The 58,500-nt window shown below is 39.2% G+C and overlaps 2 protein-coding genes across 4 annotated transcripts; one reads left to right on the forward strand and one right to left on the reverse strand.

Moving 5' to 3' along the window:
- Nucleotides 1-8,417: 8,417 nt before the first annotated feature.
- Nucleotides 8,418-24,385, reverse strand: nans.L (N-acetylneuraminate synthase L homeolog). Its single transcript, NM_001094124.1, is given in 6 exon segments — nt 8,418-9,451; nt 10,274-10,540; nt 15,524-15,678; nt 16,226-16,325; nt 19,700-19,915; nt 24,197-24,385. Coding segments are annotated over 6 exon segments (1,080 nt in total). The 5' UTR covers nt 24,329-24,385; the 3' UTR covers nt 8,418-9,241.
- Nucleotides 24,386-32,271: 7,886 nt separating this feature from the next.
- Nucleotides 32,272-52,833, forward strand: clta.L (clathrin light chain A L homeolog). Of its 3 annotated transcripts, XM_041583324.1 has the most exons (7): nt 32,272-32,673; nt 39,163-39,191; nt 41,777-41,894; nt 42,322-42,433; nt 43,656-43,709; nt 48,730-48,765; nt 52,396-52,833. In XM_041583324.1, exons 1-7 carry the CDS (start codon nt 32,493-32,495, stop codon nt 52,565-52,567), a joined length of 702 nt encoding a protein of 233 aa, XP_041439258.1. In that variant the 5' UTR covers nt 32,272-32,492; the 3' UTR covers nt 52,568-52,833.
- Nucleotides 52,834-58,500: the final 5,667 nt, after the last annotated feature.

A 58,500-nucleotide genomic window follows, 5' to 3' on the forward strand; every position in this document is an offset into this window, starting at 1 on the left:
TCACATTGATGCAAAACACAAGTGCATGATGAAACAAACTATACACAGATGTGCTGTATCTAGCAAAACCTCCACACATTTCATGTGATTTCCCCTCACTACATACAATAATGGAGTCCCCCTTTGAAACAAAATAAAGAGGTTAGATTTTGCTTAAAAAGTTTACTCAGGAGCAACATCATAATGTCTAAGTATCCACCAGTACTTTCTAGTGACAATGTACTCTCTTTGAGGTACTCGTTTTATTCAAAATGCTCAACCCAACAATCTCCTCATTAACCAGGGCTGCCATCAGAAATCATGGGGCCCATTCCCTCCTGCAACCGGCCAGACCTGCCCACTCCCAGGCCCCCGCCACATACCAAAGGTTACACAGATATAAATGATAAAACAGTTGATGATAAAACCTTTGACCAGAAGATTATTAAACCTGCCACCACGCCAAGGTAGATTCTTTCAGCAGGTACCTACTCTAACCTTAATCCCACTTAGTATTTTTATGCATTACTACTGTGTAAACAAGAGCCATTTGGTTTAATCCCATGGTCAAAAAGGAACTAGTCCTAATAAATTCAACAGCAAATGAGGAGATTATTCACCCACAGGAACTCTGCACTTCCCTCCGGCCATAGGTTTCCTAAAAATACCTTCCCCTTGTCGAAAATTCTGTTTTAGCCACTCGAAACTGAAAGGCATTTTTACATACTGCAATCCGATTGTTAGAGAAAGGGAAGGTATATTCAGGAGTTATCCCTTCAACAACTGCATTGTCAGTGTTTTTTAAAAAAACAAAGGTAGTGCAAATGTTGCAAGGTAGCTAATAAAATATGAATCCAGTGTCGGACTGGGACACCAGGGGCCCACCCAAAAACCTTACACCAGGGGCCCACCATAAAACCTTAGACCAGGGGCCCACTCTCAGTACTAATATTCTTCATCTCCTCAATCAACCTCTATTCTCCTAGTTTGTTTTCTTTACATACTATAATCTATTATTCCATCTATTAAGCCTCTTTGTTCTCATAGAATAGGGAATGGTCATGAAATAGGCCAAAAGTTTAGCAGCATGAGGGCCCACTGACACTTTGGCCCACCGGGAGTTTTTCTAAGACTAAGTATTTATTACATAACTGGATGCTATGTTTGTAGGAAATGTGTTGGCAAAGCCCATAAAGTCGCTCACAAATTACACAATTATGTATTTAAGGGGGCTGTTTAAGTAGAGTATAAATCATGAAAATCTTCTGACGCAACGCTGCATACCTCTAAATACCACACCACTTTTACCAAAACATACCCCAGACATACCAGTATAATCACTACAGAAAATGGATAACAAGCTTTCTAACCCCAGACAAGCTAGTATAATCACGAAGTAAAATAGAAAATGGCCATTTTAACCCAGGCGTGCCAGTATAATTTGTACAGAAAATCGATAATTAACATAGAAAATGGCCATTTTAACCCAGGCGTGCCAGTATAATTTGTACAGAAAATCGATAATTAACCCATGATGTACCTGTATAATTGTGACTGAAAATGGATAAATTGCATATTAACCTGAGACAAGCCAGTATAATGACTAGAAATAGCCAATGAGCATTCCCTTATGTGGGGAAACTTTGTGCCTATTATTATATATGGGGGTGCCATTTTCTCTAGACATTCTATGCATGGGCAGTACAGGTGACACTGTGTACAGGACAGGGAACACAATCACAAAGGAATATGAAACTAGTGAAGTCGCTCGTGTTTTTTTTTTTTTGCTAAACCTCCACATGAGTGAAATGTCTCCTTCGTTTCCTCACGAAATGAGACCAGTCACCGAGTGAGGGGCGGAAAGTCGTCAATTACACTTTAACACGGTGCTTGCTACATAGGTGCAACTCTCTTTGGCCACTGCAAAAGGCGGAAGGAGCAAAATAAACCCCGCAGCCGCCGGTGACGTCATTCCCTGTGCCTCATTGAAGTGACCGGTGCGGGAGACTGCCGCAAGAGCGGGAGATAACATGACTGAGCCATGGAGGTAGAGCCACACCCACCGGACACACCCAGTAGTCACACTGTCACGTGCTTGATGTGCTCGAGTATTATAGGAATGCTGGAGGCCTGGAGCCTCTATCTTAAACATCAAGATATCAGTAATATGACCTTCCTTGCCATGTAAAAGCACTTCACTTGGCACCTGGCACATTTATATGGCTATGGAACCGCTTGGTGACTCCTCATAAACCTGTGCTACACAAGCTGTGTAAAGAACCTGGACAGTGTGCACTTATAAGACACAAAGGCCATGAATATTTTGTATAAATAATTATAATGGATGGGATTTCATTTGTCACATGACTCACAGGCACTTGTTTATTATAAAAAAACAATGTAACTTGTGTTACAAATATTAGTAGTAAGTCCCGAGACTTACTTCACAGAAAGGTAGCCCATATCGGACCAGTACCAGAGGATGTTTTTTTCATCCTTGATGTGAAAAATGCCTTTATTTTTCATCCTCCTCTGGTGATGGTCCAGTGTGTAAGCAGCCTTTCTGCACACAGGTCATCCTTAAAGGAAAACTATACCCCCCAAACAATGTAGGTCTCTATAGAAAGATATTGCATAAAACAGCTCATATGTAAAACCCTGCTTCATGTAAATAAACCATTTTCATAATAATATACTTTTCTAGTAGTATGTGCCATTGGGTAATCATAAATAGAAAATTGGCATTTTAAAAAATAAGGGCCGCCCCCTGGGATCATAGGATTCACTGTACATATACCAACAAACCATACATGTTAGGTCACATGAGCCAATTAACAGAAAGAGTTGTGTCTTTTGCTTCCACACTTCTTCCTGTTACAGTTAGAGTTGAAGTATTTCTGGTCAGGTGATCTCTGAGACAGCACAGAGACCATCACAAAATGGTGGCTCAAGGCAAGAGATGTAAAAGGGCAATATTTACTTAAATATATATTCCAGTTTGGTAAGATTCTTTAATATGCCACTTAATATGGTATGAACTATCTGTTGCTTAAGTGTTCAATTTGGGGGTATAGTTTTCCTTTAATAGCTGCATAAGTAATACCGTACCCAGAAGATAATATGTTGTACATATATGTTTGTGGCTTTTTTCATTGTCCACTGAGGATTGTGATGGTGGGGTAATGTAATACAATCCCTCATGTTAAATACTGAATCCCAAGACAAACATCAAGTCTCGCAAAGGGACTTTTCGCTTTGCATTTACCCCAGACATAGAAACATATCTGTAAAAATAAGTCAAATCAACTGGACTTGCTGTTTTTTTTTCCTTGGAGACACCAGTCATCCAACTGGCTTTTTCAATTCAGAATATTATGAATTGAGAAAGCCAGTTGGATGACTGGTGTCTTCAAGGGTAAAAAAACACAGCAAGTCCAGTTGATTTGACTTATTTCTACAGATATACCATGACCTGGATAAATGAGAATCTTCACAAACACAGACATATAAACATTAAAAGACCAGTAACATCAAACAAATTTTTGCCCGGAGTCAATGCCCAGTGCTGTCACTGGGGAAGAGATCAAGGGAGACAGCGCAGGGAGTTGATATTACCCGTGTGCCCATAGCTTTGCTGCCCAGTGTGGGGGGTTGGCACCAGTTAGAAGGTGGGAGAGTACAGGTCTCTCTCCGCAGCCCCAGCAGCCTTATGTATTGCCTTTTGCTGATGTGGTGGGCGAAGACGACGAGTCACGGGCAGAGGAAGAAGAGGATGGGGACCTGCTGATGTCCTGCTCCCTGCGCTGCTCCTCCACTAAAGACCCGCATAAGGAGGCTGGGGTCGGCAGGAGCAGGTTGGTGAAGCCCCCTACTCGTACTTCGCGCTGATCACCATGTCCATCCTGCGGAGTCCCAAGAAGCCAACTGCTTGACAAGGGGATGCACAGACTTTCACAGAACCTGTCCCAGCACGGCTGGGATGCTGCTCTTGAAGGTTGAGAGGACCAGGCTGAGCCGGAGCCGTCGCTAGCCATCTCTCACAAGGAAGAAGCTCATGCCTTGGCCTGTGGGAGCAGTATCCAGGGGGCTTCCCAGCTGCATGCTGTCAGGAGAATAGCCAGGGAGGAGAAATTGAGTGCCGCAGGATGGATGGTCGCCCTGTCACCTTTTCTGAAGAGGAGGGGAAGTTATTTCTTAATAAAGACTTTGTGATTTTAAAGTATAATTTGTTTTGGTGTTTTTTTTCTTTGTAAACTAACAAATTTTTTTTTGTTGATGTTACTGGTCCTTTAAGTCTTTTTCATGCAATGTATTATCCGAAGCATGCCAGCAGTACACTTTAGAAAATCAATTCCTTTCTTGGCTCCTCAAATAATTCTCTCTCATTTACTACTGAAGTGAGCCCCACATTTGATCCAGCACAATCTGAATTAGCCAGTGTTATTAAAGTAGGTGGAATGAGACATGATATACTAGATCCCACCACTCATGAAGTCGGGAGTGTCACTGAACAGTGACCAGCTCTTTTTTTGTATTCTGTAATCTAATATCGGTCATGCCTGTCCGGTTGTTTTGAACCAAACTGAGTTTTTAACGACCATTTTAACACAACCATGGATTTACAGTTGTCCCATTCTAACTAAAAATGCTGATGCCCCTTTTTGGCAAGAGGATAATGCCTTATCTTACTCTTGTTCAGCCCAAAATTCAGACAGAACAGTATTATTTTTCATTCCCTGTGGATTGCAAAATCACACAGTAATTTTCCATTTGGCTCACTGGTCAGCCAGTTTATGGCAATCATAATTATTCTGAACTAGTAAATGCCACTTGTCTACTAAAGCTCCAAATGTAATTTCAGTGTCATATCCTTGGAAGGAAGCATTACTGGGTAATGTTATAAAACATTTTAACCTTGCCCCATCTAGTAATCCATAGCAACCCATCAGATTTTTAAATAGCTGATCATGCAAGGCATTTTCTCTGCCTGTGTAGAACGCAGCCAGAAAAAAACGGCATTAGCCTGTCAGCAGACCACCAGAGCAGATTTCAGGCTAATGCCACATGGGGCTGAAAATCAGCCTGCAGAAATACTGAGGCAGAGAATCAGCCCCTATGCTGGCCTTAGCCTCCTGTTCTGCCTGCATCCAAAACAGTCGTGTTGGCCCGTGTGAGGCACAATAGGAGGATTTTTTAGAATGTAAGCTCATGTTTTTGTGTCTGCAATGAGCCGCGTTTGCTTATACCCAAGCCAACACAATGGTTCTTGGTGCAGGCAGGACAGGATGCTTATGACAGTGGAGGGGCTGATTCTCTACCTGCATATTTCAGCAGGCTGATTTTCAGCTCCATCTGGCATTAGCCTTAACTGTACATCTATGGGACCTATATATCATACTGTATAAAACAAATAATGCCAGAAAATTTGGCAGTATTATTTTATACCACTTCAGACCTTGTTAATAAGTCAATGGGAAAAATTCAAGCACAAGTTCTGGGGGCAAATAATTCTGCTTCTGTTTTCACCCAATTTTTAAACAGTACACATCTGAATACTTTTTTTTACACAGTGATGCCTGGTGTATTTTTTTTGCCGATTTTTTTACTGCATGATAAATAAACCCCTGTGTGTTCACTGCAAGACTGATTTCGCTCCTGTCAGTACATTCAGAAATGAAAGTGGTTAGCCTTTCCTCTGGCTGCCTTCTACACAAGCAGAGAAAACACTTGTTTGCCCATAGATTTAGACATTTATTATTTACTAACAAAGGACAATTGTCATCTTAAGAATGCTGCTGGACAGGAAGAAAAGATTTGCTCTGGAAAACAAAAAACACAAGAAAAAACTATTAAACTATTGCATCTATGCACCTTTTTGTGTGTCTAACATTTGGCACCCCCAAGTACAGGATGCCTCTCCTTCTCCTTTAAAATATATTTTTTTAAAAAGCACTTAATTTTCCATTTCACCTATATTTTAAACAAGTTTCCATATATTTTATTTAAAGGGGTGGATTTAGCAAAAAATCGAGTTGGCGGTTTGTTTGTTTTCTTGAGTCGAGAAAAAAAAACATGAAAAATGTGTGGGTATTTTCTATAACCTTGAATAGTCTGTATTTTTTTTTTTAAGGAAAAAAAGAACACAAAAAGGCACCAGAAAAAAACTGGCAAGTAACAGCTGGTGAGGTTTTAGATAAGCCAATCGGAATATTATTTAGCAACTATATTTTCCAAGTTTATTAAAACATTCAGGATTTTCAGCCTCATTGAAAATTAATGGAACAATGTGATTCATACTGGTATGCAACTTTTTTTTCCAGAAAAACCTGCACATGAATATTTTGTTTTTAGTATAATTACTATGAAAATGGATAAATCTTCATATTAACAAAATATGCCAGTATAATTACAGATAAAGGATAATTCACGGATGTGCCAGTATAATTACTACAGGAAATGGATAATATAGTGAATAATGTACCCCTACTTTAATTTATAGATATTATTAGTCACCAAGGGGTTACGTGACCATATAAAAGCACAAAGCTGCACGCCTCAATTTGAAGTTATCATTGTTTGCGCTGGGTTTAGCCCGAAAATCTGACTTTTTCTGGGTTGTCGGGCAAAAACTCGGAAAAATCAAGTGATTTGTGAAAAAAGCCTGAAAAATGTTTTTCCCCCTCAGTCTGTAGGCTACTGCCTACAGACAATTTGACTCCAATTGCATTATAAGTGCTCTTACTGATGATATGATGAGGTTTCATGCAAGAGTGTTAGATTTTGAATAAGGCTTGAATCAATTGGGGGACTGGGCAGCAAACTGACAAAAGGTTTCCTACTGTTAAATGGAAGGTTATATGCTTGGGCTAAATAACAAAACTGATTTAATTGTGGCTTTATCGTTAATTGAGAAGGATTTGCAGGTTATTGTGGGTAAACTACATTACAGTTGTACAAGGTGTCAATTCACGTCTGCTAATAACTGCAGTCATTCAAACAGTGTATAAAGATAAAGTAGGGATGCATCAAATCCACTATTTTGGATTTGGCCGAACCCCCGAATCCTTCGCAAAGATTCCGCCGAATACCAAACCGAATCCTAATTGCAAATAAGTTTCCTCCCCGCCCCTAATTTGCATATGCATTTTGCACGTGCATTTTGCAAATGCAAATTAGGATTCGATTCAGCCGAATCCCGAACCGAATCCTGGATTCGGTGCATCCCTAAGATAAAGTCATGTACCGGTAATTGAAATGTCTACGTTTCCTTTTTTTTTGTGTTCAAATAATTGACATACATACACCCTTGGCTGTGTTATTGCCCCCCTAGCAGAAACAACCTTAAAGGATAAGTAAACCCTTTATTAAAAAACCCTACCCTCCATAGACCCCCCTCTCTCCTCCAACCTAGCTGCCCCCCCCCCGGGCAAATGCCCCAAACTCTTTACTTACCCCTCCATGCAGGGTGCCATCTTCAGCCGCTTCGGTAATCTTCGGAATGAGACCGTCACTTCAGCAATTTTCATGAGTTTCGGTGCAGGCGCAGTTGTCCCGAAACAGAAAATTGCTACAACTATGCATGCACCGATTCGCCGGTCTCATTCCGAAGATTACCGAACAGAAGAAGATGGCTGCCATGAACTCCGCTGGAAAGAATTTGTACCGAGGGGTTAGTAAAGAGTTAGGGACATTTGCCTGGGGGGGGGGGTCTATGTAGGGTACGGGGTAGGGTATTTTTTTATTAAGTGTTTCTCCTTTAAGGGTATCACCTAGGGTCACAATTGATTATACTTTGGTTTGTGCTACTGCCACAAAAAAGTATCTATGGTACCACTCAACATAAATATTAAATAAGTAAAGATACAAAAATGTATGATAGAAAAAATGATAAAGAGGAAAACACTCACAGTTCACCTCAGTACCAAGGTGCAGAAACCAAAAACATTGTATCCAAAAAATGTGAGGATCTCCAAAAATAAAGAAACAAATGTAAAAAGTAGAAAATTTATTAGGACATGAAGACCTAACGCGTTTCGTGCCTATAGGGGCACTTACTCATACTTACAATTGATTACTCTAATTGGCGTCCCCAGATTTTACATTTACAAAAGAGACATTTCTCTAGAACAGTTAAAACCAACCAGGATGTAGTGACCTCTTTACAGGACACAGGCAGACATATTCCACTGCCCATGTATAAAAGCCTTCTGGATACTAGTTAGAGATTGTTTTTTTTTTAGCTGAAAGCAAGAGATTTAGGATCAGATGACTGGAAGAAAGGATACAGGCCCATGTTTACAAGGAAATATAGAAGCAGAATAAGCTGTCCCATTCCAAGCTACTTCCATTCCTTAAACTATGTCTTTCTTTTTCTAGCATTATGGTTATGTTATTACATCAAAATACATAAATATGACAGACTAAACTCGACACAAATCAAATGTATCAATTTTTAATGTTGTTTTACAAAAGAACAATCTTTGTACACAACAAATTTTTTTTGGTGCAAAAGTCACTGTGCCAAAACAAGGCAAATTCCATAAAACTTCATTTGTATAAGAATCTATCCCAAAAAGATCATAAAAAGATTTTACATAGCATTCTTGATTTTGTTTCTCTATCACTCGAGCTGGATTTCCTTGGCTGGAATAGCGCATGTTAAAGAAATGGATTTGAGCCCTGGATGCAGAGATAGATCACCATCCTCATTAAAGATGGCGACGTTCATGCAAAACTATTCAAGTGCAAACACACGGGGTATTTTTTTTGCCAGTCTGATACAGGAAGAGATGGGGGAGGGGGATTGGCCAAACCGTAATTCTTATACTAGTCTGAAATGAAAGAGGAAAGCTATACTTGTAGGCCAAAGTCGCCTACACACACACACACACAAAAAAGAAATCACATGAGGTGCTGAAGTTAGAGGAAGGAAGCACAATCCGTAAACATTCAGCCAGCATACATGTGTTTGTCACAGTACTAGTGTGAGATTCATCCACAATGGCAGGGTTGGTTCTAGAATCAGAATACAAATAGCCTGCTGAATTACAGACCGATTGCCATGCAATAATTGAAAGCCTTACAAGAACAGCAGTTTCTCTCACTGACAGTTCTAGAACAGAAGCACAATCTGGCATGCCACTGGTGTTCAATACAAAAGGATCCCCAAGCCGGTGCAATTGTACATCTACAGAGCACATGTATTGGTAAGGTGAAGGGTGACTGCGGGAAAAGAGCCTTGAGCAGCAGCCATGCTATAAATCTAACATTTCGTTCTAGTGTTATAATTCTCAATCGCTTCTTCTGTAACGGAATCGTCTTCCTCAATCTCTCGCTTAAGTGTCTTGCCTTCCAGGTCATAGATTTCTTCCGGGGGAAAGCCACGGGGCTCAGCCACTTTCACCGTTAGCATGTTGAGTGTGAGCACTGTGCCGGCAGGGATCTTAACTTTGGCCACCACTGATTTACCAAGCTGCAAAAGTGAGAAAATTATGTTACATGTAGAAGTTATTTCTCAAAAAACACCACAGAGAAGAACATACAGCAATCAATCATGCATTCTGCAAATGAAAAGAATTTCCCATAATTGTCTTCATGGGAAGTTGAACATTATACAATTATTTGTACAGCAACTAAATACAGAAGGAGAAACGCTGAGGAACAAACATCTGATTTATCCAGTGAGTCATAAAAAATGACTGCTGCACAGGGAAGCAGGACAACAAAAAAAGCCACTCCTTGATTTTATGTTTCCAGTATTTTACATGTATGTCTTGTGAACCTAACAATTACAAATCATTTCAGTGGGTGGGAAATTTTCAGCTTATGTCCATAAAATTTCTAAGGGGCAGTTTTATTAAAGGAGAATTCAACCCTAAAGTTAAAAAAAAAAAATAACACCAACCCCCCTACTCTACATAGACCATCCTCCCTCTCCCCCCCCCCCCCCCGCCTAGCTCCTACCACGGGCAAATGCCCCAAACTCTTTACTCGCCCCTCGGTGCAGATTCTGTCCAGCAGAATTTACGGCAGCCATCTTCTGGCTCTTCGGTAATCTTCGGAATGAGACCAACGCTTTGGCAGTTTCCATGACTTTCGGCGCATGCGCAGCTGTAGCTCCAACAAAATTGCTCCAACTACGCATGCGTCGATACATCACTTTCTTCCCGGAGACTGCTATTTACAGTCAGACCCTCCTTATTTTTATTGATAGAAAGTCATTTCAAACTGAACGTAATGTCATTCAACTTACATGAGCTATAATAAGACAGCAGCAAGAGATAGATTGATTTACCTTGTTGTGACAGGCCAATTCACAGGGCAACAGGCGTTTGACAGAGGAGCCCATTGCTTTCTCTACAAGCCTGATGGAGCTGACCAATTCAGCCAATTCATTTGGCTCCAGTGAAGCTTGGTGATCATTGCCTTTCCAAGTTTTGTTCAGTGTTACATGCCGCTCCACCACTTTGGCTCCCATGGCGACAGCTGCCACTGAGATTACAATGCCGGTTTCATGACCAGAGTAGCCAATTGGGATATCTGGGAAAGTAGTCTGAAACTCCTTTAAGGAAAACAAAATGCATGTGAGACAATTCAAACAGGCATCCTTCTGTTTTGTTCGGTCTCTATAGTAAAGAGATCCCTGCCCAATCTCATGATAGATCAATTCAGGAAGGGTGTAATCAAAATGTAGTTTAAGAGTAAAAATACCATAAATGTACGTCTAAGTGAAACGGCCAGATTTTACAGGTAGTGGACAATTAAAAGGGTGTGACTTAACTACATGACACATCAATTAGCAGTCAAATGACCTTTATCTTCTATTGAGCCTATGATAGTGCCCAGGAGTGGCACAAAACTTTTTGTACCACAAATAGGATGTAATACAATTTTTTGTTACTTAAAATAACTTTTTAAGAGGCATATTTTCTACCGAGGTTCCGGTTTGTGGCAGCCTTTTTCTCTACATGGTCGTGTGTTTTTCTATTAGCAAAACATGTAATTCCATTTTGTTGGAGACTAAACTTCTGCATACAGATCTCTTTACCACCCAGCAGTTGTATCACTTAAGGAGACAACTTAAGCAGAGACAAAAAAAAGTAAAGATAAATGTTTAATTATTCTTAAAAGGGGATACATGGCCTCATAAATTATGGTAATGTGAAAGCCAGTAACAAGGCACATGGACCCTCATTAAAGGAGAACCAAACCCCCTTATGCTTAAAATCCCCTACCCTACACAGCCCCCCCCCCCTCCTAGGTGTAAACTCTGGCAATTGGCCCATATCAATTACTTACCTCTTTTTGCAGATTCAGCTGAGCTCACGGGCGCCATCTTCAGCTCTTCGGTAATCTTCTGGAAGAGAGCAATGTATCGGCGCATGCACAGTTGCAGCAGTCTTCCGGTTCCTTACAACTGCACATGCGCCAAAAGTGATGGAAATTGGTGAAGAAGATCCAAAGATTACCGAAGATCCTGAAGATGATGCCCGTGAGCTCTGCTGCACTGAATCTGCAAAGAGAGGTAAGTAAGCGATTAGGGGCAATTACCAGAGACTGGGGGGGGGGACCCAATAAAATTATTCCAAATCCTATTTTATCATGTTAGTCAAGCAAAATTAACTTAAATTACACTGTATAAATTATTTGAATCGTGTTTCCATCAGTCTGGGAATTCATAATTATAGCAAGCAGGCAAGAGCCATTTCTGAGATGATGCAAGCCTTGCATAATCTCAGAATCTTGTTTGTGCACAAGGATGGGGGACATGATGTACATCCCCATGCACTGGCTACACAATTAAATGGTTAAGAGACCTGGAGGAATGTAGGGAGAGAAGTGACATTTAGGAAGTGCTGAATGGAAAGTGAAAGTAATTGCTTGCTCCGCCTCTATGCCTAAGGCATAAAGGAGGGGCAAACAATATTTGATTGACAGCTGTGATTTCTAAATGAAATAAAAAAAAGAATTTGCCATTCCCCCTCCAGGTAACACTATGTTGGAATCCCCAACACTTAAATAGACTCTGGCGGTTAAGCCCACTCTGGTTGCGAAATTAAACCGTCGCAACAGAGAATATTAAATCTTATACAGATTATTGGAGTTTAATGACAACACTGCCACAACGGCTACCCTATGGGAAGCCCCAAAGCGTTCATGAGGGGTGTCCTATCCCAAGCCATAACCCAAGCCAGAAATGTAACTAAAGAACAGGTTAAGGATGCGGATAATCAATTACAAATGAGTCCGAACACATTCGATCTCCTACCACAGGCTCCTACCAAAAGCTTGAAGCTTCCCGGCACTCTCTCAGTAAGGTTGCAACAGAGCTTACTAAAAAGCCCTATAATACCAGACACAAAACATATTTGAATATGGAGACAAAAATAGTAAACTTTTAGTTTACCTAACTAAACCCCAGACAACTAGTACTGCTATACCCCGTATACATACGGACAACAATAGATTAGTTACGGATCCTCACCTCATAGTGCAACTATTTGCACAATACTACCAAAACCTACACGCCTCTAAGTCTAACTACACCAATGCTCAGTTATCTCTCTTCCTGGATCCTATTCCAATCCCATCTCTCTCCCCTAACGACCGCGCCATACTAGACCATCCGATATCTGAGAAAGACATTGTCTCAGCAATTAGGGCTCTCCCATCTAATAAAACACCAGGGCCGGAGGGCCTTCCAGCAGACTGGTATAAAGCCTTAATAGAGATATTACCCCCTAAACTCCTCAATACATTTCAAGATGCTTTTGATAACCAATCTCTCCCTACCTCATTTGATGAAGCCCTAATTGTAGTTATCCCCAAATCAGATCTTGTCCATCCAGACCAATCTGGATTTATGCCAGGTAGATCCACCGACATTAACATCAGACGATTATTTACTAACCTCCAATTAGACCATGTTGAAAGGGGTACCCGAGTAGTGGCCTCACTAGACTCGGCCAAGCTGTGGGAAGTCCTGCAACGCTTTGGCCTTGGACCAAAAATAATAACCATGAACGGGTTAACCTCCTTTCCACTAACAAGAGGGACAAGACAAGGGTGCCCCCTCTCCCCTATGCCTTAGCCATTGAGCCGCTTGCCATATGCTTTAGGTACCCCCCCCAGAACAAAGGCCTAACATACAATCAAATTCAAGACAAGGTCTAAACATATGCAGATGACTTGCTTATCTACCTTAAAGACCCAACTGACTCACTCCTTGCCTTACTACAACTAGTCAATCAATTCGGTGACTTCTCGGGACTCCAGATTAATTGCGAGAAATCAGTACTGTTCCCCATTGACACTGATCAACCACAAAACCTGTCCCCAGGGATTCCCCTACAATGGTCCCAACAATTTAAATAAATATTTAGGGATGAGGATACATACAGACCTGGATAAATTCATTAAACTCAATTTAGACCCAATCATTACCACCTTTAACACCAAACTCATCCAATGGGCCAAACTGCCACTTACACTCTGGGGAAGAATTAATGTCATAAAAAAATTATCTACCTTCCTAAATTCTTATATGTACTTCACAATGATCCCTGCCCCATCCCCAATCAAATCTTCAAACAGATTAATCAGAGCTTAATCCCCTTTATTTGGAATAACAAACCACCAAGAGTAGCCTGGAAAAACTTACAGCCCCGTTGTCAGAAGGGTGCTTAGAATTTCCTCACTTCCAGTGGTATTACTTAGCATCACAAATACGCTATCTACACTGGTGCTTTGCCCCGGATGCATATGACCTGAAAACCCCCTCCAGGCATCAATTCTGAAGTCCCTTGAAGGCCTATGCAACTTTCCTTACTGACAACTCAAAGATGTGCCTCCACAACCAACTACATTGTCCACTCCATATAAAGCATGGTCTACAACGGTGAAATCTCAATATTTATCTCTTTGGGGGAATTCACTTCTCCCACACCCAAGACATTTACAGAACTTTATTTTCTGGCCTAGAAATAACATCAAATACCTGACTGATCTTCTAGAACACAAAACCTTTCCAACATACATACAACAAGACAAGATTCTTGAACCGCATCTCCCCTTTTACAAATACCTTCAACTGAGACGCGCATTTCAAGCCCAATTTGACTCTCTCTCCTCACAATTAGACACTCTCACTCTAGAGGAAATACTCAACTCACCCACTATGCATCTATCAAAACTTGTTGCAAAAAGGCCCTAAACCATTCCAAGCTGCAGAAAAATGATGGTCCTCTCGCATCCCTGAACTCACCCCAGAGGAGTGGGAAGAAGCTACAGACAATATATACACATTTCTGGTCTCAATTAAAGATATATCTATTCAATAAAAAAAACTTTCCATCACCCATGAAACTGCATCAGATGAGGAGAATACCTACTTACTCAGATGCACCAGATGCGGTACTGCCTCTGCAGATTTTTTTTCATATAATTTGGTCTTAAGCATATTCCCAACGTTTCTGGACGTTAATAGACTACCTGGCAAATAACATAGCATTTCCAAAAGTGATCGCTCCAGCAACATGCCTTCTGGGTGTTTTAGATGTCATAATCCCGATGAAACACTCAAGATTATTATTCAGACTACTTCTCTTCTATGCTAAAAAAAACCGTACCTATGCATTGGATAGGAAGCGACTAGTCAACTGCACAGCCTATTTGTATAAGTTAACATATGAAAAGAGGGGAGCTAATAACAAATTTGATAAAGTTTGGGGTCCCTGGTGTGACCTTGATGAGATAGGCAATGAGTAAGAGGAACTACCTGTGTAACTGCTGATCTGTTGCTTGCTATAAAGTATGGATACTCCTAATAAGATGAACCCCATTATTTTTCAATTACGGGAGAGAAGTAAGCAAGTGCTTAGATGGCAATAAAGAAAAGAGTTATTACATGGTAGAACGAGGTAAATTGCTTTATGTATATGTGACCTAGGAACTATATGATCCCTTATATGTATAAATGTTTTCATTATTATTATTTTTGTTTTGTTATCTATGTATGGGCATTTAAAATAATAAAAACATGACTTATAAAAAAAAAAGAACTTTGTATTTCATGTTTAGTTTGAAAAGGACTTTTATTATACAGCTTTTTATGTCTGGGTGACAGGTCCACTTTAAACAGAAGGAGTTTGGTTCTCCTTTAAACCTTTCTACTTCATACTCTTGATTTGCAATGTAGGTGGCTCAAACGTAATTAGAAAAAAAGGAAATAGTGGTTCCCAAACTTTGGAACAGGCCTCCCTAGGCTGAATGGCCATTTGCAGAACTTCACTATAGAGGACTGTGGCCATCTCTAACTTAACTGTTTGATAAATACTGTATGCCCCAGTGTTGCGACACGTATGGGTGTGGCAAAGCATTAGGAAGGAAGAGGAATTAACATGGGTGTATTGCTTTTATATAGTAATAATTGCTGCTCTGTTTCAGATTACATGACTCGCAGGCTACAAGCAATGGTAAATTGTAAAGGTGTCAAAAAGAATCCAGGAGGATATTGTACAAGCTTACAAAAACAAGAGCACCTCACCTTTATGACACGGAGGTTGACGTCCTCTGGTAAGAGAGGGTATGCGCTGGTGCACTGTAGAAAGCAGAAGTTTGGATTCACTTGTTTCACCATTTCATAAACACGACGCATTGTGTCCAGGGACTGCATGCCACTTGATATTACCATAGGGCGACCTGGGACAAGAAGAGACCCATAAAATATATTTAATAAGAAATTTTAAGCTTCCAGGTTGAAAAACAGATCAGTACAAATTGATCTTTTGCTTTAGAAGTTGGTGTATTATTTCCATGTTTATTCCATATAGCAGAATTAGAATTATTTTGGATATTCTGTATAGAGTTTTATTTAAAATGCCATTGGTTTTTTGCTATGTCTTACAGCAAACCGTGAAACAGTGAAACTAAAAAAAGCACTTAATCCCACCTCACTGGTTCTTCAGAGCAATTTCTGGGAAAGCAGAAGGCAATCAATCAAATTACTCTCCCCTGTTTAATGAAGGCCCCAGCAAACAAACGGAGATAGGAGGCATTTGTTTATATAAAATGTATTATTATCTTTCTTGAAACTACCACCACTGGCTCCAGAGGGTGGGGGAAGCAGCTATTAAAAGGTAGAATCAAAAGATATATTTGTACCTATATCAGATTTGATTTGAGCCTTAGGGAATTTATGTTCCTTAAAAACAATACACATTTTCAAACTCTTATAAAATAACGCTACCTTTCTGTGCAGTCTTTTTTAAATACGGAAAATTATTGGTGTCCCCTGAACCCACTTTTAAAAAAGGGACGCCCAGCTCATGAAGGAATTCCACTGCCATCTGAAAGAGAAAAACATATATACATGTATCAAGTTAAAACATTAACCCAGCTACACCTAGGTTTGCCACCTGCCGGTATTTTATTGGCCTGGCCGTTAAAAAATGAAGCTTCATCCCAATGTTATTAATAGGGGAAATGCATAGAAATATAGGAAGACCGGTATTTTTTTCAAGAAAAGGTGGCAACCAAAGCTACACCTAAAGCTGATGGGCTTGTCTGTATGACCCTGGTGTTTCATGTCCCTTTAAATTATGTAATAGCTTATAAAAGAAATACCTGTACACGTCAAGTAGACATGCCCCCAAGCAGCAGAGAGGTGCATGCTGAGACCACTCACAGCCTGAATTTAGTTTTTGATCATTAAATATTGATGTGATCATACACACATCACTTGGATATACTGCCTATATTCTCCGCTACAAAGGTTTATGTACAAATCCACTGGAGGGCAAACTGAACTTCATTAGGGCAAAAAAACGTCAATAGGCAAGTATTTCCCAGGACATGCCCAAATCACAAAAAGGGTACAGAGCTTTATGGAGAATGGGTGTAGTCAGAGTTAGTGTAGTCAGTTCTGGGCATGGGCCTCCTGTAACTTACAGGAGATCATTTCTATAGGACAGCCTAAGATTGGTTTTATGAATAATCAATCTGTGTACTGAAGATTATACATCTGGATTGATTGCAGACTGACTAATGCAGTGTGTTGTTGCCATGGTGACAGAATGGCTCATCCTTCAGGCCTACTCAGCCTCATAGTGACAGAGGAAACCTTAAACATTTATATGTTGAAGTCTAAATCATTTCCTTCTTTTTTGAACAGTCATTGTATATGTTTAACCACTCCTCACAATGTCAAAATATCACACAACTAGTAGCAAAACAGCATGAATGCATAAGCAGAAAGCATATATATGCACCCATATACCCCCGCACCCAGATTACACCAAGCAATCATTGCTTTGGAACTGTCGGAATTCAAGATCAGAGTGCCATAAATGGAGATGTAAATGCTCACCTATCATGTACCTGACTGAGATCTAAATAGATATGATAATGAATAGCAATCACGTACTCCTAGAGAGCAGTAGGTTATAATCAGGAAATAATTATTTAAGGCAGAGAAATGTTGCCCATTGCCTGGTAATACATTTGAGCACAACATCAATAAAATACACACCCAACAAGTCACAGTGAACAAAAGACCAAAGTACTGCAGTATTGCATGCAGGGTTAGAAAAAAGCTTTACATTGCTGGATCGATTGATATTTGGGTTTTGCCTAATACCTAATCCTCCATTCAAGATATGGCTAAATCCTAATTTGCGATTTTAACTGTCAGCAAAATCAACACAACACTTTGCATTTCATATTGAAATATAAAAATGTGTTGTATCCTGTTATCCATTGGTTTAGACATAATATATTAAGCAGCTGATTTACAATGTATTGCTACATTTTACTAAGCTATAACAATGGTTCACCTTTAAAGGAGAAGGAAAGGCTAAAATGAAGTAAGTTTTATCAAAAAGGTCTATATAAATACACCAGTAAACCCTCAAAGTAATGCTGCTCTGAACCCTCTGTCAAAAGAAATACCACATTTCTTTCCTTCTATTGTGTACACATGGGCTTCTGTATCAGACTTCCTGTTTTCAGCATAAACCTCCAGGGCAGGGCTTGAGCATGCTCAGTTTACTCCTCTCCCCACCCCCCTCCTCCCTTCCCATCTGTAATCTGAGCCCAGAGCTATGAGTGAGCAGGGAAACTCAGTCAGGAAGTGATGTCACACCAAGAAAATATGGCAGCTGCTATCCTAAACAAACAGAGAGAGCTTCTAGAGCTGTTTACTCCCATATGGTAAAGCATTCTACAGAATAAAGTTATAGCTTGCACTATTGTAGCTAATCTATTGGCAATAAACTGTTTTGGTAGCTTTCCTTCTCCTTTAAGTTAACTTTTAGTATGTTATAAGCAACTTTCTGCATCTTCATTATTTATTTTATATACGTTTGTGAAGATTCTCATTCATCCAGGTCATGGTATATCTGTAGAAATAAAGTCAAATCAACTGGAGCTGAGGTGTTATTTTCCTTGAAGATGTTTCACCAGTCATCCAACTGGCTTATCAATTCAGAATAACTTGAGAAAGACTGGTGAAATGTCTTCAATGAAAAAAAACACAGCAACACCTGTTGATTAGCCTTATTTCTACAGATATTTATTTTTTTTACTGTTTTTGAATTGACTTTTTCTTCTGGCTCTTTCCAGCTTTCAAAAGGGGGTCATTGACCACATCTAAAAAAAACGGACTGTACGTATTTATTGGCATTGCTACATTTTATTACTCATTCTGGCCTCTCCTATTCATATTCCAGTCTCTTATACAAATCAGTGTGTGGTTGCTAGGGAAATTTGAACCCTAGCAACCAGATTGCTAAACATTGCAAACAGAACTGAGCTGCTGAATAAAAGCAAAATAACTCAAAAACCACAAATAAAAAATTAAAACTAATTACAAATTGTCGCAGAAAATCACTCTCTACATCATACTAAAAGTTATCTCAAAGGTGAACAACCCTTGTAATAAACCATTACGGATTAGTTATATAATAACTATAGAATAATTTCAGTGAGAAAATTAATTGTCCATGTCCTTACTCCCTCCATATCATGCGCATGAAGCAGTAATGATTCAAATTGGTGTTAGTGCACAGTGCTGTTGATGAGCCGTGCTGTGCACTAATATCCCACAGTCAATGAATTCTGACAAATTGACACCTTTAACTGCTTTCATCAATATGTTCATTCATTAAAATCGATAAATTCAAAACCAGACAAATCCTGGAAATCCTTCTGGATTTCCAAGTTTGATCTTTCACAAAGCAGCCCTTAAGGGTTTAGATTTGGTCTAATGGAACACTAAAGATTTGGTTAAAAAAATGTTCCTGTGCATCTCTAAGATTAACTTTACAATGTCAGAGCACAGTAGAGGAATAGCCATCATTGCTTCATTAAAAACATATTAATAGCTTATTAATAGCTCACTGCTTTGTTCTGCCCCTTTTCATTCCCTTAATCACAAGAAAACAAAGGAAGCTGTGCTGATCCAGGATCTGGGTATCAGATAAACCACATCAGGGCCCATTTACAAGTGCATTGTGCAAAGTGCAATTCCTGCACAGATGGCCACATTTTTACCCATAATGCAACATCTTTTTCTATAGCAGCATAAATGTGTAAATGATTTCTGACACAGGGTGGCCGACTTGTGAAATCTCACACAGTTGTGTTTGACACGAATCGAGTGCAACTGCAATGAGTGTAATGGATCAAGTCATAAACAAAACCTACCGCTAACATAACAACCTACCTCATCCATACCAGATGCTGTGAAATAAATTCCTACTTCTTTTGCATACTTCTGTAGCTCCCGGAACTGATCATGGCTGAACTCCAGGTGGCGCTTGTGCTCTCCATAGGTTTTCCCCCAAGAGTGTGGAGAGTTATATGGTTTTTCCAACGCTTTCTTATTAAACTTGTACTCCAGCTCACTCTTCTGAAACTTTGCACAATCTGCACCACATTCCTAAAAGACAGTCACAACAGAAAGAGGATTTATATGCACATACAAATAACTGAAAGGAATTGTTTTAAAATTCCAGGAGTAAGCAGTGGGTGGAGTGGACATTTTAAGATTCTAAGTATAAGATAAAAAATATTTAATGCTGTGAAGACATTTCTCTTCAATCATTATTTAAAGAAAAACTTTACCCCCAGAATGAATACTTAAGCTACAGATTTAAGTAAAGTTTTACCTTTTTTACATCTCTTACCTTGAACCACCATTTTGTGATGGTCTGTGTGCTGCCTCAGAGATCACCTGACCAGAAATAGTACAACTCTTACTGTAACAGGAAGAAGTGTGGAAGCAAAAGACAGAACTCTGTCTGTTAAAGGAGAAGGAAAGCTACGGAGGCATTTTATTGCCAATAGATTAGCTACAATAGCGCAATATAGAATGCTATATTTATTCTGTAGAATGTTTTACCATACCTGAGAAAAAAGCTCTAGAAACTTTCTGTTTGTTTAGAATAGGAGCTGCAGTATTAATGTGGTGTGACATCACTTCCTGCCCAAGTCTCTCCCTGCTCTGGGCTCAGATTACAGTAGAGAAGGGAGGGGTGGGGGGAGAGGAGCAAACTGAGCATGCTCTTGCCCAGGGCAATGAGGTTTAAGCTGAGAACAGGAAGTCTGATACAGAAGCCCATGAGTACACAATAGAAGGAAATAAATGTGGTGTTTCTTTTGACAGGGACTCAGAGCAACATTACTTGGGGTGTTTACTGGTATATTTAGATGGACCTTTCTGATAAGGCTTACTTAGTTTTAACCTTTCCTTCTCCTTTAATTGGCTCATGTGACCTAACAAGTATGGTTTGTCTGGTATGTTTGTGTGCACCGTCAATCATACGATACAAGGGGGCTGACCTTATTTTTTAAAATAAAATTTTCTATTTAGGATTACCCAATGGGTATACTAAAAAAGTATATTATTATGAAAATGGTTTATTTACACGAAGCAGGGTTTTACATGAGCTGTTTTATGCAATATATTTTTATACAGACTACATTGTTTGGGGGGGTATAGTTTCCCTTTAAAGAGTAACTGCAGCTTAGAATAGGACTGCTTCCCACGGAAAGTACAGCAAGCAATTATTATTATTATAATGTATTTATAAAGCGGCAACATATTCAGTAGCACTATACAATAATAGGTTGTACATCATGCCTAACAATTCCATAAAACACTGACCAATGCACAGCAAAGGAGTTTTCTTAGCTGCATGATTCAGTTCTACTTCCAACAAGCTCTTTAAACATTTACATACTGACTAAGCTACACCCACTCATATGAGTAGGATTTTAAGCGTCTGCATCAAATGAATTGCAGATGGTTTCCTAGCACTGCAGGGCTTCTTTATTCTGCAGAGTTGCAAGGCAAGGAAAAACCTGAAAGGAAGCACATTATTCATGTGCCCAAACACACTGTATAGAGTAATTGGGCCTGATTAATATAATTACATTTATTCTACATAGAAGTAGAGGGTGCATTGTCTTATACTGTAATAAACAGGTTTCAGTGGCTCATGTGACAAAGGTGACATAGGTGTTATAGCATAGTGTTGAGTGAGCACTATTTAGAAGGATATATTTTCTAGAAGATTTGTGGATCTTGTTCATCATATAACAGATCTTACAGCTGCTTTTAAAAGGGGACAGTTCAGTAGTGGTCAAAAAAAAAGGAGGACCTCTGCGCTAAAATGCTGAAAAGATCTACAACTTTACAGCTTGCTACCTACTCCCTTACTCTCATACTACTGCATTAGTGGGCTAAGCAAAATGGAGGTGGTGGTGGAATTCCACTCCTTGTTTCATCTCACCCTTCTACTGTCAGTAACATTTCCAGACAAGGGGAAATTCAGTGGTGGTACCATGAAGGGGACAAGGGCTACCAGCCTTGCCTTCATTGTCAAAGCTGTTTTGGACGTGGACTAGATGTAGAAGAGGAGGAAAAATTCAGAGTGAAGGAAGGGTGAGTGAAAATGAGAAAGGAGATGGGAAGGAAGGAAGATGGGTGGGACTGGGAGTGACGCAAACAATAAATTAGAAAGGGGTGGGATAAAAAGGTGTGGTTTAGTGATGGTTATCACATACAAAAAGAGAATTAAGAGCACAACAGAAACGGCAGAAGGAAAAATGTGAAATGAGAACAGGAGATCAGGTAGGTGCAGGGGAGAAGAGGATGAAAGAAGAGTTATAAGGAAATGCGTGATCATGAAGCAAAGGTAGGTGGAGAAGGAAAAGAGATAGGAGACGAGGAGAGGGGAAGAGTGGAGTGAAGACAGTCAAGTGGAAGTTGATGAGGAAACAGTAAAGATAGAACAGAAGTTCACTTGTATAAGAAAAAAAATACCAAATACAAACTAAAGGCCAAACAATAGTTGAGGTGAGTGGAAAGGATGCATATCAATTCACATATAGGTTGTTCTCTATATGGTTGAGGGTCTGAGCCCTGGGTCTATTGGGTACCTAGCAACTCCCTTGGTACGCAGAATTTAAAACTACACCTTTTACATTTTACATAAATACATTAAATTACTATTTGGACTTTTAGCACCTTAAACTTGGCATAATCCATTTAAGTCAATAATAATAATAATAATTCAGATGGCAAGAAAATATGATGTTTCAGGCACTTTTAAAGGTACTGCTGGAATTTTACATCAGGCTGCATGGTCACTTAAAATCAATGTACAACTTGGTAAATTCACCAGACTTTATGCTGCAATGCCTAGTGTTTAGGTGGCCATCTGATCTGTGGTGTATTTTTTTGCACAGCCATTATGTTCAGCAGCAAAGTGCCATTTTGTTACTTTCCCACTATGCCAATAAACCACAACCGAGATTTAAACAACAGCAATTGATCATATATTACAGTGCAGTAACCGGATTATATCAGGCAACAAACAAAATAAGCCTGCTATGGGGAATAATGAATAATACAGGATTGCTGTTTTATAAAATTATATTGTGACATTATGATTCATTTAGAGTGTTCATAGAGTGATTGCAGAGAGGGGCTACCCAAGCACCTTACTTGCTCCCTTACTCCCTGCCCCCCCCAAGCAGCAGAATTGACCCTACTCCTCAGTTTGCTGCCCACTCACTGCCCCTGCCACTCTCTCCTTGCCCCTTTACTGTACACCACCACCACAGCCCCTGCCTCTTCTTCCTACACCTAGTTCTGGCTCTGACTGACTTTTCACGTCACTTTCTTATTTATTTTGTAGTTTTGAATAAGCCTGCAACTATAAAATGCTCTGGTTGTCAGGAGTCACTGATCCCAGTCCCCAAAAACCAAGATCAAGTTGTTTAACTGTTCTTCTTGGTTTCATATCGGTTTGCTTTCTTCTCAGACTCTCTCTCTCTCTCTCTCTCTCTCTCATCATCTTCCAACTCCTGCCAGGTTGCTAGGGTAATTAAGTGCTAGCAACCTTTAAACAGTTGGCAGAGTGATAAAAAAAAAATCTAAATATTTCAGAAATCACAAAAAAAAAACTATTTGTAGAATGTCTTAGCATACTGCTGTATACATTTATGATCAGCTTTCCATTTCTATGTGTCAGCATGGGGAATGATGTATTATATTTTAGAAAATATCATTCATTCCACTTTGGCATTGATTTTACAGTCATGTTATCCAAGCCCACTACCGCCTGCCCTGAACGCCCACACTAAAATGATACGTGACAGAGCTCCCCCCCCCACTGCTTAACCCACAGAGAGGCTTGTGTGGGTTTTCCTATGTCAGATTATCCTTGCTTTAGGAAAAAGGGGGGGGGGGGAGATCAGGCTGGTCATTCTGCATTACGGCTTTTACTGAAAACACCTCCCCATTATTACTGCCCATTGCGGTTATTTAAGAGATATATTATATAGATAATGGATAACATGAATGAATGGGCTGTGCATGAGAGATGCAGGCACTGCAGTGGTGTATGTATGTATATATATCTATATATATCTATATATATATATATATATATATATATATACTGTATATATTATAGAGTGCAACAGGTGGTATGTATGCGCTGGCAGCGGAGAAATGAATAGAAAGAGAAGAGTTATATAGAGAATATGTGTTGTTAGCCTGTATGGCATTGCTGTGGGGGTTCCAATGCAGGTTTAGTGGCTGCATCATTTCTGCCTGTTCAATACGAAGCTGCTCTCCAGTTTATTCTGCGCTTACTTTACATGTATACACACACATTTATATATATTATTACAATGAAATCTCAGTCACCTTCGCCATGCGGATCATTTTCTTGGCGGTTTCGATGTCGCCCTGGTGATTCTGTCCGATCTCGGCGATGATGAAGCATGGATGGTCCCCTCCAATTTTCCGCCCAGGACATAGCTCGAACTCTACAGGCATGTTGGCGTAAGGGTGATAGCTCAGTCAGGGAGCGCCGAAAGGTAATATATACTCACCGGCCTTCCCCGCTGCAGCTTGAAGCAGGCATAGCGAAGCCACGCCCTCCTCCCCACTACAGCAGCGAAACTGACCAATGAGAAGACGAAGAAGGAGAGAGGCGGCAGTAAGCCTGTCACCAGATCCGGCTAAGGGACGGCACTCCGGGTGAAGGCAACGTTGGCCGTGCTGGTGACGTCACCCGTCTAAGAGAATTGTCCGTCAGTTCTTTCTCTGGCGTATCTTAAAAGCTGCTTGGGTTTTTGAGGTCTGAACTAGGATTCAAAGTAGGCCCTGTCATTTTGGGTGAACAGAGGCCCATACAGCCCACACAAGGGTCCACACAGCCCCCCACCAGCCCAATAGTCACTGTCTATGGCAACTTACAGCAGCCCCTCTGGCACTTGCCAGAACCCACAGATTGCCAGTCCAGGCCTGTTTTTGACTCCATACTAGTGATGTTAAAGAGGTCTGTGGAGAGCTTGCCTATTTTTTAGGGTATCTCTTCCGACTTGCAGGCTTCCAATTGCGCCCCATAAGGTTCCCAAACGATAATGCTGGTGGGGGTAGGGTTGCCACCTGGCCGGTAAAAATTATGGCTGATCCCAATGTTATTAATAGTGAAAAAATATAAATATATAGGAAGGCTGGTATTTTTTTCCAGAAAAGGTGGCAACCCTAGGTGGGGGCAGGCCCGGGCGGCACTGACTGAAAAGTAGTTTCATGAACAATGCTTCTTTCCCTAAGTTTATGGGCTTTAAATGATTTTGCTGTATAAGTATTAAGAACAGGGGTCCTTTGCACCCCTATATAGTGGAGCTCTGCCTGGTACGTGCCAATAAAGATGTAACTAACAGGGCACCCTTTGCACTATAACATGACATCCTTTGGGTTAAGGGCAAAACGGATTCGGACCTATAGCCCTTCAGCTGTTGTTAAACTACTACTCTGAACATCTCTCTGATAATGGTGAATACAGGAGTTGTAGCTCCGTCAGAACAAATAGGTTATACAGTAGTTAATACTGTATGTATATAGGGCATTATAGAGCAAATTGTGCCAGTGGCATAACTAGAAGTTGGGAAAGAAGGGCCCCACAGCACAATCATTTTAGAACTCCTCTAAACCTTCTGTATCCCACCGGGAGTCTGGACACATACATTTCCTAGACCCCCCCAGCAGTTATAGGGACAGCATCCTATATAGTTATACCCTTTGATCTTGCCTTTCTGTCACCAGCATACCAAACTACAGTCTTTATCTACCTATTGCTGTGGCCAGTTCTGTTATGCACAGACTCTTGAGCAATCACCCTATTGCCTCTGGCAGAATTGTATACTACAGTGCTCTGTATACAGGAGTTCTGTGATAGCTGTTGGAGGGCAGCAGGTTGAATATCACTACTGACGGAGCCTGAAAAGATAAATCCAGCTCAAGTAACTGCAGTTTATTTCTAAGACAAATAAATGGATTGTTTAAGGTTGGCTTTAAAAATATACGAAAATTCTGCTATTTTTGTTATACCTTTAAAAAAATGAAAAGGTAAAGTAACACTTATTCTTTCAGACACCAGATGGAGCTATTCCACTGGTTCTGATTAAATGCTCTCTAGTGCACCAGAGGGAAGCCATGGTGTATTTCGATGTTGCTTTAATTCTTTTTAAGCTATGTGTGCAAATCTTTTAACTGTTTTGTTTACAATAAAAAAGTGTGATTGCAAAATGGATAGGTCTAAGCAAAATTGGTGTACATTCAACAACTGGTAATAATTTTTGTGCAAACATAAGCATGTAGCTTAGACACGGATATCCCACTAATTTCATAATATCTACAGTATAAGCACAAAAAAGCTTTGGGCAGAGACATAGGTGGGTTGAAGTACTATATTATGAGTTTTTACACAAAATTTTATATGAGCAGAAATGCTTTACATATAGCATGGTCAGGCAGTTTGGCTGTTCTCAAATAAACTTCCAGCCATTACTTCAGACACAATGTTTTGCAATATTATTATATTTAAATCAGTCATTTCAAATGTGCTACGTGGTTTATCTGCCTTTAACTGAAGAAATATTTATTGATATTTCAGATGTTATTTTGTCACCCACCGATTCTGTGCTACCAGAAACTGAGCAAATGGAATAATGGAAGAGATCAACCAAAGTAAATCTGTGATCTAGTCAATTTGCTCTGTAATATAACATATAGGTGTAACTATAAAGAAAAGTGCTCATTTGAACTGTTTACATATCTCTCTTTCCAGTGGTAGTTTGCAAATTAATAATGGTTAATTATGTTATAAAGCCATCTTTCCAGTGGTGGTTTGCAAATTAATAATGGTTAATTATGTTATAAAATCATTCTAAGGTGCAGCTAGAACCAACGTGGAGAAATAAATGGGTGGCTTCCCATAGCCTTTGGACATCACTTTCCGAAGGCCTAAGGCAGATCAGACTATTAATTTCTCTCTGGGTGAGGCTGGCATCTTTTTTATTTGCCACAGTGCATCTGCTTCAAGGCAAACTTGTAGTTTTAATAATGTAATTATCTCAAATATACAATAACCTTTTATAACCATGTGCAATTTAACCATATCATGCATTTTACTGAAAGATATATAACAAGAGTATAATATGTAAATATCTAGATTTTTTGGACTACAAGATTGTAATTCCCCTTGCATCTCACAGGCCACATTAAGCCCAGGCTAGTCCAACCCACATCAGAGCATGTAGCACAGGACTACATGTGCAGTACATGAGAACCCAGCATGGAGTATTACTCTACAAGAACTAGGGATGCACCAAATTTACTATTTTGATTTGGCCAAACCCCCGAATCCTTCACAAAAGATTCGGCCGAATACAAATCCTAATTTGCATGTGCAAATTAAGGATGGGAAGGGGAAAATATTTTTTTACTTCTTTGTTTTGTGACAAAAAGTCATGTGATTTCCATCCCTCCCTGCCCTTAATTTGCATATACAAATTAGGATTTGGATTCAGTTCGATTGGCCAAATCCGAATAGTGCTGAAAAAGTCTGATTCCTGTCCGAATCCCAAACCGAATCCTGGATTCGGTGCATCCCTAGCAAGAACCAACAGACAATATGGTATGATGTTTTTAAGGAAGAGGGGCACAAATCAGAGCTTGCAGTTTAGCAATGAGGGTCTCCAGGGTGTTTTCTTACAAACTGTCACCCTCCAAACTTTATGAGCTTTTCTTGCCTTTGAAAAGCATACTCACCTTAAAAGTAACTTTTAGTGTGAAATATACATTTATATTCTCAAACTGTAGTTGGCGTTTCGAAAGGCCTGGGGTATTGTTGTACTGGGCCCAGGCCTTTCGAAATAACCAGGCCCCCCTTGACAGGGCCAATGCTGTCCCGAACCACTGAAGTCCCAAAGCAGAGAAAAAACCTGAAGCCACAAAAGGAGTTGAATGTATTATTTTAATACTCTATAGGCCTAGGGTTGCCACCTTTTTTAAACTGCTTTACCGGCTGGTGGGGGTGGGAACACAAAGGGGCGGGCCGTGACATCAAAAGGGGCGGGGCAGCACCATGGTAAAAGGTGAGTTCCAGGGGATTGGGGGCATGCCGAGGGCTCCTTTTAATTGTATTACAAATTTACCGGCCGGGTGGCAACCCTATATAGGCCACTGCCACCAATGTTTTTTTTAAAATATTCTCTGGGGCCCCAATGTTTCTTTTTAGCTTGTAAGAGGGGGGCCCTGGCTCGAATGTTTTTTGAAAATACTTTTATGGGGGGTCCTGGTGCCAACGTTTCTTTTTAACTTATGGGGGGCCCTGGCGCCAATGTTTTTTTTTTTTAACTTATAGGGGTGCCTTGGTTACCAATTTTTTTTTTTTAAAACTTTCATGGAGGACCCTGGTTCCACAATATATTTTTTAACTTATAAGGAGGCCCTGACCATCAATGGCTTTTTATAACGTGTATGTGTGGGGGGGGGGGTTTACCATTTTTAGCGCTGATGTCTGTGTGGTCTTTTAACTGTAGTATAGGCGAAATCTGGGGTGGAGATTGGGGTCCAGAAAATTTTGTTGTATGGGGCCCATGATTTCTAATGGCGGCCCTGGCTCTTGTATACCCATATTAAGCAGTGCTTCAGAATATGTTGGTGCTTAATAATTGCACGTAAATAGTAAATAATAAGGAAAGACATTTGCTGGTGTACTTTCTGTTAACAGTTGAACTTAAAGGAAAACTATACCCCCCAAACAATGTAGGTCTCTATAAAAAGATATTGCATAAAACAGTTCATCTGTAAAACTCTGCTTCATGTAAATAAACCATTTTCATAATAATATACTTTTCTAGTAGTATGTGCCAATGGGTAATCATAAATAGAAAATTGCTATTTGAAAAAATAAGGGCCGCCCTCTGGGATTGTACGATTCACTGTGCACACAAACATATCAACAAACTATACATGTTAGGTCACATGAGCCAATTAACAGACAGTTTAGTCTGTCTTTTGCTTCATCGCTTCTTCCTGTTACAGTTAGAGCTGTAGTATTTCTGGTCAGCTGATCTCTGAGGCAGCACACAGACCATCACGAAATGGTGGTTCAAGGCAAGAGATGTAAAAAGGCAAGATTTACTTTTATATATAGACCAGTTTGGTAAGATTCTTTAATATGCCAAATAATATGATGTAAACTATATGTTGCTTAATTGTTCATTTTGGGGGTATAGTTTTCCTTTAAAATGTGTCAGGAAGGTAAACTAGCTCTTTAAATTCAAAAGACTACATTGTTGGTCAGGGCCCCCTTATAATTTAAATTAAAAAAATTTGCCGCCAGGGTCCTATATAAAAGTTTTTAAAAAAAACCTTGGTGGCCAGGGCCCCTCCTAAAAGTTAAAAAAACCTTGGTGCCAGGGCCTCCTTTAAAATTTAAAAAAAAAACATTGGTGGTCTGGGGACCCATAGAATATTTAAAAAAAACATTGGTGGCCAGGGGTTCAACAAAATAAAACATTGGTGTTCAGTGGAACTTCTCTGGTTTCCTTTCGTAGCTTCCTGTCTTTCAGGCTTCAGGACATCAACTTTGGGTCTTCTGTGGCTTTGGGTCTTTTTGCAAAGACAATATTATGACTGGTGTCAGTATCTCTTTAAGGTCCATCTTTTGTACGGGGCCCACCTGGAAGGTCCAACCTTTGGTCAGAACCCCCATAGCTCATGAAATGAGTATAGCTATAGCATTACATCAGAGTGCCAGTAATTCTGTCATGCTTAATATCTTCTAGGGCATCAAATACATATTTCCCCCTTTCTCACCTTAAAGGGATGGTTCACCTTTAGGTTAACTTTTAGTATGTTATAGAATGGACAATTCTAAGCAACTTTTCAACTGGTCTTCATTATTTATCGTTTTTGAATTATTTGTGTTTTTCTACTGACTCTTTCCAGCTTTCAAATGGGGGTCACTGACCCCATTTAAAAACAAATAACTTGTTGGCTACAAGTTTATTGTTATTGCTACTTGTTATTACTCATCTTTCTATTCGGTCCTGCCCTATTCATACTACAGTCTCTTATTTAAATCAAAGCATGGTTGCTAGGGTAATTTAGACCATAGCAACCAGATTACAGAAATGGCAAACTGGAGAGCTACTGAATAAAAAGCTAAATAACTCAAAAACCACAAATAATAAAAAAACAATTGCAAATTGTCTCAGAATATATCACTTTCTTCATCATACTAAGTTAATTTAAAGGTGAACAACCCCTTTAACTGACCTTTGAAGCTAGGCTTATTTCTTTAGTAATGCTGCTTATGGTTCTATTACAAAATTGAAACCTTTTTGTTAATTTATAGAATAAGCAAGCAACATGAGCACTAGAATGATTTGCATCTGCCAAATAATCACGTATCAACAGACCTGCTAATATAAAATGACAGCGACACTTGGCTGGTGCTAAGATAATTAGAAAAATACAGGCTGGAAAGAGAGGCTCCCAGTGCCAATGTTACAGAAGCTGCCTCTTCTCCACAGCTCATTCTTGAGTCACAGGATTAAAAGCGTCTGTTCGTTTCCTCCTCTATCTCCTCCACTCCCACATCAGCCTCCGTATCAGCAGCAGCACCGGAAGAACTGTAGAGAATGTACTCAATGTACTCGCCGCACAGAGCTTAGCGAGCGAGAAGTGAGCAGCATGAGCAGTAGTTGGGTTTTACCCGACCCTAACCCACCCTCCCTCCACCCGAGACTTCCGGGTTCCTTTCATAGACTCGCGCCAACCTGGTGGCAGGCGGGAAGAGCAGGAAGAAGAGCTCAACGCGGGCCATCTGCAAGTGTGAGGTCGGGCTGAACCAGCCAGACCCGCGGGTATCGGGCCGGCCCGCACATCACTAATGAGCAGCAGCTTTGGGTCTTTGGCTGCACATGAACTTCGGCCCTGTTAAGGGGGGCAGGCTAATTTGAAAAGGGGACCCCCTTCAGGCCCAGCTGTACCCCCTGATGGCGGCCCTGCCCAGGAGTCTAAGCTCGTCGTACTAAATGTAATCAGAGGTGTGGAGGGTAGGACAGAATAAAAAACAAAAAAAAGATTATACCGTTACTAAACACGAGAATTTACCTAGTAGCATAGATCACTTCATTTGTACAGTCTTTACTTCTAAAGTTGTCCTTTAAAAGTAAAAAAAAAAAAATCATCAAAAGTGTAGCCCTGTAAAATGATTTTATAACCTTTAATGATTCCTGGAAAATCCAATCAATTCCTTCAAGAAGCAATATTGCAAGAACAAAACTTATAATTAACCAAGCTAAGTTAGACAACAGAACCTGTCATGAAAATTAAGATGTCATATTAGTATTAAATCAGGTAAAAAAATGTTTAAAAAAATTCTTGATCAAAGACATCAACATTTTTTTTATTTGGCACAAATTCTCTGTTAAGAAAGAAATATATAAGGAGCAAGGTTCCATCAAGATAGGTTGCTTTTTTTTATTTTAAATGTGTCAGTTTCATGTATTTCTAAATCCTAAAAAGGCCAAGTAAATGATACCAGTTATTGGCTAACTTAAATAAACATAAATTATGAAATACCATCTTAAATCCATCCCAGCTTCAGGCATGGTAGGCATTCCACCTCCATTGGGAGATATTGTAGGAGTTCTCTTTTAGATATGTGAAGTGTGAACATATCTCCAAGCAGCCAGAGCACAGCTCTTCACTTTTCATTGCTCTGTGTATGTATATATAATACACAAAAGCCATGAATATCTTGTAAATGATATCCTTATAAACTGTGAGTTCTGATGTCATCAGTTATAAACGGTGAATTCTGATGTCATTTCTGTCACATGACTCACTGAAATTTGTGTATTATAACAAGATATGAGGATATTAGGTTACCTCAGAGTTCCATGACCTGTATAAAAACACTCTGCCTTCAGCCTCCTGTTTTTATATGGTATAGAATATAGAAACTCCTCTGTAACTTATAATATCCTTATATTTTACAAGAGGGGGGACTTTATTCACTATTTATAATCAGCATGTGTCTGATGTAAGTTGGACTGAGTTCTGTTGGTTCTTTCCTCTAATAGCATTTCTTGACCACCTTTGGCAAATGTTTTATTTTTAGGTCTAATCTCACTCGCAATAAAACTGTTCGGGCCTGCTACAACTTTCCTTGCGACATTGCACACCAAAGCAGGCAATTCTGAGCGTTTTGTCGACCGCCATCTCAGCTTTTGATGGCTGGCGTCCTGTAGGCTGTAGCAAAACTGTTCCATACAGTGAGTGCTCTAGCAAACAGTAAGCATAAAACGGATTTGGTAAGAAATGCAGGAAGAAAGGTCAATTGAATACACACCCATCCACCTAGCATCCCTTCCCCCACAATCCACCAGACCAGACCCACGGAAACTCGCTAAACTAGCTTCTACCATATTACAGAGAATCAGCTGACTTATCCGACTGGAGCGGCTTCCGCCTTTGTCACAGTGCGCTCCTTCTAACGAGTGCGTCACGTCCTGTGCTCTCTCATCGGTAATCACCGGCTTAAGCGGGTTGCCTTTGGCTGGGTTGTCCTGTGACAGCGTGTGTTTCTAGGACCAGACTCGCTCGCTTTAACTCTCATTTCCGCTTCGGGACCATGGCTGAGTTTGACGTGTTCGGCTCTGTAGGTAACGGGGTATCGGCTGAAGAGGACCCAGCCGCCGCTTTCCTGGCACAGCAGGAGAGTGAAATTGCCGGCATTGAAAATGACGAAGGTTTTAGCATCCTAGACAGTGGGGAGCTACCAATGTCACTACAAGCAGGGGATGGGGCCTCAGGTAAGACAAGGGGAATGGCTAGGGGTTTGTGCGCTGAATAAGCACTCATCTCTATTTTTATCATGGACTGTACCATCTAATAGGGGACAACATACACATTCTGTCTGGTGCCGCTTCATACACTGACGTAACAGCAAATTCTTAACCTGAGCAGAGGTATCAACCCTTGAGCCTCACATGGGTGCTGGCTGTGTGCCTTTACTAGCCTTTCAACCCACCTTTTCCTGCTGCTGCTATAAGGAGTACTCTGTTTTCAGAGTATAATAGCTGCCTCCCTACAATTGCACTGCCTGTATTATTCTGATGGAGACCCTACTGCCTGCCATTTCTGAAGTCAAAACATCTCATAACGATTACTGTATCTGAAACCTCATTCCCTTTAACAGGAGACCTTTGAAGTGAAATCGCACTCACTTCTCTCACACATAGTATTCATGTTTTTATTTTACAGCATCCACAAATAGGTTTGTGTTTCTACCACCGCAGCTTGTTTTCTTTTGTAGACGATGTACTGATTCATTGGGGCTGAAGACAGGTCATATGAGAAATTGTGGGGCGGCTCTATAAAATCCAGCTATAGGCTGCTACACCATTCAGGGGTCAAGTTGGGTTTATTCTTATTTTAATTAAAGGAAATTATCTTTTTGGCTACTGCATATATAGTTTATCATCATTTTACAGGACTAGCTTTTAAATGGTGATTAGAAAATATATGCCGAAATAGCTAGTAAACAAATTGTTAGGTTCTCCGCTGTATGTACTGTGAGTCTGACATATGATCCTAGTCTTGGTTGACAGGTATTTCCTGTACAGTTGTAATGGAACACTGTCCTAGTTGCCCACTCTAGAAAATTAAAGCCTTCAACACAGAAGTACTCTTTGTATCAGCCTGGTGAATAAATATCTAGAATCCTACAGCCACTGAGACTTCTTGCTCTCTTTTTGAGACTGCAAATAAACATCTCCCACCCCTTCCTTTGTCCTTAAAAAGGTCTGCTAGCAGTTCCAAACAAATGCATTCATTCCATTAGGACCTTTACCTATAATATAGTTAAACACCACATTTACTCCCCTGTAATTATCCTAAATTTTACACTTCTTTTTTTATTTTGACTAACCAATTTCTCTTTATCCCTATGGGTGCTATTCCCTGGTTTTAGGTTTTGGCGTTTTTCGTCATTTTTGTTCCTTCCAGTATCTTGCATCTTCAGCCTCACCAGTTTTTGCCTCATGCACACGAGTAGCTAGCCGAGTGCGTAGCCAAGACATTAAAAATTAAAGTTGAGTAACCTTAGACAAATTTGACATTTGAGCAATACAAACTGGGTGCTCCATTAAAACTACAGTCCAGCATTTAGGGTATGGATTGTTGTCAGATTTGTGTCTGTAGCTGTACTTGTGTTTCAAAAATGGCATTTAAGTCTCCTTAACACACTTAACACTCGTGTGAGTGTAATGATCTCTCTCACAAAGACATGTAATAATGACCCAGTTGCTTCACTGCATGTCCCAAAGGTCTGCACAGTATTCTAGAGAAAAGATTCTTTAGGGGGTCACCGTTACATGATGGTTTGTTGCTGTTTCAGTCCCAGGTTGGACTTTCCTGGAGACACTAAACATTCAGCCATCCTACAGGCAGGATCACCATGAATGTTATGTGCCTAAAGGAAGGTCTTTCTTTGGTCTAAAACAAATAAATATGTATTTAAATAGTGTGACTTCAAAATGTCTTGAAGAATATCTTATGTAAGAAATGAGGCTATATCCAATTAGTGGCCAGTGTGTTAATGTATTTCAAAGCTGTACTATATTTTTAGTAGTAGTTGCTTTCGTTAAAAAAACGTTATTGGAAAGTACTGACAGGCAATGAAGGGTGGCACACAAGATATATTCTCCCCTAGGTAATTTTCAACTGGCAACGAAGCAACCAAGCTTTGTTGAGGAATGTTTTCGGTTTTTTTAACCATATTAAAGTTCTTGTATGATCAAGACCCTTCCACCCTTTTCAACAAGACCCTTTTTAATTCAAAGTTCATCCTGTAGCTCAGGTATTTGCTGCATCTGCATTTGTTTTCTACTTACTATGGTTATCCACAGGAATTTCCTCTATCAATCATTAAAATTGTCCCCACTCCTCCCCCCCCCAATGTTTAGCCTCACCACTTTTGTGTGCAGGTTACTGACTAAGCCATTTTTCTGTTTCCTTCCTAAAGAAATTTTGCTTGGCAACACAAACTGGAAATGGGAGTTGCAAACTGCAGCAATTTTAAAGCACTTTTAGGGCAGAACTACAGAATATTTTACTTCACATTGATGCATTGATAGGTGGTATCCTACTAGTTAAATATGGCAAAATGTGTAGAAAAAGAAATCTGCATGAAAGATTCCCCATCCATCACAGCACAACTGTTGGGAACATTGCTTGCTATATTTTCATCTGACAAAACAGAGACTTTTATTTCTCATCGATTGTCGCATGGAGATGTATAAAAACAAAAGACTATTGTCATGTGATCAAATTTTGTAGCATCACACTTAGGGGCAGATTAACTAAGCTCGAATTGGTCAAATTCGATCGATTCCAATGATCGAATCGAACGATTCGAAAGTAAAAATCGTCCAATCAATAATCAAAGTACTGTCTCTTTAAAAAAAATCCTTTGACTCAATACTTCTCCAAATAAAAGCTACCGAGTTGCATATTAGTCTATGGGGACATTGTAGATAGGTTTTGGGCACTTTTTATGATCGAATAAAAATCATTCGATCGGTCGCTTAAAATCGTTAGATTCTAAGGATTCCATCGTTCGATCGAACCTTTTGCACTAAAATCCTTCGAATTTGATATGTTTCACATTTAAAACCTTTGCCTACATTTAGGGGCAGATTTATCAGGGGTCGAATTTCGAGGTTTAAAAAACCCTCGAATTCAACCCTCAAAGTAAAATCCTTCGAAAATCGAATTCGAAGGATTTTAGTGCAAAAAGTTCGATTGAACGATTTTAAGCGATCAACCGAATGATTTTTATTCGATCATAAAAACTGCCCAAAACCTATCTACAATGTCCCCATTGGCTAACATTCAATTCGGTAGCAAAGTTCAAGACTTGTGGGTGTTCGTTTCAGAATATGTTATCTGTCTAATGTTGTACTTGAATCCCTTCCCTCTCCATATCCCAGGCTTATTTGTTTAAAGAGAATTTTAAGCCATCGATCAAATTATTTTTCTTCGATCATAAAAAGTGCCCAAAACCTATCTACATTCAATTTGGTAGCTTTTATTTGGTGAAGTATTGAGTCGAATGATTTTTTTAAAGAGACAGTACTTCGATTATCGAATGGTCGAACGATTTTTACTTCGAATCGTTCGATTTGATCGAATTCGATCAAATTTGACCAATTCGATGGTCGATGTAGCCAAAAAATTACTTTGAAATTCGAATATTTTTGGATTGGAACTATTCACTCGAGCTTAGTAAATCTGCCCCTTACTGTCACGGCTTTCTTGCATCCTTAGAGTGTAGCTGCTGTTTCTGTTGGCTGCTGGGATGATTGGGTCTCAGTAGAGATCTCTTGAGCATTCATGTGCTAATTGTCATGGATTTTAAGAATGAATGGATGCAGATTGATGACTTTTACAGATAGTTCTCTGCATCTAACCCAGATGAGACATAAAGCATTTTAAATCTATGGCAATTAAGGGGTTAATCTGGATATACTTTTAACTGTATGCAGAAGCAATGTGATCATGGCTGAATTTTTTAACTATTCTTTTGTGCGGGGTTTCTTGATTAGCAGTTTTTGCAGACCGATTTTGATCCCAACAGATTACAGTCTCTCTGACTGATCGAAACCTAGTGTTTAGATCAGTGTATGGGGAAAAATAAGGTTGTTCTAAATTTACCTTTCCTTACTATGGCTGTGCTTAAAGGGATTATGTCATGCATCAGTTAATAGTACTCCTCCAGCAGAATCCTGCATTGAAATCTGTTTTTCAAGAGAGCAACCAGATTTTTTTTTTTTTTTGTATATTTAATTTTTCAATTTGACAAAGGGCTAGATGTGTTCTTAGTTTCCCAGGTGCCCTCAGTCATGTGACTTGTGCTCTGATTTACTTCAGTCACTCTTTGCTTCTGCGATACAGTTTGGAGTAGTGATGTGCGGGTCGAGAATTTCCTCGACCCGCTCCTGACCCTAAACCGCCCGCTCCCTACCCACATCCGACCGGGCCCGCTGCTCCCCTTTATTTATAGACCCGTGCCTGCCCCGCAGTGACGTCACAAAAGAGGCGGGACAGGCAGAAGTCTATAAATTCTGGCGCCAGCAGTACTAGGTCGCGGACGGGGAGAGCAGAAGAGCTCCACCCGCACCTGCCCACGATCTGCGCATTTTGTCCAGGGGTCGGCCCAAACCCGTCCGACCCGCGGGCCTCGGATCGGCCCGCACATCACTAGTTTGGAGTGATATAACCCCCCCCCCCCATAGCCTATCAACTCAACAATGGCAAGCAGGGGTGCTTCGCCAATGAGGCAAGTTGAGGCTGTCGTCTCAGGCGGCAGCGCCTCACTAGGTACCAGGGGCAGCAAAAATGCTGGTGGAGGGGCCAGGATCGCCCCCAAGGTAGCAAGATAACAGCTCCAAGACATCTGCATTGCTGAAAATGCTCCCATGGCCCAGCTAGAGTGGTACTCGGTAGTAAAACACCCAAGTCTACCCACGACTACTCCAGTTTGATTAAGTAGGAGAAAATCTGAAAGCAGTTCCATTGTGAAGTGTTGGCTCTTTTTGAGATCAGACACAATGACTTGAGATGGCTGCCTACACACCAATATTGTAAAAAAAAAAAAAAATGGTAGAATTTTAAATGGTAGAATGAATTATTTGAAATGTACATAGTGTAATTTAGTAATAAAAACCGCGCCTTAAAAATCATGACAATACCTTTAAGATTCAGTACCTGATCTGATCATTTTACTTATCTTGTAGAGATCAACTCATTCTTCATGGAATAAGTTCTTTTGTGTCATCCTTAATCCATAGATAAAGGGTTACACAGAAGCACTATAAATAAAGCAGTGAGAAGTGATGACTTCTGAAGCAAACATCACATGTACCAGTGCTGAGCATTAACACCTGCTCAAATCCTTGTTCCCCAATTCGGATTTTATTTAAAATACTTGGTTAAATTTTCGAAGCAATAGAATATCAGCCCCATCATTTTTAAAATACTCTGTTGGCAAGGTTTTTAACTCTAAAACAGGTTTGTGCTGTCCTTTATTTATTTGTGACAGGTGACCAAAAAAATCAATCAATATTTATTTGTGACAGGTGACCAAAAAAAATCAATTGACGTTAATCAGGTCACATATCCATAAGTTGCCAAATGTAAGCAAACCCAACTGGTAGGCTGCCAGACATTTGAGGCTTGCAAAATGGCTAACCTGAATTAGCCATAGAATTTAACACAGGGAGATTTTCAGTGTTTTGTTTTTCCAGTGATGTATCGCTCAGAGGGAGTGGGCAGATCTCTTACCATTCAAAGTGAATGGGAAATGGATGCAGGCTTTTTGAATGATGCTCCACTGTCATTAAAAGAAACAGTAGCATCAAAAAATGAAAGTGTTTTAAAGTAATACAAATATAATGCAGTGTTGCCCTGCAATGCACTGGTAAAAACTGGTGTGTTTGCTTTAGTGATGTGCATGTTGGGTAAAACCCGACCCGGACCCGTCCTCCCACAATCCGCATCCGACTTCTGGGTTCCTTTTATAGACCTGCCAATGATGTCACAAAAGGGGCGGAAGACGGTATTTGAAGGTGGCGAGTGGGGAGAGAAGCTCAACCCGAAAACACCCTGTGAAGGAAGTGTGAGGTTTCCCCGAACCTGCCCGTCCTGTGAGTACCGGGCTTGTTCGCACATAGTTTGCTTTAGAAACACTTCCATTCTTTATATAAATAAGCTGCTCTGTAGCAATGGGGTCAGCCATTCAAAGGAGAAAAGGCTCAGGTTACACAGCAGATAAGCTCTGTAGAACATAATGGTGTTATCTATTTTCCACTCTTTAACCTGTGCCATATAGCCTTTTTACAATTTCCACCATTGCTACACAGCAGCTTGGGTTTATAAACTATAGTAGTGTTTCTGAAGCAAACCGATCAGTTTTACCAGTGCAGGGCAACACTACATGATATTTTCATTATTTTTAAACACTTTTGTGTTACGGTTTTTTTTTTAAACAGGACAAGGTGTCATTTTGGGGTTTCCCATTCACTTTGAATGGGATGGGCTCCCTGTCCCTCTAAGCAATAAATCGCTGGGTGGATAGAACATTGCAAATCTCTCCATGTGATTGTACTGACTTTTCAAGTTATTCTTAAAACTGCCACTTCCCTTTGTTCATATTTTCAATTTTCTTTAAGCAGGCTCTCGTTAAAATTGGGTGGTGTCAATCTCTTGTATAATTACAATACTTTATATTTCTCTTTCAGATACTGTTATGAATGGGGACTTTTATCAGGTAAATGAAACCTTTTTATTTTGCTGAAAAAAGCATGCCTATGTGTCTTGAAATGTAACATTTCTTACAATGCTTTTTGTGTATGAAATAAAAACTATTTTGATGGTAATCACTGCTTCGGTAAATCTTAGAAGGAGGAAATGGTGGGCAGACAATATTCAAGGACTGCATTAGATGTTCTTGAAGACTACATATTACTCTGCTAATGGATCTTGAGAATGTTCACATTGGCGGAGGATGAATGAGAGAAACAATCTTCTCATAGGTTGTGCTTGAAGTACAACGGGGGAGTAATTGTGCAGATGTTTTAAAGAAAGGGACTGTTGAAAATCATGTATTTAAGGTATAGCTTTCATAAGGGTTCTTTTCATTTTGGAACTTCACAGCCTCCACCTTATCTGATGAAGGTTGCATAAAAGTCTGATTTACATGTATATGTGCTTGGTTTGGTTCTTTAGTTGCTCATTGTAAATCATAAATGTAGAAATTGCTAATTAGTGTCCATGCATTTTCATCCAGCCAGAGCCACTGGTTGTGGCCACAAAGTGCCTTTAAATGCTGTCATCAAAACAGTGTGTGTTCATGTAGGCGAAAGCAATATCTTATTTAAGCTGGCCATACACAGATATTGTGTTCACACTATAGAGGTCTAGCATATAGATATATATGTCATTACCATCATTTATGAATTCTCTGTTCTTAATGGTAATGGTACATTGGGCACTTTTGGGTACTTTAGGACTGTTTTTGGGTTACTAAAAACCTGGCATTCAAAGTGCCTGAAACTCCCTTCTATACTTGAGTTAAAACCCTATTGATAATTTAAACTAGTAAATAAATCCGCATTTCACTTAGACTGTGGGCACACAGGCTGTTGTCAGTGGCTGATCAGCGGCTGTTAGCCTGCTTAATTTTGCAGACTGAGAGAAGCAGATCTGCTCAGTGCCCCAGCTCCACACACAGGCTGAGGTCAGCCCAAATATGCAGGCTGAAAACAGCTACTGACAACAGCCTGTGTGTCCATAGCCTTAGGCAAAAAGCAATGTGTTTTATAGTCCTAAAGCAGGTTGCAAAGCACCCCTCCAAACCACTTTCTTAAGGTGGCCATACACGGGCAGATTAAAGCTGCCGATATCTGTCCTTTAGACCAATTTGTCAGCTTATCTGCCCGTGTGTGGGGCGTCCGACTGGTTTCTCGGATTTTTCCTGCAAATGAGAACTGCATTGGATAGTTGATGCAGTCCTACAATCCATAGGCGCCCATTTCCGTTGTATAATCCGATCGCTTGGCCCTAAGTCCGAACATCAACCCAATATCGCCCCGTTGGTGGGCATATTGGTGAAGTATCCACTCGTTTGGCGAGTCTTATTGTGTATGACCACCTTTAAATTAAGATGGCCATATGTGAGCAAATTTAAGCTGCCAATTCAGCCCCTTCAGATCATCAACTCATGTATGGGCCTTGTCAGGTGGCCTAACCTATGGATATCTGGCCGAAAATGTCTGAGATGTCTGTTGGACAAGTTTTAAAATCCTCGAGAGGTTGCAGTCCTCTCCTGACTGCCTGCACTGCCCCATGTAATGATCCGATTGTTTGACCCTCAGCCCGATATTGGGCAGCACAAGGTAGTCATATTGGACAAAGAACCATCCAAACAAGTAAGACCAATTGAAAAGTTGCTTAGAATTGACCATTCTATAACATACTACAAGTTAACTTAAATGTGAAACACTTTGATGTAAATTTTAGCACTGGGCAATATTTTGTTGAGACATCCCCGCTTGTCTGTGTACATAGTAAGGGGAGGGGGGAGAGAAATCTACGGGGGCTTGTGGCAACAAGTGAGCTAATGTGTTGTGTGGGCCCCTAGGGTGAGGTTCACTGATGGGCCCCAGGTACACCAATCCAACACTTGACTACCGGCATGAAGCCTCCCCTTCTGCTTCTCCTTGGACATCTGACAAGGCTCCGTTCCCAATACTTAGATTGCCAAGCACAACTCACCAGATGATTCAGAAACTATAAAAAAAATAACTAATGAAGACCAATTGGAATGTTGCTTAGAATTGGCCATTCTATAACATACAAAAAGGTGAACCACCCATTTATAGTAGTAGCTATCTCTCTTTTGTTGTTATATACAGTGCTGGCTGCAGGTCCTAGCTACATAATGAATGTAATGTCTAAATGACTTTCCAGAATTCACAAGTTTCAGTTTTTCAGGAATTTCAGGTTATTTATAGATGTAACTGCTAATGAAAACAGTAGCTGTATTTTTTTTCTTTGCTCTGCTTGCTGTGATGACTGTTGAAGTACTGTAGAAGTAGTCAAAGTCTGATTTTTCAAAAACCACAAATCCCCCAGTTTGCAAAATTTGCTGGTTGTGGACAAAGAGATTATTTGGGTTTGCCCGATATCATAAAAACATAGTACTGAAATGGAATCTAAAGCTTCCAAGTCTGACGTTTTTACCACTTGTTATATGCATTTGATATGCTGCTTTTATTCTTCTATGAAATCTTTTGCCCCCCCCCCCAATCAATTGGAAGCCAGTAAGTGATAGAAATCTGTGCTTATTTTCAGGAGACAAATGGACCAACAGATGGCTATGCAGCCATTTCACACGCTGACCGCCTACAAGCTGAGCCAGAGAGCATTCGCAAGTGGAGGGAAGAGCAGAGAAGCCGTCTAGAAATGTTAGGTGGGTTAACAGTGTTGCACTCCTGAATCTAAATGGCAATTTGATTATAGACGAATGAATATGATATTCATGGCTATATGCAAAAAAGATACAGATTTGAAAGAATGTAAGCTGCAAACTGGTCACTTTTTTTTTTTATAATTCATGGGTGGGGGTAAATAAACGGTATGCATATACATAATGTTTTGTCCTCCATGGTAACCTGGTGGAACACTGCAATGCTCAGACACCTCAGGCCACTGGGAACCATGGTACCCGAGGCACATTTTGCTATGACTGGCAGACCTCTGCTCATAAATAAACTCATTTAAACATTTCTGACTGATCATCTCTTAGTTCCACCGTTGGTGTTTCGACTTACAGTGGCATTTGCCTTAAACTTCTGACTTACAAACTGATCATTTGTGCTTTTCCTTGGTGCTTCCAGATGCAAACTCGAAAAAGCAAGAGTCTGAATGGAAGGAGAAAGCCAGCAAGGAACTGGAGGAGTGGTATGCCAGGCAGGATGAACTGTTACAGAAGACTAAAGCAAACAATCGGTAAAATAACATTAACATTAGCAGCACTCCTTTATTTCAGTTTGCTTATTCTTATTAAAATGCAAACTGACAAAAATGGTCGAGTCCTGAGTCAGAATTTACATCTAGCCACCTATTTAAATGAACATACAAAGGCAGCTCTTATTTTCCTTTAAAATATGACAAAATTAGTTAATATTTAAAAAATCATAACAGAAGAGGTCTTTAAAATTGTTTATGCTAATTATGACTTACGGCCTAGAGTCGTTATATTTGTGAGAAAAACTAGTTTATCAACAATACTTGAGGGCACAATACTCATATGCGCTATTAGTGTCAATCTCGTGCCCATTACATGTTCCATTACCTTTATTTTGATATGTAATAAGTTCAAAATTCGTTTCAGAATATGTTTTCTGTCTAATGTTGTACTTAAATCCCTTCCCTCTCTGCATCCCAGGCTTATTTGTTTAAAAAGAATTCCAAGGCTGGCCACACTAAATGTTCATTTGTTAGAACTAATTTCTGAAATAATCCGATTTATGGGTAGTGTCGGCACATGCGGAGGGCCTAAACAGACAATTTAGCCATCTTTATGTAACCATATTCTCAGACATACTGACTAGTGATTTCTCTACATGCATATGTCGATTCAGAACCCGAACCTATCTGTGTCATGCCCTGTATTGTTAAATGTTTATACAGATATGGGATCTGTTATCCAAAAACGGTAATCCAGAAAGTTGTGAATTAAGGAAAGGCCATCTCCCATAGGCTCCATTATATTCAAATAATCCAAATTTGTAAAAATGATTTCCTTTTTCTCTGTAATAATAAAACAGTGCTTTGTACTTGATCCAAACTAAAATATAATTAATCCTTATTTGAAGCAAAACCAGCCTATTGGGTTTATTGAATGTTTACATGATTTTCTAGTAGACTTAAGGTATGAAGATCCAAATTATGCAAAGATCCCTTATCTGGAAAACCTCAGGTCCCGAGCATTGTGGATAACCGGTTCCATACCTGTAATGATATTTTGCAACATTATGATTGAGATCACTGCTTATTGTAAATGGACTTAACCAGACATTCTATCAATGCTGTGTATGCTTGAACTGCTAAATCTTCTCTGTGCCTTTGTCTAGTTACAACTATTTTTCCAGTGCTCTCTTCAATTCTTTCTTATTTCTCTCTTTTTCTTGCCTGCTTGCCCTCTTTTTGGATTTCTGTCTGTCTGTAGAGTGGCAGATGAAGCTTTCTACAAACAACCCTTCGCTGACGTGATTGGTTATGTGTATGTTGCACAATTACTTATCCTCCATTGGAGAGCATTTTGACGTAATGTTCTGGGAACAATGGTTCATTTTAGGCTATGATATTTATTAAGAGGATGCGGGAATACTGTAAATTACGTTGGGGAAACAAATATTTACTATGATTTAAATGTTTGATCAATATAAATGTTACTCAGAATATTTTATTTGGTTACTCGTGGAAAATAGTAACACGTGTAATAAGATGTATAGTATACTCCACTAACATGCAGTGATAACATTAATATTGCTGTAAAAGAATAGGCTTTGATGAGTGTGGGAGCATGGCAATTTCAATTGAATTGTATGGGTATGTAGCACAACTGCAGTGAACCACCTTCAGCAACAAATCTGACCTTAATACTAATGTTAAACACTTGATAAACTAAGTTCCCACCAAAAAAGTGTTTCACTGACTACAGTCCATTCCCCAGGGACCTGTAAATCATAGGATCAGGGGTATGTGGGAAACCGCTGTCGCTGCAAATGGGAGAGAGAATGCTGGGCCTGTAATCAGATAGATCCATCCAAAGCCGCTCTGGCTGCGGAAGTGAGAATGCAATGCAAGCTTGATTGTGTGGACGGCATCATCAAACAGGAACCAGGGAAACCAAACGTTAAAATGAAGAAACTTTATTGTTCATAGTTAAAACACACCATGCGAGCAGGCAGGGGAACAGCTTAATGCGTTTCATCAGAAGCTGATCATAGGATCAGGCTAGCACATATATAAATAAACAGTGGAAGCTGTTAGTGTTACTGTGTATGCATCACACACTAAGAAGAGTTTATAAAGACATTCTGTCATAATAAACCTCCTTTAGCTCAGTCTGATGGAACAACAAAAGTAACAAAACACACCCTGCTTCACAGTTTCATGTCACCGGAACACTGAATTTCATATGGAAATTGAATTACTTTATTGCTGTGAAAGTCTTTGAAAAATATATACAGTAGTCAGTAAGGAACATACTTATGTGACTCCTAAAGCACAGTATATGGACATTAGTACTATATGTGACTTATACAAACCCTGGTAGCTGTACAAGATCCTTTTAAGCTGGCTATATGCAAATTGATCTGCTCATTTGGCAAGGTCACCAAACAAATTGATCTTTGCCAATTTGTCCACCTATGTGTATGGCCAAACCAGAATGATCTATTTGTTTGTCTGTAGGCCAACAAGTGGTTCTGACTCGGATCAATTGAGACACTCCAAGAGAACACATAAACTTGTTGATACAGCCTTATCTGAATTTTTAAACCCACCCAATGGATATCTCGCTGATTTTCTAAAAAGTCGAACTATCGACTTTGTTGGGATGGGCCAAATCACTGTTTTATATATATGCATATGTCCAGCTTTTTTCTCTTTTGATCATTAGTAAATTTGTCATCCTTCAATGGATTTGGTCATTGGAATAATTCATTGCTGGTCAGTTATAGGTCTAGATGAGACTTGTGTAAACACAGAAAAGTATGCTGTGATATTTTAGTCTTATTTTTAAAAATATGACCTATTTACATATATATATTTCATACCACTGTGTTTCTCAGTTCTCCGGAGTATACTGACATCAGCCTTATGCTCTCTTTGTTCCCTACTCTCATAATCAAGCCGTTTGTTGGTCCTTAAAGGAAAACTATACCCCCCAAACAATGTAGGTCTCTATTAAAAGATACTGAGTAAAACAGCTCATGTGTAAAACCCTGCTTCATGTAAATGAACCATTATCATAATAATATACTTTTTAAGTAGTATGTGCCATTGGGTAATCATAAATAGAAAATTGCCATTTTAAAAAATAAGGGCCGCCCCCGAGATCATAAGATTCACTGTGTACACATACAAACCACATGTAAGGTCACATGAGCCAATTAACAGACAGAGTTCTGCCTTTTGCTTCCTCACTTCTTCCTGTTACAGTTAGAGTTGTAGTATTTCTGGTCAGGTGATCTCTGAGGCAGCACAGATAGAGTCACAAAATGGTGGTTCAAGGCAAGAGATGTAAAAGGGCAATATTTATGTAAATATATATTCCGGTTTGGTAAGATTCTTTAATATGTCATTCAATTTGATATAAACTATCTGTTGCTTAAGTATTCATTTTGGGGGTATAGTTTTCCTTTAAGATGTTGCATTCCTTCCACCTGCTTCCATTAAAAGCTGAAGGTCTGGAAGTTGAAGTTCAAATGAACTTCTCTCTGAATATACAGCTTCGGATGGCAAAATCCAAAACTGACTTTTTCAATCTGCATTATATCCTGTGGTGGATTCTCTTCTTTTAGTTCAGACTTAATGTACCAATCTAGCAAATGTGAAACATTACCTTTTATATAGACTACAGAATCACGTAGAACTGGTTCGTGCTATTGATAGTTCAACATTATTGGGGCTACTTTTAGTACCATTTTTTAGCTCAATATTAGTCTGAGCCGAAGGGCTGTGGTGCATGCTGGAAACCTAATGCTAGGAATCACTGGTAGCCAACTGGACTGCCTCTTAAAGCCACTTGACCTGTGAGTGCACATGTAGGTCGAGTCAATGGCTATTGAAACCCATAGGGGAGTTTTGTTGCCTCCAGTCTAATAATCTCCTAAGCACTAGAATTTTTGTGCTCTTTTCCTCACCCCTACAAGAAGTACTGCAGGAATTTGCAGTTTATTTAAAGGTTACATTAATTTTATAATTTTTTTTATATTCTGGTTAACTTTCAAGACACCCCCCAGTAGTTTTGTATGGTATTTACCATTTTCTGTCTTGATTTGTGGCATTTGGCACAGTGATATTGTACATAACATTTGTCCTAAAGGCACAGAAAGCAAACATTTGCCTCTCCCTTCTGTGCGTGTGCACATAATATCATTTTTTTAATGTATTCTGGTTTAGCTACTGTAAAAGGTCATTTAGTCAAAGATATTGGATGTCCTTATCTGCATTTGGTTGGGAGCATGTTCTTTGTCCGCCTTTGTTCCAGCTGTGCTCTGCAGAGACAACTAGACACCCGATGAAGAGCAGCAGACCGCAATCAGTTGTTATTAGGGATGCACCAAATCCAGGATTGGGTTCAGGATTTAGCCACTTTCAGCAGGAATTGCCCAAATCCAAGTGTCTGGCTAAACTGAATATTTAAAATTATGTGACTTTTTGTCACACAATCAAGGTTCCTTTAACCATTCCTTATCCTGATCTGAATATGCAAATTAGGGTTCAGTACATACCATAGCAGATCTACTGTTGTACTTACTATGTAGCTACCTCCACAAGATCTTGACGTACTTTAAACAGTACCAAACCTAGGCTGGCTATATTTGCCAGTACTCCTTGATAAAAGTTCCTTTTCAGCATAACCCTGTAAGTGCTGGGTGGCATGACTAATTACCGGCTTGATTTCCCCCTAAATCTGCCACTTGCTGAGTTAACTTTTGTTAATGAAGACACATTTCTAATATTTAAACAGGTAAATCTATTTATTTTCTTAGTGTTTTAAAGGAGAACATTCCCTTAATGGTTGGTGCATGTGGCTGAGAGAAGCAGATCCACTCCCTTCCCCAGCTCCATTTATCTGCACTTAAAGGAGAACTAAACCCTAAAAATGCCATATTTTATATAGTGAATTATTACACCAGCCTGAAGTTTCAGCTTGTCAATAACAGCAATGATCCAGGACTTCAAACTTTTCACAGGGGGGGGTCACCATCTTGGAAAGTGTCTGTGACACTCACATGCTCAGTGGGCTCTGAGCAGCTTTGAGAAGCTTAGCTTAAGGGTCATCACAAATTATCAAGCCAAAAATGAGGTTGGCCTGTAACATAAGCTGATGTTACATGGCTGATCATTAAATTCTCATGCTAGTTGTACTGGTTTCTGAGCTGCCATGTAGTAATTATCTGTATTAATTACTAATAAGCCTTATATTGTGACATTTCTGTTCTATGTGTACTGTAGGGATGTGCGGGTCAGCCATCCTAACCCACCCAAGCCGGACTTCCAGCTTCCATTTTAAGGCCTGCACCGCGTCACTGATGATGTCATAAAAGGGGCGGGGCAAGAGTCGGAAGGCAGCATTTCCGGGTGGTGCGGCAAAAGGGAGTTGTGGGGTTTACCCGCGGTATTGGGCCTACCGCACATCACTAGTATACTGTATATTTGGAGTTGGTCTATAAGCACAGTTACTGACAGCAGCACAGATCATGTGCAGTGAATCAGCAGAAAAGAAGATGGGGAGCTACTGGGGCATCTTCAGAGGCAAAGATCTTTACTGCTAAAGGGTTGTGATTGCCTTGTACAGAAGCCCAAAACATAATGTACAACATTTCTAGCCTACTTCTTTACTTAAGCATTAGTTCTCCTTTAAAAGTATATGTAATACAGTTTTACTCTTTACGTTTGAAGTAGCTATAGGCATTCGTGCTTTTCAAAATAGAATAAATCACTCATGGGAAAATACGTTTTGCCTTATGGTATCCATAACAAATTGTCTCTGGGTTTTTTTTTTTTTTTAAACTACAATAAAGACTTGGGCTAATGGCACACAGGCAATTTTCTCTGACATCATGTTTTCCACTGGCGTAGAAGGGCCTGAAACCAAAACAGTCAGTGCTGTTGGTTATATTCCTACCAGCCTAATGAGAGGCTAACTGACATGTGGCGCATATTTTTGCTCCTCCCACTTGAACGAATGTCCGTAAGGACCTATAAAGTGAGCCTTTCTTTCTCCTCCTACTTAACTCACCTGAGGCAGTAGGAAGCTCCAGAAACCACTTTTTCTACCATTATAGACACAATACATTTATTAAAAACTTTGTATATTGGGCTTCAGTTGGACATAGCCCTGCTATCGTTTTATGCACCATTATTCTAATAGGAAAATATCATTCCAGCATGCGTGCTAAATGTCAACTAGTGCATGTCCTGCATATCATCTACATTATGTTCATTTCCATTTTCTATATCTGACTTACACTTTTCTCTTCTTTTTTTCCTTCTTCACCTATAAGCACAAACATAAATCATCCTTGCTACAGCCTAGAACAGTTAAGTAAACTCTTCACTGGCCCTCTAACCCTGTCTGTCCCATGATTAGTGCTAGTGTCGTAGTGAACTGTCTATAGTGCTGTTTTGTACTAACTTACCCTTTATTCATCCTATATGCACTGCTTTGTACATTCATTCATACTGCTCTTATACCCCATCTACTGCTGCTTCTTCTCCCTTAGCAGGCCTCAACTAGAATGCTATAGATAGCTGATTTTATCATTTATTTTATTTCCCATTCTGAGGGATATTCGAACATCCAAATAGTTTTGTCTGTGAGAAAATCCAAATTAAACTTGATTTACTTATGATGAAAAAATAAAAATCCTAAATTCGGCGTTCATAGTTGTACTTAATGCAGACTTTGTTTCGGAATTCTGATATGTACCAGAAATTTTATTTACTTTTGTGTTAGTATTTGGCCAAATCCAAACAATCCTTTGCAATGGTGATTTTTAGCTCCTGCGTAGCTCAGTGCAAAGCTTTTACTCATTTGAATTTGCATAATACAGTCTGGTTCTGTTGGTTAAATCCAAAAACTAATCCAGTACATGCACCTGAAAAACCCAGCTCCCTGTCCAGGTATATACTGTATATATGTCAGGCTAGGGATCCCTTAGGTGAGCTGATTCACAGAAACTCACCCAATCATTGCTGCAGGGAGTTTTCTGATAGGCCAATAAAAGCATTATTTGCATGGAAATTGCAGTGTTTGTCAGATGATGCTGTAAAATCACAAAAACCCAATGGACGCTTGTAGACTGAATCTTGTACAATGGGGTGGTATTGAACTCTTTTGGGGGGCATTGAAAGCAGTGACCGTGCCCTGGTACAATTACTCTAATAGTTTTCCTGTAACAGTAGGTTGTTCTGTGATGGCCTGGAGGATACAGAGGAATCCTAAATGCTGCCAATAGATTTATTCCCAAAAACGCATAAAGCAACTGCGATCCGCAGGAGCTTGCAGTAAACCTGCTTTTCGATCCGGAGCACCGTCCCCTTTTTTTGGTTGCTGAAATATAGTTTATATAGGTGTACATTGTACAGCATAGGTGACACCTTCCAAGGAGATTTATAGTTACTACTGTTTCTATAAATAATCACGGAAGTAATAACACTTATGTTTGTATATATTTTCCCCCCCTAAATTTTATATATTCTAATGCATTTCTGTCAGCTGCATTCCCCCCATGGGCAGATTATTCTTCAGATTTCTAAATCCAATCCAATCTAAATCCACAGCCTCCGTAAAATCCCAGCAGTTATACAAAGCATCCCCAATGATTGCGATGGGGTCTCGCATTAAAGGGACAATTCCCCTTTTGAACTTTGTTCAATATGAGTGCAGTGAGCAAGACTTATGCTGAAGTTGTTTTAATCAGGAAAAAATCTTTGTCCTCTATCTCTAGAAATAACTAGAACCAAAGAGAAATAGAAAGTAAAAGCATTTTCAAACGTCCCGGTTTTTAGGACAGTTGTTTCTAGGAGTACATGTTGGGGGTTCGTTTATCCAAAGCTCATGATTTCTGCTTTACTCAAGTAGAAACAATGATGCATAATAAGTGTTCTATAACAGAAAAAGCTCTATCCCCCTTTGAATAAGATTTAAAGGGACTGTATACCCATATTTTCTTTCTTTACATTTTTTTTATATCCACTGGTGGTTCACCTTTAAATTAACATTTAGTATGTTTCTAAGCAACTTTTCATCGGGTCTTCATTTTTCTTTTTTATAGTTTTTGAATTCTTTGCCTTGTTCTTCTGACTCTTTCCATCTTTCAAATGGGGGGGTCACTGACCCCATCTAAAAAAAAAAAAAAGCACATGCTCTGTAAGTCTACAAATGTATTGTTATTGCTTTTTATTACATCTTTCCAGTCAGGCCTCTCCTATTCATATTCCAGTCTCTTATTCAGATCAATGCATGGTTGCTAGGATAACTTTGATCCTAGCAACCAGATTGCTGAAATTGCAAACTGGAGAACTGCTGATTAAAAAGCTCAATAAATCAAAAACCACAAATCAAAAAAAAAAATAAAACCAATTGCAAATTGTCTTAGAATATCACTTTCTGCATCTACAAATTATTTTAAAATTGAACAACCCTTTTAGGGAATCATGTTAAAGGATTTCAAGAGTTGGATGTAATCTTATGAGATTTTGACCAATGTATGAACATTTAAGTTGTATGTATATTTCAGTCAGGCAGTTGCAGGTATTAAAGGGGTTCACCTTTAAATTAAACATTTATTTATTTTAAAATCTTTTTTTAAATGTTTCCAATTTTTCAGAACATCCAATCACTTTCTAGCAATTCTCTAACATAATATTGTATTAAGAACAAGAACACAACACACAAAAGAAAAAAGATGTATAGATTCTTGAGAATATCGAGAATTAATCAACTGTGGGTGGAGTAAATAATAAGGAAGCATCTCTCGGTACCCAAGGCAGGCTTAATGTGAACCCACAGGCTTGCTAACCCACGGTCCTCCCCCCCTTTTATTTATTTATTTTTTTAATTTAACTTACAATGTAAACATTGATATTCTTGGTCAATCTGCAATTGGTCTTCCTTTTCCGTTATATGGCTTTCTAGTATTTCAGCAGCTATGTGGTTGCTTTGTTCATGATTACCTTATCTAGCAACCAGGTAGCGGTTTGAATGAGAGACTGGAACACAAGGGCTAAAGTATGTGCAAAATAAAAAATGTTTCTAATATAGTTAGTTAGCCAAAAATGTAATGTATAAAGGCTGGAGTGACTGGATGTGTAACATAATTGCCAGAACACAACTTCCTGCTTTTCAGCTCTCTAACTCTGAGCTAGTCAGCGACTTGAAGGGGGGCCTCATGGGACATAACTGTGAGTTTGCAATTGATCCTCAGCATTCAGCTCAGATTTAAAAGCAACAGTTATGGACCATGTGCCCCCCTGCCCAAGTCACTGGAAACTAATCAGTGTAAACCAAGAGAGCTGCAAAGCAGGAAGTAGTGTTCTGGCTATTATGTTAGACATCCAGTCACTCCAGCCTTTATACATTACGTTTTTGGCTAACTAACTATATTAGAAACATTTTTTATTTTGCACAGTCTATTTACCCAGTTTTATTTTTATACTGATCAATTCCTTCTTGATGTGTCTTAAACAGGATCATCTTTGTATTCATTATTGGAAATATAAGTATGAGAATTCAATTGTAAACGCAAACTATTCTGCAGAACCATGGGGAAAATGTCACTCTTCTTGGGAGCACTTTTGAATAATAGTATGTTGCACACACTATACTGTATATACACAAAAATAAAAAAAATCAACCACTTTTTTATTTAGTCTACATTTTGGTCCCTCTATTCTATCTATATTCTAGTAGACAAAGCCACAAACTGGGGGTCATTTATCAACACTGGGCAGTAACCCATGGCAACCAATCAAATAGTTGCATTCATTGTTCTACCAGCAGATGGATAAAGAAAGCCACTCAGATTGGTTGCTATAGTTTACTGCCCATGGGAAAATCGCCCAGTGTTGATAAATGAGCCCCACTGTGATAAAACTAATGTAAAAAATGATGGAATGTTGTTTTTGCACTGACTTGTGTAATTAAGAATACCTCTGCTATGTTTCAGGGCTGCTGAAGAGGCTTTCGTGAGTGATGTTGAAGAGACCAGCCCAGGGACAGAATGGGAGCGCGTTGCTCGTCTATGTGACTTCAACCCCAAGTCCAGTAAACAGACGAAAGACGTTTCCCGCATGCGCTCCGTTTTGATCACCCTTAAGCAGTCTCCATTGGTTCACTGAAAATAAAGCACAAAAACACCCTTTCAGCATTTTAATCTTTACTCAGAGAGCCTCTGTTTGCAAAATCTGGTTATATTTTACTTCTGTACAGGGACCAAACCTTCCTAATGTACTTGGCATTGAGCATTGTTTGTAACTTGCTGTCTTCCCCCTTTTCCTCCCATGTACCTAGAAATGAAATATGTAAGGGAACCCCACCACCCTTGTGGTCTTTGTGCTTCTATGTAAACAGAATTATTGTCATATTAAAGTTCTATCAACTGTTACAGCTTTATCTTAGTTTTTGTTTATGTGTTAAAAGTTTCAGCTTGTTATATTTTCATGCTAATATTATATTATACATTTAGTGAAATGCTGCTCTTTGGTGGGTGAGAGTTACCCTGCACTTACTGTAACTAAAGCGCTCTGCATTAGCAAGCACTAGACAGAGCTACACCATCAACACATGTCAAAAAGTAAGTACAGGTATGGGATCCGTAATCCGGAAACCTATTACCTAGAAAGCTCAGAATAATGGAAAGGACAACTCCCATAGACTCTATTAGACTCTATTTTTTCAATTCAGTTATTTTTAGATTGTTCCCCAGAAATAGACTTTTTTTCAATTACTTTCCATTATTTATTTTTTAAAGTTTTTCCAAAATCTAAATTTAAAGTTCAATGTCCTGGTCTCTGGTGTTTCAGTTTCAGTCTGTCAGCTCAGTAATTCAGGTGCAGACTCTAAACTATTACAATTTTGCAACATTTAGTTGATACATTTCTCAGCAGCATCTCTGGAGTATTAGCAACTATTATATCAGTTCTAACAGCTGCCTTTCCTGAAACCCAGGGATTCTGCTCAGCAGGGACCAAGATAAGAAATGTATCAAATAAATGTATCCATTTAGAACAGTTTACAGGGTCGGCGACCCCCCCCTCCCAGGGCTGCTTCAAAAGGTGAAAAATGACACTTTACAGTTCAATATTAGAAAAACAGTCACACATATAAGATAGAAAGTAACTGGAAAAAGTCATTATTTTTGGTAATCTATCTGAAAACAACTACTTGTTTGAAGGTGAAGCACCCATTTTAGGTATGAAAATTACAGAAATCCATTATCCAGAAACCCCCAGGTCCCGAGCATTCTGGATAACAGGTCCCATATCTGTAATATCTTCGATCCCTTTCAAGAAGATTTTGCCCACCAGTTCTTCATCTCCCTAGTGAGAAGGGTTGCTCTTTAGCTTTTATCTTCCTCCTCAAACCCTTCTAAATGTTACAACCAAACTTTATTTTACGGGGCCCGGTAGATTAAAAAAATCTCTTGCTCCCATCTATGGCATTGACCAGGACTCCCAAGAAAAACAGTGAGTCTCTGAAGGACTTGAACACTGGCTCCTCTTCTAGATTTACCTTTAAAGGGCCACTCTACCCTATATTTATCCAGGTACAGGTTTATGGTATTTGTCAGGACGTGCTGGTTCTGACTCTTGAAACTGTGTAGCAGAACTCAGCTCTATATAGATAAGCATGGCAAGAATTGTGGAAACTGATGTCTTGGGGGCTGGAGGAGAGCTGACTTTTGCTAAATTGTTTCAAGAGTCAGGAGAGAGAATAAGAGGGGTCGACTAATGCTTTCAATAGCAATTATGTTTACAAATAACTAAAATCAATGCAAATTTTATAAACAAAGATTGCTCCACTGATCACATATTACTGTGCATTTATTATAGGAGTCAAGATATGGCTGGCTGGCCTAATTCTTTACATACATATTGATTTTAAACACCATGAAACATATTATAGAGCTCATTTAGGGGCACATTTACTAAGCTCGAGTGAAGGATTTGAATGAAAAAAACGTTGAATTTCGAAGTTTTTTTTTGGGTACTTCGACGATCGAATAGGCTACTACGACCTTCGACTTCAATTCGAATGAGTCGAACTTAAAATTGTTTGACTATTTGACCATTCGACAGTCGAAGTACTGTCTCTTTAAAAAAAAACTACATAAACTTACCGAGATACAATGTTAGCCTTTGGGGACCTTCCCCATCACTTTTCTAAGCTTTTTTTGATTGAAGAAAAATCCTTAGATCGATCGCTTAAAATCGTTCGATTCGAAGAATTTTATCATTCGATCGATTTTTCCTTCGATCGATCGTAGGATTTGCGGTCAATCCTTCGAATACGTAAGATTTTACTTTGAGGGTCAAATTTGAGGGTTTATTAACCCTCGATATTCGACCCTTAGTAAATGTGCCCCTTAGTGTTTAAGTATGCGAAAATATTAGTTAGCTACTGAAGAAAGTCATAATTCTGTTGCATACATTTCAAACCAGATTTCCCCATCTGATTTCCCCCCATCAAGTTTTATTATTACCCCATGCTCAGATTGCAAACAGATCCTTTGTAAGCATCTTCATGTCCATTAGCGCAAGCAATACCCTCTTCTGCTTCACTGAAAATTCCATTGCCTGTGCTACTTCCCCTCCATACAAGCTTTGCTAAATGTATTGCTACATGCAAGCAGAAAAATCCAAAGAGGCTGTTAAAGGGATTGTTCACATTTAAATTCATTTTAAGTATGATGTATAGAGCTATATTCAGACTGAGACAATTTGCAATAGGTTTTCATTATTTGTGGTTTATGAGTTATTTAGCTTTTTATTCAGCAGTTCTCCAGTTTGCAATTTCAGCAATCTGGTTGCTAGGGCATAAATTACCCTAACAACCATGCATTGAATAAGAGACTGGAATATGAATAGGAGAGGGTCTGAATAGAAAGATGAGTAATAAAAAAAAAATAGCAATAACAAAACATTTGTAGCCTTACAGAGCATTTGTTTTTTAGATGGGGTCGGTGACCCCCATTTGAAAGCTGGAAAGAGTCAGAAGAAGTAGTTCGATTGGATTTTTTCCTGCAAAGCAAGTTTTTGGGAAAATGTAATAATAAATCAGTGTAAAAAAACCCGAGCTCGGAGTTTGTAGCAGAAAATATTGATTAATATTTATATAAATTCGGACTTTGATAAATAACCCCCTTTGAGCGTGACCGCTAGAATGAAATAGAAAACATACATTTTATGGTGTTTAGAATTAATATGTACATAAGGAATTAGGGAGCAATGGTCTAATTTGATTTTTTTAAGATAATAAAAATACTTTTGTTTCTATTTGGACCCTTAACTTCTTGATAATTCAATATATTTTAGACAAATGGTAAAAATAAATTGTAATTGTGCTATTGTGAACTTAGTGTGACAAAACTCTGGTGACAAATACTGTATGCAATTACGTCATTGCTTTATTGCATTCATTACCAGAGGATTCTCCCCAAACATGGTAATGATTGCAATAAAGCAATGACATGTGGGATATTAGCATGGAGGATTATGATCTAAATGAGGTGATAAATGTCTTCTAGTATTTCACCAGCCTGGACCTGATGAATTTTCATTTTTGGTAAAAGTTTTAAAATTGACACTGAGCTTTAGTAAATATGCCCCATTATTTGTGGGATATGGTGCATAAAATGAAAGGGTAAAAAAAAAATTCTCCTCTAATCCTTGAAATTGACTTTTATATTTTTACAAGCACATTGCTGCCATCTTCTGGTGAAAACAAGTGGTGGCGATAGGGTTCATATGAGCAAGTTAGACAGGTAGAATTCTAGTTCAGATTATTTCCCCTTTTATATAAAATATATAAATAAAGGATTTCTTTATAGACCGTAAACACATAATTCTGTATCCAGAATTTCTACAAAATGTCTGTATTCAGAATTTTATCCTAACTAGAATACAGAAGAAGGCAAAGATTTTCAGATTTTCAATGGGAGCAACGTCGGGGATCACTGCTTTAGTCTAAAGGCTCTCATTCCTTAGCCTTAAGAAATGTTAGGCTTTCTGAAAATGCATAAAACATAAAGAGCTTACTAGTGATGCGCAGGTCGGGAAAAATCTGACCCGTACCGGACTCTCACCTGCCCTCCCTCAGCCTGTGCCCGCCCGACATTGACAGAACCAATATATCTTATAGGGGGGGCTTCCTTTCCAAGCAGATGTATTAAAGCTCACTCAAATGACTGATTCCAGTACAAACAAAATCTAACAAAATAACTGCCTTTTTCACAAATTCTGCATGTAGAGAGACATGATCTGGTGATTTTAATAGAATGAGCTCTGCTAGGAAAGGAGCCCCCCTATTAGATATATTGGATCTAACTGTCAATCTATATCTGACACCCAAAAGCTGCATGAAGACAGAATGAAGAGAAACAGATGCTGAGAGAGGAATATAAACTTGATTATTTCAGAAACGGTACAGAATTTTTAATTGATTGTATTTAGAAAGTTTCTTATTTCAGTATGCCAAAGATTATATTAAAATGTTCATTTTTTTGATAGTTCCCCTTTAATGAATGTGCACCATACAATACCTGCTCAGTATCGGGGTGTGCCAGAAAAAAAACAATGGAAGATTCCCACAAATTGATGTCACCAAAATCTGTAGAGTTGCCCAATTTGGCCAAATTTTGGCTTGTAGGCTGGTACAAACCTTTCAGGAGAGGACTTCGATGCTCTAGCACAACCTATATCTGCCAAAGCCCCACTCTGGTATGTGTTGAACACAGAGTCAATATCAGCCAATGAATGGCCAGTGGAATACATGTCTGACATTTCAGTACACTGGAGAACCAAAAATTATTCAGGCACAAGCTCCTATTGGCCATATCAGACAACAGGGTAAAAACATGTTTGCCCATTCTAAGCAAAATTTCTATTTGTCATTATTTTGCTTTTTTTTTTTATAAATTAATCTTATGCTGCTGCTTAGTGGACAATTAAAAAAATTGCATTCTTATTTTGTTACTTATAATGCTGTTCCAGGCCTCTTCTATTCATCTTGGTTTCAAGGGTAAGTAAGCCAAAGCAACTACATAATGGGTAAAGCCTGAGAGCCAAAAAAATAAAGGCCAATTGCAAGTTGTCTTGGAACGTCACTGTCTACACATTATTATAAAAGGTAATCCTAATGTGGCCTACCACTTTTGAACTGAAATAAAACAATAGAAATAAGACAAGAATTTGTATGAAAGGCTTTTAATTTAGGTCATCCTTTTTACAATTAAAAAAAAACCTGTAAATGTTTACATAAGAAAATAAAGGTGACAAGAGCCTTATCTACACATAAAACAATTTGCAGTCATACTTTAAAAATTAAGCAGAAAAAAAACATGGAAATGTAATTTGTTCCCCCCTACTAGATTAGCATACATATTGCTTTGGACCCACAGTTAGAACCATTTCTTTTTTACTTTCATTGTTAGAGAAGGCCATGGAGTGCCACTGTATTTAAAGGACCAGTAACATAAATTTTCTTTATTAAAAAATGTGTTAGTGTAGAACGAAAAAAAAACCACAAAGACATATTAAACTTTTAAATCTCTAAGTCTTTATTAAGAAATACCTTACTGAAACTCCGCTTGTGGTCCTCTTGCGGCCCCTGGAGGGAGGAGAAATCGAGTGACGCACGATGGATCGCCTTTTCTGAAGTAAGGTATCTCTTAATAAAGACTTAGAGATTTAAAAGTTTAATATGTCTTTGTGTTTTTTTTTCCGTTCTACACTAAGGGGCCGATTCACTAACTTCGAGTGAAGGATTCGAAGTAAAAAAACTTGGAATTGGCGTAAATTTGCCTGAGTAGAATGATTCGAGCGCAAAAACGCTGCGACTATTCGCCCATTCGATAGTCGAAGTACTGTCTCTTTTAAAAATACTTCGACTGCCTACTTCGCCACCTAAAACCTACCTACCTAATTGCTTTAAAAGCCTATGGGAAAGTCCCATAGGCTTGTTTTCCAAGTTTTTGATCGAATAAAAAGGCATTAGATCGAATGAAAATCCTTCGAGCGAATATTCGATCGAGCGCCTATTCGCCTGGCGAATA

The sequence above is a fragment of the Xenopus laevis genome, chromosome 1L (genome assembly GCF_017654675.1).
Source record: "Xenopus laevis strain J_2021 chromosome 1L, Xenopus_laevis_v10.1, whole genome shotgun sequence".
Lineage (NCBI taxonomy): Eukaryota > Metazoa > Chordata > Amphibia > Anura > Pipidae > Xenopus > Xenopus laevis.

What these genes read in the sequence shown, in the direction of transcription:
- clta.L (XM_041583324.1), top strand. Translation starts at nt 32,493, where the DNA reads ATGGCTGAGTTTGACGTGTTCGGCTCTGTAGGTAACGGGGTATCGGCT. An exon ending in AAGCCGTCTAGAAATGTTAG is followed by an intron (nt 41,895 to 42,321) that starts GTGGGTTAACAG and finishes TGGTGCTTCCAG; the next exon opens with ATGCAAACTCGAAAAAGCAA. An exon ending in GCTGACGTGATTGGTTATGT is followed by an intron (nt 43,710 to 48,729) that starts GTATGTTGCACA and finishes TTCACCTATAAG; the next exon opens with CACAAACATAAATCATCCTT.